Consider the following 72089-nt stretch of genomic DNA (forward strand, 5'->3'; position numbering starts at 1 on the left):
CTGTTCACAAGGACAAGTCTGCATTCAGGCTGACCATCACGGCACAAAAGGCTGCAGAAAAGAGGCTGCTGTGTCACAAACACGAGATGTACAGCCCCGGACGTTCAGGAAAACGTCTCCTGTATGAATCTCATGTTGAGTGCAAGAAACTTGTTCAGGTCTGTATGTGTTGAGGGATGGGGGCACAGACAGGGCTGTGTGAAGGGTATTTGCACCTTGGAGCCATCGCTCTGCCCAAGCCTGTGGTATTTTTGGATGAGCAGTGGAAAGTAGAGCCGAAGGCAGGGTGCCGGGATGCCCGTGGTGCCGGGATGCCCGCGGTGCCGGGATGCCGGTTGTGCTGGGATGCCGGTTGTGCCGGGATGCCCGCGGTGCCGGGATGCCCGCGGTGCCGGTGCTGTCAGCCCGCCCGTGCTGTCAGCGCTCTCCGGGCGCGGGTCCATGCGCTCGCCTCTGCTGCCCTCCAGAGCCCGGCCCGCGGAACTGTGCCCGGGCAGGCGCAGGCTCCAGATTAACCTGATCTGGACTCTTCACCTCGGCCAGTCACATCGTGCTTGCCTGCAATGGGGCTTTTCTCACTTTATGGATGGCAAGGAACTGTTACAGCCATCTAAGAGTAAGGGAAGCCCTGATTCCCTGGCAAAATCAAACGCCATGAGAGAGTGACTTTGCCCACTTATACAGCCTGAAAGTTCACCCACAGTCTGTCCTCAGAGACATTTTCACAGGTTTTCTGTCCAGATATGCTCGCTACCATCTCATATATTTCTTCTTCTTCTTTTTTTTCTTTTACCCCCCTCTCTTTTTGTTTCTTTCAGGGTTGTATAAGACATCAAGAAACTCTAAGGAGTGGTATACTCCTTATGTGATCTTCACACAGGTCGTTGGGAAATTTTTTGCATGATCATGTGTCTGGGCGAAGTCTGTTTCTTCAACTCTTTTGGCTGCATAGAGGAGCAGTGTTACCTCACAACTAACCTGCAATGAAGTCTGTGTTTAACATCAGCCATTTTGAGTGTTTTAGTGCAGCCTTTTAGAGACAAGAAATATTTTGTCTGGGAACTGATGCATCACAGAATCACTGAATCATAGACTGTTAAGGAGTTAGAAAGGATCTTTAACATAATCTGATCCCAACCCTACCCACTCATACCCCCCTCCAGGAGCAGGAACACCTCCCACTAGACCAGGCTGCTCAAGGCTTTATCCAAGCTGGCCTTGAACACTGCCCAGGGGTGGTGTCACCAAAACTGGGGATCCACAGCTTCTGTGGGCAACCTATTCCGGTGTCTCATAACACATGCAATTAAGAATTTATTCCTTAGGTAACCTGGTGTTGTTAGGTCCTTCAAAGCGGGGGCATCACAGATGGCATTTCTTAAACAAACGGTTTATTTCGCAAAGTCACTTAGTTTGCATAACACAGCAGCAGCCCACACTGGTAACTGACAAGATCCATGGACAGGGCTGTGCAGCTGCAGGGATACCACTGAGAGCTCAGTCCCGCCGGGCAGTGCGTGGCTTCAGGGGAGCGTATTCTGAGCCACTACACCAGGGCCCGCTGGGCATGTGTGGGAGGGTGACGGTGTGGACTGCCAGCCACTCCTCGTCCTGCAGCGACTTCAAGCATGACAGGGCCCGACGCCAGAACACAAAATGGCGGCTGCCAGGGCTCAAAATGGCCGCCGCGCAGCCTCCCTCGTGACCCAGCCGAGCCAGGCCCCGTGCGCGGCGCTTTGCGCGGCGGGCCCGGGCCCGCGCTCCCTGCAGGCCGGCCTGGTCACGTGACGCACCGGCCGAGCCAATCGCCGCCCGCCGTGGCAGTGCGTGCAGCGCGCGGGTCCCGCCTCGCCTCGTTGTGGTGGAAGGCGCCATTGGGAACCGCCGGAGCCGCCGCCACCTTCCCGCCAGCAGCGCCCGCCGCCGCCGCCATGGACTACGGGGAAGGTGAGGGCGCGCCCCCGCTGCAAGGGTAGGGCCCGGCCGCCGCCACCGCTGCCGCCGTGGGGCCCAGCCGTGTCTCAAAATGGCAGCGGCCGCTTTGTTAGGCACAGGACGGAGGCCCCCCTCACCCATGTCCTCGTCCTCCTCCCCCGCCGCCACTGCCGGGCTGGGGGAGCTGCGGCGGCGGCCGGCGGCGGGAGGGCTGCGCGGGAGGAGGGCCCTCCCCGGGGGTGGTGTGGGCGGACGGGGGGCGCGGGCGGGGGTGGCGCTCCGCGGGGCGAGGCGCCCTGGGGGCGCGGGGCGAGCGGGGGGCGAGGGGGCGGCGGCGGGCGGGGGGCGCGGGCAGGGCCGGGGGGAGCTCGGGGCGAGCTCTGTGAGGGGGTCGTGTCAGGAGCCTGGAGATCCGACAGGAGAGAGAGCCGCCTCTTGTTGCGGCTCCCTGTCTCTCCCCTCCAGCTCTTGCTAAGCACTAAGTCATTCTCACTGACCCATCCTCTCCAGCTGAAGACAGAGATTGGAGATTCCCAGATACCCCCATGCATTGTGGTGTGAACATGCCCAGTGGGTCAGTCTCAGGTATGAGCTATAAATACGTCTAACCTGTAAAGAGTTGGGGCTGAACAATCAGTGTTAACAAAAACAAAAAAGGAAACGGGTTTTTATAAGTGCGTGACATGGTTTGAGTGCTCATGTTGTTTTCTGGAGGAGTTGTAACTGTCTGGGAGTGAGACTTGATTTTCATCTTGGGCATGTCAACATGAACTCCTGCACGTTCCAAATGAAAAACTGAGATAAAGGAGTGGGGATGGGGGGGTGGGGTAGAAATACAGACTTTTCTTAAGATGAAAAGAAAGCATTTTTTTTTACATAAACCAGTACACTTACAGAGTACTGTATTTGATTCTTATTACTTCTGTTGAAAAGAAGGAATATTTTCCTTTTTTATAAAAACCAGAGCCTGTAACTACTTGGGTTTTATTTACTTCCCTCTCCCTCCCCCCAAAAGTTTACTTTAACTAACAGTTTGTGAAGGAGTATAGAAAAAACATTTAAAGCCATCAGCAAAAAGCTACCTCATGTTCTTGCATTGTCAAAAATGCCGTGTAGATAAATCAAAAAGGAATGCACATACTTTGGTAAGATGATTAAGCTTATGATTTTAGAAAAGATTCAAGAAATGTTTTGACATCTCTTGCCAGCATGCAGGCAAGTATTAAAAGGATCTTACTATAAACACTTTACTGATATTGTATCCGAGCTTCATTTACAGATCCTGTCAAATAAGTGCTTGATACTGGATCTCTTGACACTCTTGCTGGCTGTTATATGGGAATAACACATTGGATTATAGATGCATCTTTGATTGCAGTATAATAATTTTTGTGACACATTTCTTGAGTCTTAGCTTTTCATTTTCCCAATTTTATTATTTTGTGTTTATCTTTCTGCATAGTAAAATTAATAAGTAAATAGTAAATAAATTAATGAAATATGTTGCCCTGTGTTTTCATCTTCTGTTTTGATTCCTAATTAAGTGTTCATTTGAGTTTTAGAATGAAAAGTTATTCTTAAGTGCCAGTTTAAGTATCTTATTGGAATATTCTCTGTAACTGTTAACCAGAACCTGCTTTTCTGAGATCTGATGACACGAATATTAAAATGATGCCAGGGTCTTTATAGGGGAAGTAACTAATCAAATGCGTATTGTACAATTAGAGTGTTCCTTTCATGTACCTCTGTAATAATAGTTTTCATTGTGTTAATTAAGCTATTATTTGTAATTATTAAAAAAAGTTTAATTATGATGTATGCAGCTTGAAACTTTTGCCATGACTGTTTATACACTGTATGTATGTGAGCAAGGCATGCATAAAAATTGTTTTACCCAGGTTCTGTACAGGGTGCTGAAGGCTGTTTTGTGGGGGTTTAGAAGATGGGCAGCAGAGGGTGGATGTTGGGAATTCTCATCTTTGCCTAGTTTTCATTTGAGCTCTTGCTAAATTTCTTCCCGTTGGAAACTTGTAGCCAGTGGGAAGCACTTTTAGTTGTATGTCTGATGACTCCTGTAATTGCACCATTGTCCCTTCCTGACAGCTCAGTTTGAGCCCAGAGTTGACATGCCCTTCAGAATAAGTTATTAGCATTATTAGCAAAAATATTATTAAATATTCATGTTGCTATTTTAGTTACTGCAAGTCTTGTCCTTTTAACTGGAAGGGAAAATGGCCTAATGGCAACGTTGTGATTGTAACAACCTAGACATGGTGTTATGAAAATGTAGTGACTGGAAAAAATACTGCTTCCTATTGCACAACAGACCCTTAAGCTTCTGGTAGTCAAAATTTAGCTTCTTTAATTTATCATTTATTTTGCAAGATCTTTCTCATTTCTCATTTTCATAGCCTTTTCATCTGCTTCACATGGAGCACACTGTTTAAAATGATTTCTTGTCTTTATGTTGTGAATATGATTTCATTGTTCTCTGCTCTAAAGCTTTTTCTTTTACATGGAGTTCTTTGTATCCAGAGATTCTGAGTCTTACCTAGTGTTTGTTTACTTTGTAGTTCTTTTCCTTTGGAAAATTTTCTTTACTGGCTATTGAGATTTACTTTGCAGCTATTTTAAACGATCTCTTCACCAAATACGGCTTTTTTTTTAAATTCATCTGAAAAAATACATTTACATTAACGTTTTAATTTGTAAATTAAACTTGTTTTTTAGTATCCCATTCTTTTTTATTTTAAAGGTTATATATTTTTTTCACCTTTGATCTAGCTCTTCTCCCCTCTTTTCAGTACAAGTAGACAAGTATGATCTAGAAACTAAAAACCAGATAGTTCTTTGCAAGTTCTTCTATTTCTGTACTTAAGTTCAATGGCTCATTCATCCACAGGGATTTATGCAAGAAGCTGCAGATGCAAACCTGATTTATTCTGTTAATAAATTCTTTGTTTCAGATGCTTTGATAATGCCTTCATTTCAGAGATTCACTCTCATTTTTAAGCTTTAAGAGCAAATATGGACCACTGTTTTTTAATTTCTTTTTTATTTTGTAGTTTTCACAGATACACAGATACAATATTTCTTCAAAGGTTTATTTGATAAGCAGTTACTTTTTAAACTTGAATGAGCTACTATTCCTGAATTTTCGGTTTGAGATACTGAAATACAATTTCTGGTGGTTTTTCTCTAGTGCTTAAATCCATGTTCTCAGCATGTGAAACAATTTCATGTTTTCTCTGCACAGACAGGCAACCTCTCTATATCTCTACTGGTGGTGATAGTGATTATTAATCAGTTACTACACTAAAGTCCTTTTTATTTTCATTTGTCTAAATGAATATTTACTGTTGTCTTGTATGTTTCCCCCCATTTTAGGATAAAGCCTGTCTGGAGAGCATACTTTACTCTGAAAGTTTAATACCGAAGAAATACTGTACTTGTTAATTTGAATGCAGGATCTTTGTCAGGCTCTGGGCATGAAGTGTAAAATGTAGAAATCTTTGGTAAAGCGTGCAGCTGATGACTGAACCGGGGGGCAGTGGTTGGAACAGTAGGTTAACTTCTCAGCAGTGTGGAACAGTTCAAGAAATAGTTGGCAGGAGATCATAAGGTCACCTTCAGTAGACCAGGTCAAAGATGTCTGTCCTACCTTGCCAATATCCTGTATGCAACTCTCTGGACATGTGGAACAAGTAGTACAAATAAATATACCTTTGGTGTATTTATATGCCTTCGCTGTTCCACAGCTTGAGGACTTTCCCAGCCATAGTCTGTGTTTGACATGCTCTGAATTTCTTGTCAGTTGATTTATCCAATTTCTGTCTTAAATACTGTTAATTTTTAGTAACTTACTACTTGTGACTCAGTTCCAGGACTTGTGTGTCAGTTTTGTGAAAAGTGACTTATATCCTTCTTTAGCTTGTTATTTGTAAATTTCATTTGCTCCATCCAGTTTCTTACAGTAGACCATTTAAATTATCATCTCTCTTCATGTCTATCTTTTGTATCCTGTGTTAACCATTTTCAAATGTGAGTATATTATAGTGTAGGTAGATGCAGGGCAGTGAGTCTGGAAGGGGCTGAAAAAGTTATTCACTCTTAGGGAGGAGATGGTGGGGATGTCCTGAAAGCAGGGATTTGAGGATTTAGGGGCTGGCATAGCTCTGTAGCAAGACTGCTGATGTTATATAATATTAACTGAGTAAGGAGTGTTGAGCACATGAGCAGAAGTTATCCTGTGATTGTAAATGGTATTTTAGTGTTTGCTTTCATGCTAAAAATTTCAGACTAAAAATATATTTCAAAATGCTTTTTAAACTGTTTTTGGGAAGAGTTCTTTGCATGTGAAAGTTTTTGTTTTTCCAGTACTGAACTGCTGGCATATGCATAATGCTGGTCCCTACTTCCTGTGCTGTAGTAGAATTGCATTGCAGTGGCAGGCATCTCGGCAGTATGTTGTGTTCTTCCTTGCTGGATGACTTGATTCCATTCTCTTAACCTCATTAATTCTGTGCCATCTTAGTGCCTGTAGATAATAGGGAGCAGGTGAAACTAAAGAAAATTATTGGGTACTTTCTGGTCAGGTATGTCAGTTTTCAAAATGTCCGTGTCTTTTGATTAGTTATCCTGTATTAAAAAAGATAACAACTTGGATCTGAGATGAGATTATCTCACGGTCAGTTTTAAGTTCTGTGAAACCGAGTTTGTTTTCTTGACTGTTTTCTGTTTTTGCTGGTCTGCATATTTATGTATACAGTCTTGAAGGTAATGTACTGCATTAGATGGCAGATAATTCAGAAACACCAGAGAGGAACAGTAGATGTTTTTATTAGAAGCCTCATCCATTTATTTTTGCAGTAACTCTTTGCAATTTAAGTTGATGGGTGGTGCTACATAATTCATTTTTTGAAAAGGTTTTTTGTGCGTTGGTTTTTGAAACTTTATTGTATGTTCAGAATATGAAAAGGTATAGTGTGACTTCTGTGTTCGAAGTTTTTTCTTTTCCCGCAAGTATCATCTTTAAATTTTTAGAAAGTACCTACGATCATTAGAATAAAAATCAGCATTAGGTGTGTGTTGGAGTCTCTGTTCAGGCATGCTAAGAATAGCTATGTAAAAGTGATATAGTCAGCTTAATATAATTTGCAGAATTCTCATTGCTGGCAGATACATTAAAGTAAATTACAGTGACTTGGTGCTAACAAGAATTAGGAACAAACAAGATGCAATTTATATACGTATTTTCAGTACTACAGTTACTTTCATGAGATGATATGCACAGAGAGTTACTGTATTTCTTTAAATAGGACAACTTCTTATGACTTCAAGGGAGCAAATTGTCCTGGAAAAGTCAGTGGTTTACATGTGGAGATACTGAAATGTATAAAATACTCTCTCTTGTCAGAGTAAACAGCTACTTGGTTTTATTTTTATCCTTCCTGTGTTCATTGTGTATTCCTTCTCTGTGTTATTTCTTCTGTCCATCTTGGCTTGCCAGGTTTTCTTGATATGACCCAAGTCTTGCTGTTGGTTGGTACTGGGAAGCAGTTTTGGTCTCCAGAGTGCCAGTGCAGTGCGGGTTGTGTGTGTTACAGGAGGACAGTGGATCAGACTTGTTACACACACTGGTGGCATTGTCTAGTGATTTGAATTTGAGTGATTATTTGCTTTTAGATAGACCTTCCAGTGCTGAGGAGGAAGTTGGTTCTTTTGCCAGACTTCATTACAAGATGTTGAGATGTCATGAAGTGACATCAGTTCGGCTATGAAATGCTGGCACCTTAGTGCAGTGAGTGAGCTGCAGCTCAGTGCTGATTTGGGTGGATTTTTTTTTTGTGCTAGATGACAGAGAATTCTTTTGTTTGACTGTAGCCTATATACAGAGGCTGCACTGTAGCATGACAGCTTGTAACTTTGACCCTGGGTCTCTCACTGTGAGTGAAGGTTTCTTGGGGCATTGGATAGGGAGAGCAGATTCCTGTGAACTCTTTTTGTTATTAAAGGGTTGGAAGTGGTCTTAATTCTCTACAACTTGAGACATACTCTACATCAGGTATCTTCATTTAATTCTCTTTATTTAATTTATGATGATTCCGGCTGATGGAATAAAAATCCTGAGTTACCTACTATTGGAAAAAATGAGGAACTTGATTCCAGTCAAGAGGTGCTCAGATGATGACAAAGACACATGGCTTCTCTAAGCACAGTGTCCAGATTGTCTCGCAACTGTCAATTTTGTGTTTTGATTGTAAGCACTGTGGCAAAGAGTAAACCTTTTACATAAGAATTTAAACTAGATGACTTAATAAGAATTCTCACTTGCTTTCTTTTTAAACATTTTTCTGCTCTTTTTTTAGACATGGACCGGGATTATGGGCATGGAGGCTATGGTGGCCCACGATCCATGGACTCTTACCTTAACCAATCCTATGGGATGGAGAGTCATGGAGGTGGAGGCGGAGGAGGTGGTGGTGGTGGTAACAGGTAAAATAATCCTTCAGTTGTCCCAAGAATTGATCAAGTCCAATTTAAGTTTAAATCATTCTTCTAACTTAAGTGTTCCTGAGGCATGTTGTTATGATTTTGTATGAATACTTTCTTTCTGAGTCTTCATGTTTGATAAATACTGGCAAATACTAAACTGTAAGTGCTAGATTCTGTAATAATAAGCATTTTTGTGGAAAAGTTTGACAGCGAAACAGTGCGTCTGAATGAAAATAGCAACAGTTTTGTTTTTCAGTATTGTCTAGCAATTTGTAGCTGATTGGCCTGACACACCATTTCTGACCTAGCAGACTAGACCTAATTGGTTTAATATCTTAGACTGAATCTATCAACATTCCGTTTTCAAGGAACATTTAGGGTATGTGTTCTTTGGTTTGAATGTGCAGTGCTCGAGTGATCTTGGTATTGAATCTGAAAGTCATGTCCAGATTATTTCATTGGAAGGTACTGATTACACTTGAAACTGTGTGCATGTATGGGCTGCTTTGTAAGATGGATTAGTCTAAAACTAAAAATTCTGATGCAGTGGTCTTAAAGTTGTGTATTTAATGCTAGGATACTATTTGCTCTTCCAGATAAGAAAAATAGGGAGCAGCTGATTTGATTTAGGTCTTAATAGTGTATTCAAAGAAGCATGCTTTTCAGAGTAGTGATTCTATCTTGGACGAGATAAAATGGGAAGAAAACTTAGATAATTGATGGTTTTCTTGTGTGCGCCCTTGAATTTTTGCCTGGCTGTTGCCAGATTACTGTGTGGTTCCTGTCTGTAGTCATTGTGGTGCCACTGGGGAAGGACAATACTAAACAGGGAGGCTGGAGAAGTATTGTGCCTTGCTGCTGGGTTCTATTAAGCATTTTAGTTAAGTATAACTTGTTTAATAATGAACATTAATATTGATCTAAAAGTCTGAGCAGAGATTGAGGAATGAGCTGTACCTACCATATAGTAATCTGCATATGATGGAGGTTGAATGACCAACTGAACGCCAAAATGTCTCTTGCTATGTAACCTGATACTATGCATGGACTTTTTCTAGTGTCATTTTCTGTGTATCTTTGAGTCTTCTGACATAAACGGATTTTACAATGAAGGCATTCAGTTTACTGTAGATACAGTTAGTAAGTTGAGTCTCTTGTAGGTTGTACTGTATCAGTTAAGGGATTGTCTTTCCCAGCTGCTCAATCACCCTGTTATAACCCTGCAGGGACACTAATGTGTTTCCCTTCCAAGTAGTTACAAATATTGATTTCTAGCCTGATGCTGCCCATGTCCTAGGCAAAGCAATCTCTTGATAAATAGCTGAAGATTTTAGCTCTTTGTTGCTTTACTCTGAAATTCCAAGGACTGTTTTTGTGTCACTGTGCATGCACTGGGGAGACTTTCAAAATCTTGAGTTGCTAGACCTAATGGTCTGCAAGTGAATGCTGGATACACTGAAGACAATGAACTTTTTTGATTGTGAGACTGAATTTTCCAGGGAAAAAGAAATCCAGAAAGAACAAATGTGAACAGAAGAGCATGTGTATTTTTCCTTTAAAATGAGGGCTGTGGGGTACTTGGAACTCACAACTGTACCACTAAAAAAACAGATTTTTTTTTTTTCCCCTTAGTTCAGAACTAAGCCGCCTCTAAGCTGCTGTTTAACTGTTAGACTGTGAGGGAATGATTTTGAAGAGAGGGGAGTTTGACTAGGCTTTGAATGTCTGCAGGTGATTATTTTTGTGAGACTAGGGCTGGGCTCCAATAATGTTTTAGTAAATAAATGTTGCTGAAAATTTAAGTAAACAAAGTTCAGGTATACTGAACTTTAGAATTGTGTGTAGCAAAAATGGCTCAGATAGCTTTCTGTCTGGTCATAGTGTGAATTGCCCAGCCCTAATCAAGATTAAACAATAACACAACTGTACAGATCAGTATAGTAATAAATTGATTTTAGTTGATAAATGTCAACTGATAACTTGTCTTTTGAAATGTATAACATTAGTAAGCTTACTTTTTTTTCTCCTCACTGTGCAACTTTTCCAGGTTTGGACCTTATGAGTCTTACGACTCCGGGTCTTCTCTGGGTGGGCGAGATCTGTACAGATCTGGCTATGGTTATAATGAACCCGAACAAAGCCGCTTCGGAGGTAGTTATGGTGGTCGATTTGACAACTCCTACCGGAATAGCCTTGACTCTTTCGGAGGTAGAAACCAGGGCGGGTCTAGCTGGGAAGCACCTTACTCCCGTTCAAAATTGAGGCCTGGGTTTATGGAGGACAGAGGAAGAGAGAGTTACTCTTCCTACAGCAGTTTTTCTTCACCCCATATGAAGCCTGCACCTGTAGGCTCTCGGGGGAGAGGAACGCCTGCTTATCCTGAAAGTGGATTTGGAAGCAGAAACTATGATGCTTTTGGAGGACCATCAACAGGCAGAGGCCGAGGCCGAGGAGTAAGTACAGAATCTTTTCAGATTCTTTTCACTAGACACTCTTTTAAACCCTTTCAAGACCACTGCTTTAAAATGAATGCACTGTTCAGTACAGTGTGGGGGTTTTGTCCAAGCAAACTTATCATGGTTGACAATGTTGTTTATCCCTTTGAAGCTGTCTTCAAGTAGAACCCAGTCCCTCTTTCTGCTGAAAGTAATGAGTAATAGACTAGTTGATGAGGTTTGTTAAATCTCTCCTTTTGTTTGAAAGGTGAAGATAAAAGTAGTAGGTTTGGTCTAAAAGGGATTAAAAGGACTTTCATTTTTCCTTGTAAACACTAGCATCTCTGCTGCTGGTGGGGAAATTTTTGAACATTGTATAAGTTGAATTCAAAGTCTTTGGAAGTTTTGAGTAGGTTAAAGGTGCAATGTATAAGCAAAAAATAAAACCCAGGTTGTGAACGCTCGAGCAGTTTTTGGTTTGTGTAAAGGGAAAAGTTTAGCTAATTCTTTAACATGTTGAGTACATGTTTTATCAAACATCAAGTCTTCTTTTAAACTTAATTCTTACTCTGACTTGTTTACTGGAAGGGTGATGGGGAGAAAATGGCAAAGGTGAGTAGTTAGCAGTTACAGTGATTCTTTCTCTAGAGTTAAAGCATGGTTAAAGGGGCATCATCAACTTGAAATCAGGTCCTTTTGCAGAACTGAAATCAATTTCCACACAGTGTGCCTAGTCCTTTTACTTGTATTCATTTCGAAGACTTAAATTCTAAGTGCTTCTCAGTGGATACCTTTCCAGTATAGGATGTAAAAAGTCTATGTCCAAGAAGCAGCATGATTAACTGTATGCAGAATAGTGGATCAGTATGAGGAAGTAAAGCTTGATGTTAAGTGAGCTAAGGGAAAAAAATACAGCAGAAGAGAATAAAAAAATCCCAGAACCTCACAGAAGTACTAACTTTAGGTTGATGGTGTCCCTTTGTCTTGGTTTTATAATCTCAGTTTTTATATTTTTTTTACGCACGGAATATTCAGTGAACACCTTTCTGCCTGTGCCTCTAGGTGTAACTTACCTTTTAAAATTCCTGAGCGTGCTGTATTTCATTGGGAAGTGATTCTTTAATTTTAAACTGTACAGCTTTTTAAACTTGTAGCTTGAAGTGTAGAGGAAGTTTATTTTTACTGGGTCTTTTATATGCTTGTGTGGTGGTTTTATTCCGCAAAGTCTACTTTGCATCATTCTCGAGTATTGTAGTTGCCATATTCCACTTTTAGCTCAGATTTGCACATGGCTGTTAGCTAGCATGTAGCATGGTATGAGAAAAAGATTCTAATCTTCATTTCTCTGCTTGTGAAGCTGAAAATGTTACATTCTTAAGCCTTTATGCCATCCTTTCAGAACTCATTTAGATCTGAAAGCTTTGTGCAGAGTTACAACTGAGTTCTTTTTTAATTTGCTTTTGAAATTTATCCTTTTAATCATTTATGTAATAAAGGAGATTGTAAAGGCTAGACTACTTACCATATGTAAAATGCATTGCACCTTTAATAGGTAGATTGTTTTTAAAAAAAACAAAACTTGAAATTACTGAGTGTGTACTTCATGTCAAATTTGTGTCTGATGTAAATCTACATGCTAGGCAGTCTATAGCTATCTCAACTAAATAAATTAACACGGAGATCTTGTGCATGGACTTCTGATTTTGGAAAGTGCCTGTTTTGGTACATAATGTCATTTAAAATCTGCTTCTAAAAAGTCATGCTTTTCATAAGTGATTTGAAGTTATTTTTATGTTCTTTTGACAGTGTAATATTAATTCTCGTCTCATGGAAAGACATAGATTTCTGCTTATCCAAGTCACTCATCCAGTCTGTGGGCTTTCTTCTGCCCTTTATTAATCAAGTAATTAACTTAATATCAAGAAGTATATTAGCACTTTTGAAAATATTCCAGCTGCCTAAATTCCCCTCTTCAGATTACTCATTTATTCCGTGTCTTCAGAGAGGTAACTTACATAAACAAGTGTCCACAAATGACTGTACATAATTTTAGAAATAGTGGAAAGATTTAGTCTTTTAATGGAATTTTCATTCCTATCGCTGCATTGTTTTTGTATCACCCTCTCCAGACCCAACTTAAAAATACTAATTTTATTGAATTCAGTGGAAAAAGAGATAAAAGAAAGACTGGGCTTCCTTCAGTTAATCAGTATTCTACACAGGGCAGCCTTCTTTACTCAGTTTTCAGGTCACTACTATGTAGTTTTGCATAAGATGATAAGCAAGGTAGCTTTTTTTTTTTTCCAGTGTTGAAAACTGAGTTAAGGTTTGCTATTTTCCCAGAAGGAGATGGAATTTGGAATTCATTATCTAGAGCATCTGAAGAGAGGAGCCAAGATGTTAGGCTGAGATATGGTAGATATGTTCATTGCCTGGACAATGGTTCTGAATAAGCAGAAACACAGTTGATACATAAATATTCGTTCTACTGGACAAACACCTGCAAAGCCATTGCACAGACGAACATCAGACCAGGAGCTTAAGTTGTCTCCTGTATTTTGCTCTTAGAACACAGATTTTAGTTAAGGTTTCAGTCATATTGTACCAAGTAGTTGTTTTATTAACATTGCTTTCATATACTAATACCTTCCTCTTTCACAAATTTTCAGCATATGGGAGACTTTGGCGGAATGCACAGACCTGGAATTGTCGTTGACTATCATAACAAACCCAGTCCTGCAGCAGTTGCTGCAAGAGGAATAAAAAGAAAAATGATACCACAGCCATATAACAAACCTGGTGGGACATTTATCAAGAAACCCAAAATGACAAAGCCTATTTTGAAGCTGAGCCAGAAGAAATCACCTAGTAAGTAGCAAGTGTCAAAATTTCTAAGTTAAAATTACGGATTATTTTATTCATTAGAAATTACTTAATTTTAATATTCAGAAAGAGGGCTGTAGGTCCTGTTCTTTAATTCTTCATTTTCTACCTTTCAAGTAGCCCACCGTGGATTTTAGGAATTTACATGTCTAACTTTCCTATTGCAAAGATAATTTGTTGAATGATATTTAGTATTTTGATGTGTTCAGATATGTAGACTATCTCATTGAGGCTTTGTGATGATACTTCCTGGAGGCAAATTTTCACCACTAAAAATGCCAGAGCTCAGGTTTGCTGAAGAGACAATGCCTGACAAATACTAAAATATGTTCTTGCATGAGCCTGGGCCCTGCTGTCCAAATTCTTTGAGTGTAAAAAGTAGTGCATCAGCTGCAATGGAGTTAAAATAAAGATACAAGGCACGAGTGAAGAGGAGAGGGAAAAGGAAGGAAACTGCAAAAATGGCAGAAAGAGATTGCTCCCACAAGTGTAAATGAGATAGCTAAACTATAAATACAGACTGCAAATTGTGTTAGTGATGATTGGTTTTTTTACTTGCATAAAGATATTCTACAATTTTATTGTTAAATTTTTATCCTGCAGTCAAAGTTGGAGAAAAAAGACACTAGTGAGGTTTGAAGAAATTATTTGCATTGAGGGAATGTAAACTTGAGTATTATATATTGTGAACAGTGTGTACAGCAGTCAGATTTTAGTTTTTATGCTTATGATTTCCTGATAATTATAATCTGCAATGTTTTATGTAGTTTGGTTTCAAATCACCCATGAAAATTGTTTAAAGTTACCTTAGTTCATAGCTTGCAAGGCAAGTGCACAGATTTGGCAGAGACGTTGAGTCATAAATTCTGGTTTTGGTTTAGTTATTCTGGTCACATTACTATGTATTACATAACTGTTCCTTTAACTAGCATCAAGAGTCCTGTACAAATTCCAGGGACTGGCTGTATAGAGCACCCTCCTCTGCCTTTTGTATAGGACCTTTATTGGTGGTCTTGCCAGCTTTGTTATGATGAAAGGGGTCTCTAAATGCACATGCAAGTTCTTTCAGTACTTCTGTACGTTCCTCTTTCTAAGCTTTGTTCAGACAGAGTGCTTCTAATTTATTGTCTCATCCCTCTCACTGATTTCTACAATCCAAAGACCAATACATAATATTGGTGTTACTTTAGGAAGTGGAATATATAGTGCCTATAAGAATGCGGCCTATCCTGTGAATCTGAGATTACAGGGAAGAAAATCAGTTGAGTAGTTTAATACAGTTTCTGAAACTTGAAGTGAAAGACCTAAGTAGTATCATGTAGTTGAAAACTAAAAAATGGGAGACAGCTAACAGAAATTTTGATTCAGTTGGTATCTATTGTACGAATGAAAATATATCTCAAAAATATATTATCCTTTCAACCTTGAAATTCTTGTTTTGGAGTTAGATATAGGTGATTGGTTCTAAAAGTGTTTAGTTTATATTTCTAAGGATAACTGATTTTACATTTAATAGTATTATTAAACTATGATAAATTGTCAATGTAGATAATCTTCCCTGCATAACAAGCTGATTTTTTTCCTAAGTATCTTATTGTCTTAAAATGAATTGTCAGTGACAGCTCTTTTGCATTGTTTCTCATTTTATGTTAATAGACATGAAGACATCTTACCAGGATTCTGCTGTAGAGGTAAAGATTCCCAGAACTGGAAAATGTTTTGATTCTTTGAGAAGTTTGCATAGTATACCTTAAGACAGTAAATTATTAAGCTAGAGTTACCAAATTGCACATTAAACTAGATAAGTTTTTCTGAGCATGATTTTATTTTATTTTTTTTTACCTTATCTAAAACAGTCTTATTTTGGTGGCAGTTGGTTTTGAGTGCAAGATCTAGCTTGTGCAGATAGCCTGCAAAGTGAATTTTAAGGTGTATTTGTAGACCCTACCTGTGCTTTTAATGAACAAGAGAGCTCTCATGAGCACTTCTCATGTTGCCACAGGTAGACAGCTTGAGCTCATGCAGCTGTGACCTGCTTGGGTGGGTACAAAGGAGATCAATAAACAGAAGTGAGGAGGAATGGCTAAGACATAAGACACATCAAGGAGGGAGGGTGAATAAAAAAGGGTCAGTGTTAAAAGTTGTTCTCTGATAGGGTAGGAAGATGAGTCCCTTCCTTCCTTCGAGCAGATCAGTTGCAACACTATGTAAGAATGTTGCAACATAAAACCAGTATGTGTATATATATATATATATACACATCCTTAGTTTACTAGTAAGACTGGAATGGCTTTCCCCTTTTTAGTGTGAGGGTATTAACACCTTCTCAAATAAGTAGAAGTCGGAATTGGAAGTCAAAATATTTATATAGAAAACAATTTTGATTGTGCAAATAATTCACTAAGGTTTTAAGGCATTATGGAGAGATGCAGAGCTAGAAGTGCTGTACGCTGAGTTCAACAAGATACTCAATTCACTTTCTATAATTTTCATGTTTAAAAAATAGCAAGTAATAGATCATTGGAAATAAAGTAATTTACACTGCCTTTCTGGATTTAGAATGGCTTTTTTGATTTATGGATTTGACTTTATTAGGAAATTGAAGTTGATACAAGTGGTGCAGTTGTTATATATGAAGATTTTACAAGAGATGCTTATGATCTTGGATATCAGACTTTTGGAGGTAAGTCAGTTTGCTTTGTCAGGTAAAGTATTGTAGGTATTCTACTTTGAGAAAATACATTCTGTAAGCCTGTATTTATGACCTCTAGTAGTTATTTGGTAGCATGGCTGCCTGTTTTTTGTTTAAAGAATTAAAAAATTTAGGCTGTAGAAATATGGTTGTTTGTAACATCCATCCATTACTTGGTTGGTTATTTCATGCTTACTGTGTCTCTGCTCTCTGATCACTTCAATATGTTGTTGTTTGCCTTTTTTTTGGTTTTAATTTTTGTGAAAAAAAATTTGTGGTCTTCTATACTTGCTACTATTCCATTGCTTGAATGTTGTTTATCCTACTGGTTCCTCACCCATATCCTAGTATTTATCCCACTAGCTGATCAACCTCACCCTTAAATGCTAGGTGAGTCACTTTATTAAAAGTGGATTCAGTTACCTTGGAGAGCTGCTGTTAGGAATGTGAGGTCTGTTTCATGTACAGTCTTAATGAAACAGGTTTATTATTAGTTTACATAAAATCCGTTCAAGTGTGTAGTAACTGTAGTGATTCCAGACACATAGCAAAAGAAATCCAGTCATAAGGCTGAAATTACTTTCAGTCCCTCTTCTCTTGTATGCTTGCCCCCCTGCATATGGCATAGTCTTGTTTGATGGCAAGGAGAGCTGGAAATTTGCAACCAAGTGAGTGTTTCTTTTCTTGAAGTAATAGTAAATACTTGGAGTTTATTTTTAAATTGTGTGGGTTTCTTTTGTTTTAAAAGTTTGCATAAGTGCACTGAAGGAAAGAGGGAGTTTTTAGTTGATATGTAGATTCAGGTCTCCATTCCCCAACTTCTAACAGGACAGGCACTTCAATTTGTGGGCTTGAGGGTCAAAATATAGACCATTTCACACCACAGAATATCAAACCAGATGATTTTTACAGCAGTAAAACAAGTGATCCTTTGCATGTTTCCAGGGTTGGTGGTAATGCACTAAATGAAATTTAAATCCTGAGATCAGTATGGGAATTGCCTCTGTGGGTAGGTAGGTGGTTTTTTGTTTTCAGTTTGATTTTTAAAAAAAATAGTCTCATGGACAGGAGTTTTTCTCCTTTCTGGATCACAGTAAATTTTGAAACTCTTTGCTACGAAATTAGAAACCTTGGGATAATCAGGAGCTGTTAGTTGTGAAGATGTTTTCAGTATTCAGTGACACTTCTCAATCCGCAGAGTGTTTTGCAGCCTGTGTTTGTGTGTGAAGCTGTTGTATGTTCCTTTCTGTTGCTGTTTGGATGGAGGTAGATTTCTTGGAGGCTGACCTCTCTCCTAAGATTGAACTAAAGCAAACGAAGTCATCCTCTTTTTTTCTGGTCTAAAACTACCCACTGAATAATATTCTAGTTGTTTCCCTTTGTCCACAGACTACTAAAGCAGATATAGGAAAGACAAGTAAAAGTGCATTTATGCAAAAAGTCAGCGTCCTTGGAAGTCTTAGATGTTGTAGAACTAAATTCTGTTCGTTTATTCGTTCACACTTGTACATGTCAGGTGGTAATTAAATCAAGTTCTTCTCTGAAGGTTTGGTTGGGCTTTTTGTTGTGTGGTGAATCTCTCTGTCCTTGTCTCTCCTCCCTCCCCTGCTCCCATTATTTCTTTGGCTGAAAAATCTTTCGAATACTTTCCTGTGAAACTAAGTGAAATCTAGTGAGTAAAAATAATAAAGTTGTTGAATTTCAGTTTGGGTACCATACCTTGAAACAACACTGTCTTGTCTCCTTTATGAGAACCTTTGCTTTCGGTTTTGAGAACTGCTTTCTCAGTAGAACAGACAGCCTTTATTTAGATTGTTTCCTTTTATCTAAGGGGATTATAGCAGTGGTGCTCTAAAAACATGGGAGAGTTTTAAACAATGTGTTTTTTCCCCCATGCATTTCCAGTTACCTTTTTCTGGTCGCTTACTTGAAGAGGCCTTTAATAACTAGGCACAAGAGAGAAGGAGTTGCTTTAACTCTGAATTTCTTTTATGACTGTAAACTAGAGTGTAAACCCTTAGCTGCAAAGTTGAAAGCAAGTGTCTAAATTGATTCTCTCTAGAGGAAGAAAACAAAGCAAAACTTTCAGAATATTTAAGAAAGCCATCGAACAGTATGGGTACAGTCTTTCTCTGCATTTTGAAATGTTTGTGGGGGAGACAGTGAAGACAGGTACTTTTGCTGTTGTTTGGTTTGGATTTGGTTTTTAATCCTTCAATTGTGTGTTAAGATGGCAAAGGAGAAGTTAAAAGTGAGGAAGAAGAAAAGCGGCGGATTGAGGCCAGAAGAGAGAAGCAAAGGCGTAGAAGGGAAAAAAACAGTGAAAAATACGGTGATGGATACAGGTTTGTGCTGTAACTTCTGCCTTGTGTACAGTGTTTTTCTTGCTCTTAATTCCTCTCTAAGAATGCTTTTTCCTTTGGACTGATTTTAGGAAAATAAAATGCAAAAAAGAAATGAAGGAAGTAAACCACCTCCTTCTACATCCTCAACTTCCCCTGCTCCCTAGCAAAAGTAAAGAGCTAAACTAAATAAAGAAAAAAACCTCAGGCCAAAACCTGGCACCCAAATTCAGTGGCTTAGAAGACTGGGTGTTTCACTGGACCACTGTTGCATCAGAAAATCCACAATTTACTAACCCCTTCTCCCCTACAAGTGCATCAGTGCACACTTGAGAAGCAGATTTGAACGGATTGTTTTTGAATTTATTATTCTTGAAGTTGTTATATGTTCATGTTGACTTAAAAAGCTGTTAGAAATGGGTTTTATTCCATTATGTTATATATATATATATATATATATATACACATATATATGTGTGTATATATATACACATATCTGTGGCAAGTGTTTTGTAGCAAAAATAAGTACATAGGTTTGTAACTTTTAGTCTTGCCCAGTGGCTGCACTGTACAAAACTGTTCAATGTCAGTGCAGTATATGATCCTGGCTAGTGATTAGTGACTTTTCCTCATTGTACTGAGGAGATTATACTTCCTTATAAGGATTTTATAGCTTTTGTATGGAATGAATTCTTCTGATTACGTATAATTAGGAATTAATTCATGGTCTGGCTGGACTGTGATTCTGTGTCTACGAGGTGTACTACAAAAGGTGACAGGGAGTAGAGAGCTGCAATAGATGAACTCAGAGAATAATGTGGCTTTTAAATGCCTGGCTTCTGATTTCAGCAGTTTTTGTCTCCTGAATAGATAACTTGTACTCTGACACTGGTCTGATTTTTATTTGATTCATGTAGCACTTATCTTTTATAATGGAAAAAATTTAGGAGGTTTTTTTTTCATTTCTTTTTCACTTAGGCTTCTTCAAAGAATGCTTTTTCTGTTCCTTTTCTAATAGAGTTTGTCAAATGTCATAATTTTGAGGAGTTTTAATGGTAATGTTTAATGTATTTCTCTTGATAGAATGGCATTTACTTGCTCATTTTGCAAGTTTCGAACGTTTGAAGAAAAAGAAATTGAGTCACATCTGGAGAGTGCAGCTCACCAGGAGACATTGGATCATATCCAGAAGCAAACCAAATTTGACAAAGTTGTGATGGAATTTCTTCATGTAAGACAGCTGGTTTTGATCTGTATAATACTTTTACATGAGAATATAGGTACAATTTACCATTTATTTTCAAAATATGGTTAACTTATCATTAATCCTTTTGCAGATGACTTTTGGTGTAGTACATACTGCTAACAGTTCAGGCAAATGAAGCAAACTTAAAGTTTCTAAAGTGCTGTTGCTTTTACAGTTGAAAGTAGTGCCTTAAGAAGTAAAAGCTATAAAGAATTCTAAAAATCTGGGTTAATATTGGAATGTAAACAACTGTACATCATAGGTATTTACAGGTTTTTTCCCTCTGTAGGAGTGTATGGTGAATAAATTCAAGAAGACAGCAATGCGTAAGCAGCAGACAAGTAACCAAACAGAAAATTCCCAAGCTGCTGAAAAAGATATAATGGAAGGTGAGTAATGTGGAGCTCTCCTGGTCTTTTTCTCCTTTCATTCTTTGAATTTGATGAAATGGATAAAAAGTTAGTTTTCGCATCTTTTCTGTACCTGGTTGAGATTCCTTGCTTTGTTTCTGATACGATGTGGAATGTAAGCACAGCAGGAGATAGCAAACCTTGTTTGTTTGCTGTGCAGGTAGCCTTGCCAGAAGGTGAGAACATTGTGCTAGGTGCTTGGCAAACAATTCTGTGGGCTTTCCACAGTCTCTTTCAGTGTAAGGCATGAGTAGTGACAGCAGGTGGATGCAGTAGATTGAATGAGGGTGTAATAAGACTGTATGTAAGGTGGTCGTGGTCAAATACAATGACAAGATTTGGAAAAGTGTAGATAGGAGATGTGGTTTGGAGGGATAGTGACAAAAGGAGGAGTTTGAGCATTTTTTGGTTACCCAAGATGCATCTCGGCCTGGAATATTTTTCCACTGGCTGCCCTACAGGCAGTTTTCTGGAGCATTTCATATGTCCCTGCCTTGCTGTGTCGTATCCTCCCATTCTTTTCTTGAGGGATTTCAGAATATGGGCTACAACTAGAGGAGACATTATTGACTACCTTTTTTTTAGGCAATAACTCTTTTTCAGTATTACCTTAATTTGAACTTAAATTCTAAAAGCTAAGTAAAAATGGATGTTGGCAACATCTTAACAATCCCGCAAATTCTATCATACTTTCCTTAAGTACTTGAGGGCCTGTTTTCCTTTGTGATGAGAATGTTCTATTACCAAACTTATAATTAAAATTGCAAGAGGAGTTGAATTCATTTGCTTCTTCCTGATGGTGAGGGAGGGCAAGGAAGTAAATTAGTTTTTATAAAGGGTAAAGTAAGTGCAGTTACTCTGGTCAGGCTTTGTTTGCTCTATCAAAATGTGTATTTTTAAGGATACTAGTTATTGTTGATTGAAAATAGGTGCCATTTTTGTACTTTGCCTGGGTCTCACATGTAATCTGTGAAGAGGTAAAGTTGGAATATTGAAGTGAAAAACTTCCTCTTCCAATATTGCCCTCAGAAAGCCTAATTTTGATGTCTAAATTTAGGTGAATATTCCTCAGTGGTTCAGTTTGACATGTTTAACAAATGAGAGCTCTTAGTTTTTGTATAGAAAACAAACAAGCTGCTTTTCCAGTTGCCTAAAGTAACACATTGTGTTAATGATTTGTTGCATCTTCTTTGGCAGGGGTTACAGCTGATGACCATATGATGAAAGTTGAGACTGTTCACTGTAGTGCTTGCAGTGTCTATGTTCCTGCATTACACAGTTCTGTTCAGCAGCACTTAAAGTCTCCTGATCACACAAAAGGAAAACAAGTAAGAGATGACATATCATTAAAAAAATGGCAAGCATAATCTGTTAGTAGGTGGAAAGTGTTACAGTTCTTGGTGGAAGTAATTTCTTAAGTTCTTGTTAATGTGGCTTGTTCTCTAGAAAGCTGTAATGTCCTTACTGCACTTTGTAAATTTAACATCTCGAGGTAGCCAGCACTTAAGCACCCCAGCTAATGAAATATTGATGTGCTTAATAGCTGCCAGTAGAAAATCGTGACAAAGTTACTAGAAATTACTTCTTTTGATGAGAATTTGCTTTACAGAGTTTAAGTATTGGAAACACTTTGTTATTCAGATTGAAAACCAAAACACGTGTTTCTAATAAGATAAACATACTGTCTCTTTTCTTGGTGCTTATATTTTTAATTTGAAGACAACTAAGAGATGTTTAGAATTAGCAATCATGTTGTATTTGTCCCTGTTAAAATTTATAATTACAAACTTTAGGGCTGGTAGAAGGGTTGAAGGAATAGCATGGGTATGATAGTAAGCAAGATTGCCAAAGTTATGTTTTCTTTATATATGAGCTTCTGTGATTGTGGAATGTTGTACAATGTTTTGAGTTGGAAGGGACCCTGAAAATGAGCAGCCATATGTTAGGCTGTGACAGAGAAGCCTGAGTATTGTCTGCAGAGAACAGATTACTGGTTGTAGTCCATCATATAAGCAAGAGAGATGTTTTGATCAAGCTAAAGCAACAAGCTATAAATACTACTAAACCTAATTGGTTAGGTTTATGTGGTTTGGACAGGTACTAAGAACAAGCAGTTCATGCTGTAATATGTTCATTATTTTATTTACAGAAAGTGGCCATGAACTCAAAATCATGTGACATTTGTAATAGGAGCGTGATAATTATTCACTGTCAAATTTGTTTCCTAGGCCTACAGAGAACAAATAAAAAGGGAGAGTGTTCTTACTGCCACCAGTATCTTGAATAATCCTATAGTCAAGGCACGATATGAGCTGTACGTGAAGGTAAGATGCAATGGAAAGAAATTTTTTCTGTGTTGATGCGGTTTAACCTCAGTGCTCTGTCTTTTAAATATCTCACAGATTAAATATACTTGTAATGTATTTTGCCAGTCAAAAATCATTGTCTCAGATAAATTAATTTGCAGCAAAAATTTCCACCTTCGGATTCACCAGCTTTTGGTTGTTATTTAAAACTTGTATCTGGGCACTTTTTAATTAGATACGCTAATAAAAACCCAAAACAAACTTTAGGCAAACATCAGCAGTGTCTTTAACTATATGTAGTGTTAACTGCAGACCACAAAACACAAATTACTATATTTAGAATCAAAAGCTCCAGTGTGTGGGTTTGTACTGAAGTATAGTGTGCACACTACTCAGCTACTTTTTATTCTGTAGAATTTTTAGGGTTCATGACAAAACCAAAAGCTTACAACAGTAGTTGATGAGATCAGAGAATTTAAAAGGCATGTGAGCCTATGTTGTGTGTGTATATATATATATGTGTGTGTGTGTATGTGTGTAGGCCTGAGAAACAGGTGAATTCATTTTAGCAAAATGGAGAGTTGTTTTTTTTCTGCTGGCCCACTTTGCTAATACTGTGGTGAGCTATTTCTTGATTACCTTTAAGTAATTTATGGCTCTGCCTGTGCCATAACAATAAGACTCTTTCAGACAGAGCAATACTGTATGAGCTAGTGCCCAAGTTAATGGTGATTTTAAAATGTCAAATTAATCGTGTCCTGAAAAATTATATATGGATGGGTGTGTGAATCAGTTTCAGACAACTCTTGTATATCTGTCAAGGAGAGATTGCAAAGGGCCATATACCAGAGCCTGGAATATCTGCTGGTATTTCCAGCCACCTCTTCCCAGTTCCTTATGCCTGGTATACGTTGTCCAATACAGCCCCCTAGCGGGAAACTGGTAAAAGGGAGAATGGAAATTTGCCATTCATCAGTTCAAAAACTGAGGAAAGCAAAACTTGCAAGATTATCTTCACAAGGAGACCAGTGATGTTTTCAGAATGACTAGCACTGGTATTTTCTCTGGTGGACTGACCTTAATACACTCTCACCAGGACCTGCTCAATGAGATGTATCTGTCTCCTGGTTATGCAAATCCCTTTCATCCTTATTCAAATGTATAATGAACTGCAGACTGAAGTAGTTCAGTTTTCTCATACAGCATGTAATGGAGCAGAGGACTCATGCATTCAGGTCCAGTAGAGTGTTATAACATGGTCTCAATTCTGCATTTTTTTGGGTTAAATCTAAATCTGAATCTGAATTTAAAATTTCTCTTGATTTTTAGAATAATATTGAAACCAAGTTTTTGTTTTGTGGCGTTTGCTGAATATTTTTATAGTTCTTTAATTTTTCAGTAGCCCACCTGGAAGATTGTACCTGAGAAATGTAACCAATGTGAGAAAAATAGGGCAAAAAAGGACAAGGGGCCTAGCATTCAATTTTTCTTTTGTATCTTCTTTTAAATAATACTTTTAAAATCCTAGTCCTGGTGCCGTTGGTGATTGGTGTCGTGTGTTCAGATCAGACTTGCTTTATCAGATGTAAGAGCATGAAGCGAGCTTTAGCCAAGAAACTCCTGATAGTTCGTGTTATTATTCATTGATTATTCACAGTTCTTAAATATATGAACAGGGGAGGGCTGAGGTATGTTGTGCTGAACAATTGTATGAAATGGAGAAAATATGAACCCAGAATGCCAGTGTGTTTAAAGTACTGAGAAAACTGATAACTTTTCTAGGTTGACAATGGAATGAATTTCAGACTACTCATTGTAATAAATTCTAGATTTCTTTTTCATTTTTTGAGTGTGCCTTTTTTCATAGAATTATTCAGAGTGCATGAAGACTGTAAATAAGGAAAAGCAGAACAACTCTTCTGTTCCAACTTGGTTTTAATTGAGGAGAGAAAGGAAGCAGCTGTAGTTCTTAACAAAAACATGTTGAAACTTAAGCATGTAATTCTAATTTCTGAATGTTGAAATCTGTGTTTAGCATATTTGGCTTTTGCTTAGTGCCATTTCCACTTTCAGTGAAGGAGTTTATTGAGATCCTAGTTTCCCATGTGCATAAAGAAGTGCTGTTCCTAGTTTTAAATCCAGTGTGTTTTGATTTTCTTACAAAAGCCCGACAACTATTAAAATGCTGTATAAAATAATATAGCATTATTAGTGGCTGCCCCTTCCATTCTCTGAAATTAAGAGTATGATTTTATATTTGAAATAAATATCAAAGTGTTTGTTTTCAATCTTCTACTTCAGGGTGAAAATCCTTTTGAAATTAATGATCAGGCTCAGGAGCAGCAAACGGAGGAAGAAGACAAAGCTGATGAGCCAGCTGAGGGTGAGGAAGAGGAGGAAGAAGAGGAGGAAGAAACTGAAGAACAAACTGACTTCACTTTAGACCACACTGAAGATAACTAAGTGCAAGAAAATAAAAATACATTAGTGGGGACAAAACAGCCTTTTATTTCTGCTCTAAAGTGGCTCAGACTTTTTAATAGTCTCAAATGGATTTGAAGATTCCTCACCATATGCATGCATTCCATTCCATGGAGAACTTGTTTATATAATTCCTCTGTGTTTCTGATTTTGTTTAAAACGAAATTAAGACTATTTTAGTTGGGCTTTTTATAGAAAACTGACTATTAAAGCTGATCAAACATTGTGTTGTATATTTTTTTAAGCATCCTATTTTTTTGGTGTGTGTACTGAAAGTTGGATGTAATAACTTCTGGTCTAATCAGTTGAAAAGGAAGGTAGATCTGTGGGGTAAATATTCTAAAAGCTTTATGGTGTAAGCTTATAAATATTTACCTCATAGTACAGGATGAATAACTTCAGAAATTGTGCTGTTGAGTGTGGCTGTTTGGGGGACTGCATTGCACTCTGTATAATAGAGTATGTGTTTATAATATGCCTTGTAGCTTTTTGTGATAAGATGTACCAGTTTGTAGCAATAAAATACTTAAGAAATATTACTGTTTAAAGTGTCTGTAGTTTAAGTATTTCAAAAATTTCCCCATGCTGACAACTAAACTAGTTTCACATTAAATCTTGATTGATACTATCATTGAAATTTGTAGTTCCATCTTAAGTGACTCATTTATTGCTGAGTTTTGATGTATTCAGACTCCACCTACCAGGACAGGTAAGGACTTAGCCCTCATAGTGTGCCTGGGGGAAGTGTGCTTTCTGTGTGTTTACATGTGGTGTACTCTTGTCTCTCTTAGAAATTACAAGTACACTTGTGTTTTTTCTACTCTTCCTGCTAATGTAGCTTTTGACTAATGAGAACTGAAAATGCCTAATTTGACTGTTTCGAAGTGCAGTGAAGTAATGTGCACTTTTTTTCCCTAAATAAGGTAACTTGACACAAGTAAATACAATCTGTGGTGGTTATAGGGATTTTTTTTTTCAAAATCTCATCATAAATATGATGTTGCCCGTTTCTTTTGGAGAGCTCTTGTCATTGCTGTGTAGAGCTGGTAAATACTTAATTTAATACTTAAAATAGTTATATGTGTAAATACTTTAAACTTTGCTTTTTCAGTGATCTGTTTTTGAATTGGGGAAGGTGTGCAAGTATTATGGAGGAATACTTGATTGAGATATTAGGCCACCTGAAATCCTAATAGCAGTCAAGTGAAGAATGCTGTGTATTGCAGTCATTTAGCTGTTGCCTTTTGTGTGGCTTGGAAAGGAGAAAATGTGACAACACGGTGAGGAAAGAGAGGAAACTGAGTTTGGTGTCTTAACCTCTTGTTTATGGCTTTTCAATTTTAATTTTCTGTTTTAAAAATCAGCATGATGTAAACGAGATTGTTGTACCTGTAAGTGTCAGCTTGGAAACAGAAGTTAGTGTGGGTTGGTTGGAAGATGTGTTAAGCCTGCAGCTGTTCTTGATCTCTAAATACTCCTATTCTCCATGTTAAGGCTAGGATCAAGATTCATATTTGCATTGCTTTTAAGATGTAATCTCTTCTGCCTTTCAAGCTGGTCATTCAACTATTTGTGTTCTACTTATAGGAGTCTTACCTTCCAAGAGAAGGATGCATCTTGTAATCTTTTCCCAGACAATTTAACAGGAGCTGTATCAGTGTTTTAGAAACTGGTGAGAGTTTTAGCATAAGAATTTGAGTAGTTAAGAGAATTGAGGTACTGCCCAAATTTCTGCAAGTGATGAGTTTTTTTTCTCTTTGTCTATGGCTCCTTTATTGGAGAGAATGAAATTGCTTCTACTCAGCTAAGATAAGCCCTGCCGGTTAGGATCTCAGTAATTAATTTCCATTGCTGCACTGATTTAATCCACGGTAACTTCAAGATCTTTGAATTCAAAGCAGTCATGATTTGACTGATACCTGAAATACATGACTTGCTCCTTATACTAACAGTTCTCAACTGTGAAGTGTGTTAAGTGATAACTCAGATGACAGATTTGAGGAGTGAGGGGACAACTGCTGATTATAATGGACAAAATTACTCTATTCCATAGGCTTAGGAGGAACTTCAGATGGAGTCCTTGGGTGCCTTTTGTGGTTAATCATCATTAATTTTCCTAGATCAGTGAAGTACAGAAATTACTTCAGAGGGACTGATGGCTGCCCATTCCAGGTGACACCATCGGTAAGACACACACACACACTTATTCCAAACGGAGTGGAGATTGTTTGTTTGTTTCAGAATATTGCAAATGAAGACCATGGCTTTAGGCAGTTGTGGAGAAAGATTCCTCCTGATTTACACATCTCTGTAATAGAGACTTTTATATTTCCTTTACCTTCACAAGTAATGTGCTGTCAACTGCCTACTGCTCAGAAGTATTTGATTGCAGTAGGGTATGTCTTTCCCTATTTCTAAGAACCTTAAAATGTTGAGTATTGTAATTGATACCGTTTACAAAAAGAATTTGGGAGCGTTTTTGTATCCCCTATCCCTAAAAACCACTTTAGATGAAAGATCAGTGAAAGACTGGACTTGAAATGTAGTTGTTTCACAATCACACGGATGATAACTGGTTACTAATGGTGTTTGTTGGAGAGTCAGTTGATTAAGGAAAAGCATTTGGAGTTGAGGCAGATAGGTCCTTTTCTGAAACTAATATTGAGAAGTTTGGAAAAACTGGAGATGGTAAAGTGGCATCAGGTGAAGAGTATTTCAGGGTGTTTAAAAACATCTTCTGGGAATAAAGGCTGCCCTACAAGATCTCTAATTCTCTTTCAGTGCCCGAGCTATAGAACTTTTTAGTGTCTTGAGTAGAATCAATAGAGGTTTGGTGCCTTTTATCTGAGTAGTCAAAATGGTATGGAATGTCTCAGATGATTTACATTGCATGAGTGGCAAGGTTTTGACTTGCACAGTGATACTAATGCTATTTTTATTTCTGCTGGAAATATCCTGATGTGTTTTTAATCTTTCATAGGACTGAATGGTGTTGTTAGTTTATAGCTGTACTGAAGAATACATACAACTTGTCTCACATCCTAACTACCTCAGGAGCTAGAACTTCAATCTTTTTGCTCTGAGAAATGTTGTCCAATAATATGTGGAGTTCTGTTTGTGGTTTTTGTTTTGTTTAGGGTTGAACTTGCAAGGTGGCCAGTAGAGCACCTTGCAATTTACACACAGGGAATAATTGCTATATATGCAAGCTCTTAAGTGTATTGCAGCAAAATGCAAATGCAATAGGGTTTTTATATACAATTATTTTTTGCCACGCAGTATAAATGTAGGATGATTAGTATCATACTTGGGTTGTTTTCATGCTGTGTGAAGAATTGAAATCTTGAAATAAGCCTGTAGATTCTCTTGCTTTGGCTTTTCCTGTTTTTCTTACACTTAAGAAGGTGAAAGATATGGAGACTTAGAATATTTATTCCTATTTACCCTGGATGTCTTCCCTGTGAACTCTAGAAAATGTGTTCCAAACTGTTGCTATGTTTGTAGTGAAATCAGTTTTCAGCTTGCTGGATAGTAGCTTTACATTTTCTTGCTGTTGTCTATCAGACTTTTACCAAAAAAATGAAGCTTTTCTTTAAATGTATTTTTCAGCTTCTAGAATGTCTTCTGCTCTTTCTAATTAGCCCTAAAATGGAGGATTCAGAGCTTTTCTTCAGTTGTTTATCCTTCCACTAATTGAAGTCTTCACCTGCTCAGAGTTAAGATTGTAGGGAGAAACTTTATTGTAAGGAATGCCCCCTAGCAAGCAGGGAGTTGGATCTCTCCTAGCCTTGGTAAATCCCACATCCTCCTGAGTCAAAGCCTGCAGTGAAGTCCCTCAAAAAATGTGAGAGAATTAGAATGTTACATAGAGTTTGTTAGCAGTGAAGTTTGTTCTGAGTTAAGTGTAAAAATGAGTAACATACCATCTGTGTAATTTTTTTAAAGTTAATTTCTGAAAGTGTGTCAAGTTTTTAGGCTTACAATAGTGTACTTCTCTTTAAAGTTGTCCTGCACCTCAATTCAAACAGATTTGTCTGGTTTCAAGTACCGTTAGCTGATGAATAATAAGCCCTTCTGTATCAATAAAAAGGTGTATAAATTGAAATCCAGCATCTAATACAAAAGAGCTTCTGATCTTACTCTCCAAATCTAAGCTTTCCTCATCCCGTTCTTTGGTACTTCAAAGCTGGTGCCAACAGGGAAAGGAGTAAATACCCAGAGGGTAATTTTGAGCATCAAAATCTGCTGAGACAAAAACAAAAGACTTCTTAAGACCCCACAACCCCTTACTATCCTGTGATTCTGATTTAAAACAAAGTCCTTTCTGTATGCAGAAGTGTGGTTGAGGGGTTTTTGTGATTTTTTTTTTATTTTATTTTTTTCACGAGTTGAGGATTACTTACTCCTTGTTCTCCTGGAACACTAGGTAATGTGCTTGACTTTTCGGTCCCCTGCAGGTGAAACATTTGGGTATTTGCAACAAATGTGCCTGTTCTTTTTATGGAGACTTAACCATCTTCATTCCTGTTTACCCTGGACACCTTCCTCGTGGACTCTAGGACATGTGTTCCACACTGTTGCTGTGTTTGTAGAGTTCTTCATATACCCAAAGCTGTGAAGGTTAAGTCAGCAATGTTAGGAGTTTTTGTGGGTCATTAAAAAACTAAGGATGGATAACATGGTGGCAGGAGCAATGCATGTGAATAAGCACAACCTACTGTGTATATAAGTGAATATTTGTCAGAAATTTTGAAGAGCAGAACAGCTGTATGGACTTAGGAAAAGAGCCACAAGTGTCAATGCGCATCATTTAAAAAATAACATCTTGTTTATTGTATAGTCCTTTTCAATCTTCTCACTTCAGAGTGGTCATAAGGTAGATGTCCTTCATTACAAGTTAATAACATTGTTGTCCCCATCCTTTTGTTTTCTTTTGTTACCAGTAAGGTTGCTGCGTCATTAACAGTCCGTCACTAAGTTCCTCCAAATGTAGCTGTAAATCAATCTTCCTCTTTTCACACCAAAACACATGGGAGCCTGTTTGAATGCCTTAGAGCATAGCTAAGATAAGCTAATTAGCTACTACGCATGTGGGAGTAAACAAATAACAGTTGCTTTGCCATCCGAGCTGAGGTCAAGCAGTGCTGAATGTCCTACAGTATTACTCCTTAGAGCCTCTTATCTGGGCCTGCTCTCCATAGGCATCACGGGATCCTAGATTCATTGGGATGGAGTAATTTCTATGGCCTGTCCCTCTTCTCACCCTGCAGGCATCTGCTGAGTGTCTGGATTTTGTATTTCTGGTCAGATTTTGTATTTTTCCCTGAGTTTTTCAAACTATGTGTAGCATTTTGAGTCAGGGCAGGTTTCAGGCCGGTGTTGTAGCATTTCCTAAGAGAAAGACTTCACAGGATTCTAGGGTATCCCAGTTCTGAACCTGACTGACTGAATGCCCTCTTGGTGAAACACAAGTGCTGTGTGAAATGGGTATATACAAAGGATGGTGCCTCCTCCTTCTGTGTCCAGTCCCTGAACACTGCATTATAAATGTCTTTCCGTGAAGCGTTTATTTCTGCAATTGAAATTTGCACCTTTTGAAGTATAAAGATTTCTATATATTTCTGTATTAATGCTTCTATCAATACATTAGCAACAAAAGGAGGGATAAGGAGATTCTCCATCTTCTAATGGATGCAGGAGCAAACAATGACAAATGATGAAGAAAAGGCTGAGGTACTTAATGCGTTTTTTACCTCAGTCTAATAGTAAAACCAGTTACTTTCTGGGTATCCAGCCTCCTGAGCTGGGACAGGGACAGGCAGCAGGATGAAGTCCCCATAATCTAAGGGTAAATGATGAGTAAAAGATCAGCAAGATCTACCAAAGGCTACTGAGAGAGGTGGCAGAAGTGCTTAGCACTTCTTTCCATTGCTGACCAGCAGCCCTGGCTAACAGGGAGGTCCCAGATGGTTGGAAGTTAGGTGTCACGTTTGCCATCTGCAAGAACAGGTGAAAGGAGGATCTGAGGAACTGCAGCTTGGCATTCTGACCTCCGAGCTGGGCAAGATTATGGAACAGATCTTGAGTGCAGTCACACAGCACATGCAGAACAGCCCGGGGGTCTGCACCAGCCAGCGGGGTTTAGGAAACACAAGTCCTGCTTGACCAACCTGGTGTCCTATGACAAAGTGACCTGCTTGGTGAATGAGGGAAAGATGGGATGTTACTTCAGTAAAGCCTTTGACAGTGTCTTCAACCACATTTTCCTTGAGAAAAAACTGTTTGTTCATGACTTGGACAGGTTCACTCCTTGCTAGGTAAAAACTGGCTGGATGGCTTGGCCCAGAACGTGGTGGTGAATGTAGTTAAATCCGCTCGGCATCCAGTCACAAATGGTGTTCCCCAGTATTGGAGGCCAGGGTGTATTAAGACCTGTTCTATTTAATATCAGTATTGATGATCTGGATGAGGGCATTGAGTACACCCTCATTTTGCAGCCTTTCTGCCCAGATTGAGCAGGGGTGTTTCTCCTGGAGGGTAGGAAGGCTCTGCAGAGGAATCTCGACAGGCTGGTGTGCTGAGGCCAATGGGAAGTGCCAGATCCTGCCCTCCAGGCACAATAGCCTCATGCAGTACTACAGGCTTGGGGAAGGTGGGTGGAAGATGCCCCCAGGAAAAGGAGTTCAGGGTGCTGGTTGACAATGGCTGAACATGAGCCAGTGTGTGTCCAGGTGGCCCAGAAGACCAATGGCATCCTGGCCTGTATCAGCAATGTTGTGGCCAGCAGGACCAGGGCAGTGTTTATCTCCATGTACTTAGCACTGGTAAAGCTGTGCCTTGAATGTCCATGTCCAGTCCTGGGCCCCTCACTACAAAAAGGACATTGAGGTGCTGCAGCATGTCCAGGGAATGGCAACAGAGCTGGGGGAGGGTCTGGAGCACAAGTCCTACGAGCTGCAGAGAGATCTGGGGGTGCTTGGGGTGAAGGAGGCTTGAGGGGAGCCTGATCACTATCAACAACTACCTGAATGGAGGTTGCAATGAGGGGAAGGGTCAGTCTCCCATATCACAGGCAGTAGCACAAGCAAGAGGAAACGGCCTCAAATTGCATCAGGGAAAGTTGGATATTATGGAAAATTTTGCCACTGAAGGGTTTCTCAACCTTTGGAACAGACTGCCTGGGGAAGTGGCTGAGTCATCATCCCTGCAGTTATTTAAAAGATGTGTAGATGTGGCACTTAGAGTCATGGTTTAGTGGTGCACTTGGCAGTGTTAGGCTAATGGTTGAACTCAATGATCTGAAAGGTCTTTTCCAACCTAAATGATTTTATGGTCCTATGACTGTCAGTAGCATGATGTTAAATAATGTCCTAAGTGGTTTTCGTGTACAGCAATTATAATTTAAAGAATAGCCCTCATTCCATCTATCACTTGGCTGAAGATAAAAACTTGTGCAGCCTGTTACTGCTGTTACATTAGGAGTGCACAGCAGTCCTAATGCTGGAGTTCTCAACCCACTGTGTACCAAGGGGTTAATTTGTTTCCATCACTGGGGACTTGAATTCCTTGTGTGTGCTGAGGTCACTGTCACTGTTAAATGACAGATGTCTTTCTGAAAATCCCTTGCATCTTTCCTTGTGTTGTAAAGTTCAGTGACTGCAATAACAGGGTGTTGTTCTTTAATAACTGTTAAATTTATTCTTTAGAGAATTTACAAAGGTGTCCTATTGCTCTGGGAGAGCTCCCTTGATGCCGAACTCTGCATTTTCTTTTTGCATAATGCCTGCAGATTTAGAGCCACTGTACTCCCAGTTGTATAGCTTCTGTATCCCTTGTTCAGTGCTGCTGAAATACTCGTAAATCTCCTTTCTTCTAGTGGCTTTGTGCAGCAGCTGGGGTATGACAATAAGGTCCCTGATCTATAATTCCAGACAGCCCCGGAGGGTGAACAGATCGACCAATCCTCATCCCCAACGTAAGCCCAGGGAACTCACTGTCCCTGGGAGGTAGTTGTCTAATGCTTTCTATTTGTATTCTGCATGAAACTCTTCTTGATGCTGGACTGTTGTTCACTTAGAGAATTATCCAGTGCACAGTATATAAACTCCCACTAGAGATTGAATGCATGTAAATAAAGCATGCCTTAAGTCTAGCATAATGTAACTTTAAGTGAGAAGAAATAGACTCAATCTAAGCACCTTGTAAAGCTGCATTCACTGCTAAGATCTGCACAATGCAGTCACAATCTGCATTTCTATGTCACACGGATAAGAGGTAAGGAGGACAGCTGTATAGGTTTTCTAATTCCAGGGATTTCCTGGCTTTTTATTGATTTGATGAGAATACCACACTGGCTTTTAAAAATAACATCTGTTTTTAAATACTCTTGCGGAATAGCAACATTTATGTTGTAACAAAGAGACATAGTTTGAAAATGTGATTGATTGACCTTTATGCTGCACACGCCTCATGAAAATGTTACTTTATACTTTGTTTTCACACCACCTAAAAGCCTGCCAGGCATTTCAAAGTCAAGACAGAAGATGATCCCTGCCCTATAGCTGTTGCTGTCTCCTTGTAATTTCTAGATATATTTGCTTCAGCTGTATGATTTTTGCAACTTTCATGTCTGTGTAGCAGCATTGACATGTACTTTAACTATAAATTATTTAGAACATATCTGCTTGAAAGCTAGTACTCATTTACTCCTAAACCTCCATCATCTGCTTAAAGATTGAGATTAATGAAGTGTAAAAGGCTATTTTTAAGTGTGAGGTGTTACACACATGCTATCAGTCTTTGATTGCACTTGGTTTATCCAAGCAGCTTTAATGCTGACAAAATTGTCAGGCTAATTTTATTTTCTGCAACAGCTTTAAAGGAGATTAAACTGCTCCAGTTTAGTGATTTGCTATTTACCAGAAAAATATATTCAGTATATGGAAAGTAGTCACATTTTGAAAAAGTAGTGTGCCCTGTGCCAAGCCCCCCTGCATCCAGGCCAATGGCAGCAACACAGGCAGGGCAGCACCCAGGCTGCTTTAATAAGGTGGAATGTTGGATATCTCATCAGCACTACTCCTATAAAACGGATGGTTCTGCTGGTACTACAGAAGTACCATTTGTGAAAGCTAGTCATCCCAAGAAAAGATGGAATCTTTTCTTATTTCATCTGTAATTTCACATTAGTTTCTTGTGCATATTTTTAAGAACTGACAGTCTTCTCTGTAATTCCTTCAGAAATGTACCACTGGTTGGCTAGAAGGTGAAAGAATAGTTTACTTACAGAGGACAAACCATGCAAGTCATATTTGACTTGTATTTCAGTCACCTTTGTAAAGACAGCTCTACATATATGGTCTCTAACCTGTCCTTTCTCAGATGAGAATTCAGGAAGAATGAGGGGAAAAAAATCCTATTTAAAGCGTTATTTCAAACAAAGGATTTAGTTTTCCAGGTTAAATATCAAAGCATGTAAATTCATCCCTAATAAACTTGGGTTTGGACTGAGTTAAAGATGATTAAACTGCGGTAATCTTTTTGAATTAGGGTGGTGTTTGTTTTCAGATCATCTAAACAAAGGATATCTCAAGCTCTGAAAGTACATGTAATGTAATCACTATCTCTTTAGTCTTAGTTGATTGCAGCAAAATTTAGTTGGGACAAAGTCCTCGTGAATGTAAGAACGTTTACATAAAACACTGTTCAGAACACTCCAAGTTCATTGCCAGAGCACAGTGGTTTCCTAATTACTTTTGCATAAGAGCTAAGCACTGTGCTTAATGAGGAGATGGACGTTGTTGGTTGCACTATTTGTGTAATATATGATGTAATTAACATAGTTTTGGTTAGCTAAAATGAACTTCACATCAACATTAATTTGTGTTTGTTTTATTCTTACTGCTTTCAGGAGGTTTGTTTTATCTGGAGATTCATGACAATATGATTTTTTGTTTATTTTTTTAATGATTAAATATTATGGCCAAAATAAGGAAAGATCTTCATTGAAGAGAACTAGCTTGCTTCCATTTCACAGGTTTTTCAAACAATAACATTATCGTTTTGTTTCTTACCAGAAATGCTCACAGATTTTTTCAAACATTGTTAAAGAAGTTGGATACATTTTTCTTTATGATTGAGTGGCTTTCGAGAAAGTACAAGTATTTCAAAACGTTTAAAGTATAAAAGATAACAGCACGGGACATTCTAAATGCAGTGGGATTTTTTAGTAAAAGTTTTATTCTTACAAAAAGGCATTATTTCAAACAAAAAGCCCCCAACTTCCTGCCATATATAAGTTGTATGTCTCAATGTGAATTTTGATTGTTGTTTTTCCAGATGCTGTAGTCTTTACTTCTTTTCATCCATATCATAAATACTTATTTAATTTCCTTGGAAGTAAGCTGAGAGAACATGTCAAAATCAGAGGTGGCTAAATCCCACATATGTTAGGATATAATCTACATTTACTCTTTTCCTCTCTTCTAAGTGTCTTTTGCTCCATTCAGAATCTTTCATGTCTCAAGCCTGTGGAGGGTGCCATAATGAGCCAGGGTACCATGTTGAGCTTACTGTTCTTGCTATATACTGGCTGTGTCAAGTTTTTTTTCTTAGGTTAATGTTCTTGTAAATCAAGACTTATTTTCTCTTCTGCTTCTCTTGATTCCTTCTTCCTTTATCACATTTCCTTTTCCACTCATGATCTCTAATTTGTCATCGAAATGGTAAGGATATTTTATACAGACTGATTTCTTGTTCCTTATCCCACAGTTGTTCTATCACTATTTTTGCCAACAGGAATCAATGATCAATATTACTGGAAGTGTAAGTATGGACAGACAGGCAAGTATTAATCTTTGAAAGAACATAAAAAAGGAGCTGTCCCTTTTCTGATATTTTTGTTTACTATACATTTATAGTAGAAACTATATTTAAATCCAGATGCAATTGTAGCACTGAACACCTAAGCTCAGATAGATCTAACTTCAGTATACCTTTCGTATTTCAAAACTGAAGTGCCTAAGATTTTAAGTAACTAAAATAAGACACAAAAATGCAGAACAAGAATTCAATGTTTCATGTATCCTTTCATTTGCTTTCAGACCACTGCTCACTTCCAGTAAGAGATTTTTAATTGTTTCGTTCCTGAAAATTTTATTTTCTTTCCAAATGGAGTTTGGCCGTAATATTCCCCCCCCAAGTTATTGGGGAATTCTTTTTTCCTAACGTAAGAAAAATAATGTTATGGGTTGGGAAAGGATTGCTTTGAAGAATTTTTGTTGTGACCCTTCTAGTTTCCTATTTGTTTGACTGCTATTTGAGAGCACTGGTAGTTAACTAAACAAGACCAAACAAAAAACCCCCAGACAAACCACCAAAGATGCTCTTCAATGAGGGGTAGTATCAGAGTGAAGCATTGCTTTAGAAGTAACTGAATAAGAGTCAAACAAGGATTCTCTGCTTGTGTTTAGCTCTTCCAAAGACTTCTGATGTTTTGTGGGAATTAATTTAGTAATGATTAATCTTCTTGTTTGGAAAAGGAAATTGTTAAAGTTAATAAAGCAACAGAAAATATTTCGAGATTTCAAATGAGAGAGTCTGCCACAGAATCACATATTTTGTTGCTACCATGACTTAATAACCCCAGGACTTCTGTGTTGTTTTTTTTTTCCTTGAAAAAGGTGCTTTCATTTAATTCCTTCTTCATGAGCAAAATTTAATTCCTTTTTCATGTGCTGGCTCAGTGTTTCAGTCCTTGAATTTCCAAAGTGGCTCTCCATGGTTTCCATTCAAAAGCTTGTTATTTCTTGCATTTGAAGCTCATCAGGTTTTCAGGTCCTCTTGAAAGACTTGGTTTGTTTTTTTTTTTATTTTTTTTCCCTTTTCTGGGAAGTTAACAAAAAAAGGAGTTGTTGTTCTTTAAAACAAGCTCAGGATTAAAAAGAAACCCCAACAAAGTCTGAATTGCTGAGTCCGTCTGGCTATCTGTCTTTAGACTTTATAATGGAGCCCACTGGTGTAGTTTCTGTGCAGCAGTGTGGTTAATAAAATGAGATCCCAAGTGAACTTGGAGGCTTTTTATCCGCTGTGGTGGTAGACAGCAGAGCCTGGTGTAATCCTGAGATGATCAGTGTTGATTTGTTAGCTTTGTCAGGGAGTGGAACCCAGACCATGACTGAGAAAAGGCCTTTTTGCCCCTCTCACTCACTGGATAGTGTGTGCTCTTCTGACATCTTTACAAGCTTTACAGAGCAGGAGCTGTCTCAGAAGTTTTGCCATTAACCCTAACAAAAAGTAACTTCTACTCACCATCCCGATTTTTGGATTTTAGTAAGAATCAGATCTGAAGGGTCGCTTATATTGACTGGAGTAAAACATCTTGGAATAATCATTACTGGGGTCTCATTCTGTGTGAAGAAAGGCTTTTTTTTCTGGAGTAAATCAAGACCACGTCTAAAGGTGTCCTCACCTTGTTTTACTTCACACTGGATTTCAAAGAGTAGAATTAACAAAGAGGATGTAGCCTGTGTGTTTATACTTAGTAGGTGCAAATGCTTCATTACATTTTAAGGTTAATGACTTCAGATGTTTGACCTGGTGTGCTGTAGTGTGCAATACAAGTAGCATGAGTCATTTGTCTTAGTTTAGGACTTCATTAAAATACAGTGGACATTTATTATATTCCGTGTATGCCTACTTTTGGTTGGTGGCTTCAGTTAACAAAAGGTGAGCTGATGGGGTGGAAGGTATCTCCTTAGTTTTTAATTTCATATCAGCAGTAGTTGGATTATTCCTATTTGGTTTCAGCCCTCATGATATTAAGGACATTGTCTCAGTCTCCTGACTTCGTAGAACCAACTGGGGACATTGGAAATAGTCACTGGATGCTCTTATTACTCTTCAGTGAGAGAGGAGGATGGAGAGAAAATGGCATTCAAAGAGGAGTTTTTTCTTTTGATGTTTTAATTAAGGGGGTATTAAGAGAAAGCAGTGAACAAGCTGCAGGTTTAAAAAGGAGGGGTAAAACTGTCTCCATCTAAATTAACGCTGTCTGAGTGTAGTAATCATTGTATTGATTCTGTGATCACAAGTATTTAGCACTAATGAAACTTGAATTTCTCATGGAAAAAGGATAGTAATGAGGAGAGGTTTCTTCCTGTTTCAGTGATTTCAGTCATAGATGTTTAGCATATTTTAGTGCAACAGAAAGAAAATTTGCAGAGCAAGTTGATTCCTGCTTTCTTGTCCAGGTCTTGCCTTTTATAACAGCAAAACAAACTCAGAATTTTTTGAGGAACATAGCTTGTAAAAAGAAAGAGACTGTGAGAGAAAGCAGAGGTAGAAACATTGCTGTTGTCCTTCATTCACTGAAATGGAGTGTTTTTCGTCTGTGGGAAACCATTCTGGTAGCCTCAGTAATGGATGACTAAATGAATAATTTTGGAACAGTGTCTTACAGCTGATTATAATTAAAAACATTTAGCGATCCAATGGCACTGGTCATGTTTAATCACAAACTGTTTGGTTGGTGGGTTTTTATTGTATTTTTCAAATAGTTTTAGAGAATCCATATAGCATTTACAGTATGCCATACCAGTCAGTCTCATCTCAGTTCCTGGCAGGATCATGCAGCAGATCTTTCTAAAACTTGTGCAAAGGCATGTGGAAAATTCGGTGATTGGTAAAAGCCCACCTGGCTCTGCTAAGGGAAAATCATACCTGACAAATTTTGGGCCTTCTGCATAGAGAGTGTTGGTGGATGAAGGAAGAACAACTGGTGTCATCTGCCTGAACTTGTGCAAAGCATTTGATACTGGCCCATATGACATCCTTGTCTCTAAAGTGGGCAGGCATGGATTTGATGGATGGGCTACCTGGTGGATAGGGAATTGGCTGAGTGGCCACACTCGAAGAGTTGTGGTCAACATCTCGATGTCCAAGTGGAATCCAGTCAGCAGTGACTGGTGGTGATCTTCAGGGGTCAGCATTGGGACTGGCTCTGTTTCTCAGCTTTGTCAGTGACATGGATAGCAGGATCAAGAGCACCCTCACTGGTGACAATGACATTGAGCTGTGTGGTGTGGCTGACAGGCTGGAGGGAAGGGATGGCACCCAGAGGGACTCTGACAGGCTGCAGAGCTGGGCCTGTGTGAACCTTGTGAAGTTCAACAAGGCCAAGTGCAAAGTCCAGCAGGTGGATGGAGGTGACTCTGCCCCTCTGCTCTCCTGAGACAATAGACAGAGTTCTGTGTCCAGCTCTGGGGCCCCAACATAAGGACATGGACCTGTTGGAATGAGTCCAGTTGAGGGTATCAAAGATGATCAGAAGGCTGGAGCACTTCTGTAAAAACAGGCTGAGAGAATTGGAGTTGTTCAGCTGGAGAAGAGAAGGCTGTGGGGAGAGCTTAGAGCCCCTTCCAGTACCTGAAGGGGATCCAAGAGAGCTGGAGAGGAACTTTTCACAGGACAAATAGTGATAGAACAAGAGGAAATGGCTTTAAACTGAAAGAGGGTAGGTTTAGACTTGATTAGAAATCAATTCTTTACTGTGTGGGTGGTGAGGCACTGGAACAGGTTGTCCAGGGAAGCCTGGACATGTCTTTGAGCAGCCTATATTATTGGAAGGTGTCCCTGCCCATGGCAGGGGGTTGGAACTGTATGATTTAATCTCCCTCACTGGAGATAGCAAAGAATCATCTGGACACAATCCTGTGCAGCCTGCTCCAGGAAGAGTCTTCTTGAGCAGGGAGGTTGGATCAAATGATGCCATTGTTCCTTCCAAACTTACCCACATGGTGATTGTGATTTTGTCATCTTCAACGTCCTTTCAAACCCAAAATATGCTATGGTTCTACTTCCCCATTTAAACTCAATCAATGGGGACAATAATTGTGTCTAAGATTTTCTACTTGGTCAAGACAGATTGTGTAAATGTAGCTGAATTCTGGCATCTCTTTAGATTTCTGTGAAGTCTGGGACTTTGGACCCACTTCTGTTTTTTCTGTCTTTTCACACAATCTGGGAATTGACAGGTAGAGGGCAGCAAAGTTCTATTTTTTTAAGTAAAGTTCAAGCTGTTTTTTATCAAGCTAAATGATGATTATATCAGTTTGATGCATTGGTTAGTACTCTTCTGATTCAAAATAAGTTTAAAAATTGCAATTGAAAATATTTAATAAAATACAAATAAATGTTAAAAAGCCTTGCTGCAGTAGGTCTTAATGGGTTGTGAAATAGCTACAATAAAGGGAAAAAAATAATTTGCAAGACCAATTAAGGGCTGGCTTTTTGCAATCATAGTGAGAAATCTGAGTGCCAAAATCTATAATTACAGACTGCATGCTGAATTTTATAACTGGAAACCAAATGACATCATCCACAGATATTTCCCACTTCACTTAAGAAAGAAAAAATGAAAGAGAATCTTGCATGCTGCTCTGGATTGATTTTTGGATAAATGCCCTATCTTTGCCTCATTTATCTCACGATGTGAAATTATTCATATTACTCAGTGGTGACACTCAATTCCCCTGTGAGTCCTTAAGTGTAGTTACGAAATGATGGCACTGAGTTTGAAATCAGTTACTCCTCCAGCATCAGTGTGTGAGCTGTAAACATTACACAAGAGGAACAGAAAAAGCATTAAAGTAAAACTACAAGTGGAAGTGGAAGTTAATTCTCATGAATTCACCCAAAAGGGAATACCCCATGCATTACTTCAGCCTTTAATAATGAATGCTGATCATTAATGCAGAAAGTAAAATTTACTTATTAAATGCATTGGAACATACATATTAACTTTTAGAGTGATTATGATGCTGTACTGTTTATCTAGTACCACTGCCTGGTACTAGTTCCTGCCTGTTACTGTGAAATGAGCATGCACTGAATTTGAGCTCAGAGCCCTGGATTGATAAGGAAGATCAGGGTCAGAAGCTGACAACATGCTTTATTTTATTTTCAGACTTCCTAGTCTGAAATACATCTGTGAAAAAAGAAACCCAAACAAAACCCCAAACCTCTATTCAAATGTTGTGGCTCATTTTCAGAGTTAACTTCCATGTCATGTGGATTCTCTGAAGAGGGAACAGGGAGTTGCACAGCTGTGGAAGGACTTAGAGTGGCTCACCAGGTATGAAGTGCTCAGATTTTGTGCAGCCTGACTGAAGCTGTCAGGTTAAGGGTAGCTCCTCAGTCTTGTCCTCTTTGCTCTCTGTATGCCTACTTGAAACCTATACATTCAGCCATGTGCAAGTTAGCAGTTAATGTGACTTCTTTGGGCATAGTGGATTCAATAAGGTAGGGAAGAAGTTTGCAAAATGGAAAAATAAAGTCTGAGTTTGAAAGGTGTAAACACAAAGATCCTATTTGTATTTTAATTGCGTATTTCAGAGGTGGCAAGTATTTTGCACATTTAAATTATAAAACAATATTAATGGCACTCAAATATATTTTATTATTTTTGGGAGGTGTCTATCAAAGGTGAATAATTGTTTTAAATATTTTGCATTAATTTTATCTTATGTGTTGGGATCACTGCTGCCAACAGGTGCCCTCTTTGAATGCCGTGGAGTGCACAATTTGTCATTCACATTCTTAGTCTTACTGTGCTTGAGAGTTTGCATCATGTTCTGTTTTCCCTCTCTGTTCGTTCATCAGTTCCTGGGGAGCTCATACTGCCCTTAGTTTTAAAATGTGTTTTTGAAGGACATCATATAAGATTTTCCTTGCCCTTCCTTTGTATATAATTCCTCTTGAATCTCTCCCAGACAAAATCTTAAATTGCTTATTCTGGCTGAAACTGTGATGCCAAATTATTGCAGATATTTTAAAATACTTCCTGCTCTATCTAAACCAAATTTTCAGACATATTGCTTTGAACCCCATCACATCTAAGTATAAATGAGTGTCCAGGATAAATGAGTCTCCAGATATATCTTGGTAATGGTTTTATTTTAGTTTTTAACGTCTTGTTATTTATTTATGGTAAAAATTTCATATACGTCAAAAATGTATTATCAAAAATGAATACATATTTGCAAACACGGTCTTTAAGTAAGAACTGTTTAAGTATTGGATTAGGAATAGTGTGTATTTAAGTATTAAAACATTTATTGCATATTAATTCTTTATATAGGTGACAAATACTTCTATCTGAAAAATAAATTGCAAGTAATTTTGTACACAATAGAGTCATTAAAAAACAGCAATCCATAAATCAGAAAAATAAGATTAGCTAATGTGTTGTAGTGTGAAGTTACATGAACCTTTATGCTGTAAGAGCATAAAGCAGCTCTAAGCAAATTGGCTGTTTTAATTTCTGCATGGCTAACATTTAGGAAGTATGATTAATGAATTTTTAATGCATGTGTTGGTTTTGTGATTTTTTTGTTGTTGTTTTTTTTGTGGGTTTTTTATAGCAGAAAATTGCAAGGAGGGTAAAACCACACTTAAGGCATTGCTACTTTGAATCCAAGGCAGGTCCAAGACACGTTTTTGTGATCAAATCCTATCATACAAAAATAAGCTAGACTGAAAGACTGAAACACCCATTACTATGTAACATCACAAAAGCATAGCTACTATAATGTGCAAAATATTGCATTTTTCATTGGCAAGGCTACGTCTGTAGTGCTGCTGGTAAAAAACAGATTGACATTTGGTCATTATTTCTTATCAAGGGTGTTTTACTTGTAATGCTATTTGACAGCTATATTCTAGGTCTGACAGCATTGAACCAGCTTAATTCCCACTGAACTGCTCTAAATACGTGGTATTGCAATCAGTTTAACAACCCCTGGAGGCAATAAAATCTCTCCTTTGAACACACACAAGGGGAAGAAATCTAAGATTTATAAAGGGCAGCAAGTATTCAAGATAGGGGCAAAGTTTATGTGTGAGCCTATAATTGATGTTTCCTTTGTTGGAAAAGAAAGCTTGAGGATGCTTTAAGAATTAATCTTTAACAAGTTCTAATCTGCACTAACAAGATCTGCTCAAGATGAGTGAGAGTAAGATATGATACCAAGAGCTTTGTCATATTCAGCCAACAATGAAAATTCAAAGGTACTCTGTAGTTTAGGAACATTTTTGAGCAGATCAAGAAACTTCACAATTAGATGTGAAATCTGCTAGAGCTCCCTGCCGCAGGTGGAGGAGAGCAGAACTCATAACCTAGGCTGCTTTTTCTCTGCCGTGTATTCAGGTGAGCATTCCTAAGGCTGTAAGAGCTTCCCATTATCCACTGAACACACAGGATAGGCGGAAAAGTTTGCTCCTTTTGTTTTTGCAACATGTAGTTTGGCAGATCAGGTAGTGACAAAATAAGGGCAGATGCTGATTAACTTATCAAATTGTATCTTACTTTCTAAGGGATACCCATTGCTTTAAAAATTACTGTATTTGGTATTATCCCTCAATAAAATGTAGCTGCCACTGGGATGAGCGGTGGTCTTTCATCCAAAGAAAAAAAAGTGTTATGGGAAAATATAAATCCCATTATTGTTGTATAATTTAATAAGATAATGTTAATACCATAGGAACATGTCATTAAAATGTATATAAGAACCTTTTATTGCATATATAAGAAGAGCATTATGGAAAAAGGTTTTCAGAGCCTTCCTGGCTTCCATTTGCAGAACTACACAGTGCAGGGTTAAAACATAACTATCTATGGCAAGTCTTTTGGTTCCAGGTTACCACCTGACCACTACTTTGATATCTATGAAGTATCTATCAGTGGATACAGGGAGCTTGGGGACAGCCTCCCTGGTGAGGGGCTGAAATAGCAGTGTTATTGAAGAGGATGGGAAATCCCAGCTTATCCTAACTTGTGAGAAAACCTCTCAATATGGAGAAAATGGTCACACTTTCTCTGATAGCAGAAAGAGTGGATGCTATGATGACACTGCACGGTGGGATTGTATTGTCGGTGGTATCTGCTATTGCTGTGAGAGGCAGCAGAAACTTGGATGGGTGGCTGTGGGACTGTGCAGGTAAGAATTGAAGCAGTGTGCTGCTGTATGGTGGGCATTGTTCCAGCAAAACCAGCTAGCTCCTCAGTGTTCTGCCTTCCTTGTTCTGTGCTGCCATATATTGATGCAGACGAGACAAGGTTTTAGGAATTTTCCATCTGATTTTTTCCAGAGGTTGGAGAAAACTTATCTGAAATAATTTATCTGTCAAAAAATTTCCTTCTAGCTCTGTTGAAGAAATCATCTTGTTTAAGTAATCATGTCCTGTAGCACTTGTGTTGCAATAGTTGAGATTTGGGGCTGTCAGTCTGCCTCAGTACTGGTTCCTTTTCCTTCAGAAGTAAAGAGAGCCTTCTTTTTTAGAGATGGATTGATCAGCTTCAGAAAAAAAATTATTTAAGTATTTGTAATGGTGGGATAGATGGTTACAGGTTTGATGTTGTGATTTTTTTATTTTTATTTTTCCTTAATCAACTGTAAATCTGATAGTCCAGGGAAAGGGACCGTAAGGTATTGCAGAAAGAGACCACTTCAGTCTCTGAGCAATAACTTCAGTTTGTGTGGAAAAGGGGAATAGGAAAACCCCTCTTGCCTGTGGTGAATAGATTACAAGGCAACGTTTCTCTATAGGTAACACTCTAATATCTAAGTACTGGTAAGACACAATGAACTGCTAGGCATATCTTCTAAGAGTATGAAAATTACCTTTGCCACAGCTAGTGTCACTAGAACTCTCGAGAGTTTTCACCAGTGAGAAGTTACCAGATCTTGTTGTCTTTTCATGTTCAGTTACAGTTACTAGGTATTGTCAAAAAATACTGTATTTAGAGGTTTTCAGCATTGCCTTCTGGCATGCCCTTGGCCACTGTATTGCTTCCATTTGGAAAACTTCTTTTCCTCTGCAATCACTTCTGTTTTTGCAGACCTTTAAGTTGGTTGAGTGAGACCTTCAAGGGTGAGTGTTTTCATGCAGTTCAGTGCCCATTGCTGGGCGTTGAGCTCTCATGTAAGCCCAGCTGTAGAACAGTCTTGATCAAATCATTACCATGATAATCAAATACACTCTGTAACACAGCTAATTTCATTTGGCAAAACAGGCTACCTGCCTGCTTTATTCACTCCTTTCTGTGCTCATGTTCTGCTTTCTGTGAATAATTTAGCAATGTAGTTCTATCCATAAGCCCATTTATTATTATAAAATTTGTTTAAATATTTTCTTCTCTTTCTCCTAATGAAGGGTTGCAGGTGGTGACTGACTAGAGACCTATGTGAATCTGTCTTCAGTCAAGTGTAGTGCTGTTGCTTTTCAAGTTGTGTTTTGGTCAAAACAAAGATTTTTTTAAAAAATCGATTGATTCAGTGTTTATTGCCAGTAGAGAACTCTAAAACTCCTGCCAAGATAGGCTAGTTTCAAAGAAATTTCGATGCTCCCTTTTCTAATATTACAGTAGAAGCTCAGTTACACCTTTCGTACCCAGTAGTTTTGCATTATCCACATCCCTCCTGCAGGAACAGACTATCCCTTTCTGCTAGACAGTAAACTGTATTAGCAAAGTGCACCTGTAGTACTGATATCAAATTTACTGTAATGAACTTACTTTTATAATGCAATACTTGTATTAAAAAAATTTTAGTAATCTTTTATTTCTTACATAGCCAGAAAATGGAAAAAAAGAGCACCCAACCAAAGTGTCCTCAGCAGGTTTTGAAGAGGTTGTTACTCATTAATGTGAATGAGGAAGGCTCTATCTTAAGTAATTAAAAACAAATTAAGTAGAGGCACTAAATCGTTGTCTCATAAATGGAAGTTTCATTAGGGTGAAATTATATCTTGTTGGTCATGGAATGAATAATAAATGAACCAATGAATCTACTGGATCATTTCAAATGACTAATCTTGGTCAACCAGGTAAGTGAAGTTGGCTATAAATTGGGTTAATTACTGTAGCTTGAGTTTTAACTCAACAGCTCTTAATTTCAACTTTCAAAGGCTACACAAACCAATTTTGTACTCTTAGATTATAATGAGCAGTCTTTATTCTTTAATCAGTTCATCCAGTATCTGGCTGTCTACTGTAACATTCCTTTGAAGTCGAGAAAGATCTAACATAATTGAAGAAATGTCTAACTACTTGACTCTCTCTTTTTTAATATAAAGGAATTAAACATTAATCAGACTTGTGCATCTCAATTAAGCCAATTAAAATTATCACAGAATGTAGTGCACAGAGCAATAGGTAGCTTTAATGTTTGAATACATTATCAACTTTTACCTAATGTTCCTTATTTAAGATGTTTGTTACTCAAAATGGGAATGCATGCGATGCATTAAAGAACCATTTTTAAAAAAGTTTGACTAACTTAATTTACTTAGTGTAATTGCCTACATTTATGCACAAGAGATGTTAAAATTTGTTGCATTTAGTTAAGAGTAATATGTGGATTACTTTAGGTCTTCCTATGCCAGTCTAATTTCCATATGTTTTTGTGCTGATTGGTTTTTTTTGTAAGAAAAATATTATACACTATATCTGACTTAATTTACATCACAGGGAAGTATGGCTTAGTCTTTACTGGCTGATGTATATACGCAAAGTCCATATAATTACTAATAATTTGTAACAAGTGTTAATTGATAAACAACTCCCTCTGGTAGCTTAATTAAAGCTGTAGGATAGCAAGGCGATTTACAACTGGGATTGATCTCAATTAGTCAACAAAATCTGTGTAGTCTGTTCAAAGAAGAAGAAGGAAATTTAGCCTAGCGAGGCTTTGGGGATTTTGTCTTGTAGTTTTCTTTTTTTTAATCAAGAGAAATAAAATCACAAAGTATAGTAATGTTTTCTGCAGTTATCTACCTACTGTATACTGTGCTTATCTTTTACGCTACCCAGCATTTGTTCTTTCATTTGTTTGTTTGTTGTCAGGTTACAGAACAATATTCAAACATTTCTTTTCATTGTACACAATGTGATAAAAAAGTAATTTCATACAGGGATGTACATTTTAGAATAACACCCCCAGGAGACCACAAACTAGAGAATGAAAAACATTTAAAATATGTCAGTTTTTGATCTTACTTAGAGATTTGTTTATAAACTGGCATTATGCAGCCTTAATTAAAAGATAACACAGGAAAGATGGCATTAGGGAATAACTGGATATGTGGAAGCACAGTGATCTTATAAAGTCAGCTATGCTGTTTCAGGATTCACTACTCTTTTATCATTGGGACTGATAGTAAGAATATAATCTACGAGTACTTGAAATTGCCCCTGTGGAATAAAAAAAAGTGTCATCTCTGTTTAAACTAGATCACAGACTAGCTGCAAACAGCTGCTGAAACATTAATTAATTTGTTTGCAAATAAATCATGGATATGTACTAGCTGAAAATACAGATATGAACAAGCATGAATGTTCTGCTTCTTAGATTACCTATGGATCCCTGGTTTGCCTACATTTTTAAAGATAATTTTATATGCACCAGAAAAACAAATACACAGACCAAATAATCTGAAAGAACTGAGCCTTTTTATTACAGTGTTCTATAGATACATCGATGTGCTGAAATGCAAATCAGTTTCAGTGCTTTAAAAAACACACATCCATTTTACATTTGTGTAGGACTGAACCTCATTTAAGAAAGATATGTTAATCAAAGAGAATGAAATATTTTGGTGGAGGCATATGAATGTGGGTTTAACAAGTTTGCAACTAAAAATATGGCTTGATTTCAGCACTTCAATTTATGCTCCTCTGTATCTTGAATGCTCTTTTGGTAGCTGTGTGGCATCCTCTATAAATTCTGCATTACTTGGTACCTGCTTTTCATATCCCATCAAGGATGTTGTTCAATATCTATGGATTGTTTAAAGAAATAGGCTAAATGCTACAGCCTTGTAGCTTCACTGAGCTAGAGATGAAGCAGATGTAGCCAAATTTGCACTTGCAACAACACGTGTGCTTCCTTGGGGCAAGCCTTGAGCTGTTAGGGTGCTTCTCATTGTAAGGGCAAATCCTTGGCTCTTCCCAGTGCTCCCCTAGGCTTTGCATATGGTAGGCAGAGAAGAGGAAGATGACTCTGCAGGCCCTGACCTCTTGACATAAGCTTTATTTTCAAGAGTGGAAAAAAATAAAGGTTAGGTTCTGCCAAAGGATGGGACTTGCATGTGTAATATGAGCAATACAGGGAGGCCTCTGGATACTAGCTGACTTTCAAGTGGCAGGCTGCCCTGTTACAAACCAGATCTGTTTGTGGAGGTTATAGCACATGGCCAGCAAAAGTGGCATGGTCCAAATTCTGCATTCTCCAAAAATGTTCTGTCACAGAGCTGCTTTTTCTCTGCATTTTAAAAAGGCCTTGTTTTGAATATTTTCTAACATGATGGGTATCCTTTTTAGTCTTTAGAAAATTAAGTGTTTGCTAACAGGAAAAAAAAAATCACATTTTGACATGAAAATAAACTCAGAACCCTAGGGAAAACACAAAACTGTAGAGGAGCTAACATGATGATGTGAATTTGATTTTCTTCTTCCTTCTAGGATCTGGTTTTTTGTACACTAGCTGAACTGCCATATGAAAGGTCCTATTCCAAGCAGATCCTACTATCTAAATGCTTCTGTCATTGAGGGGATAGATTCTCTTAGGTTTGTCTGAAAATTATTGGAGTAGTATTGATTTTTGGGTACTGAAACTGCATCATGCCTCAAGATCACCCTTTCTGTAGATAGTGCAAGCTTTAGTGTTTGTTCCAAGAGCAGTCTTTGACCTCAGGGAGCATATTCCTGCAAAGCACTCAGGTACTGTTAGCACCCAGCTACCTCCTTCATGCCTACTCTAGTCCTGAAGAGAAAGCTTCAGGTCATTAAGTCTTTGTGCTTGAGTTAACTATAGCCCTTTGCTTGGAACTCTCAGAAAGCACTGGCTAGAGCATGAGTTCTTTCCAAATTCAAAGCCTGTTAGGGTTTTTTCAGAGGTTAATGTGACCACTATAGATAGTATCAGTCATGTTTGTTTACCACTCCTGCCCTAAGGTTCACCCACCAGCTGCTCCAAGTGCAGCTATTTAGCTTCTTGTGGCATAGTATTTCCACTAGCCTGATTCAGTGATGTTATCTGTCTAGAACCTTGACTTTCATATGGTTAAGGAAAGAAAGGGAAACTTTTACTTTATTTTTTTCCAGTAATACCAGCTAAGCTGTCTTTTCTGTGGAAGATCTGAACCTTTGGGGGTTGTTTTGTGAAGTGGGGGAAGAAGTGTTCATCTGAACATGTGGGCAGGAATGGCAGTACCTGCAAGCCAGTGACCTGAGGGAAGCTGTGTGCCCCTACAAGTTCTGTTTTTACATGAAGAATGGTGACAGCTCCTGGAAGCCAGTTTTTGTTCTCTGGCCAAATTGCTCTTTTACAGCAGGCAGGGAGTCAGGAGGGAAGGTTTCATGGGTGATGCTATTAGGACAGATTTTATTAATGCTTCTGTATTTCCAAAGAAATAGAGAAAAACTGAAAACTCCAAAGAAAATTGTAACCATCACAGGTTTTGGATCAAATTAGGGACGTATAGATTTTGAGAATAAGTATATGAAGTTTGACTTCATATGCAATCATTTTGGATGAAATGTAAGCTCATTTGTGCTCACAGCAGTTAGTAAAGTCAATGGGCAGCAAGGGATAAGCAAAGTTCTCAGCACCACTAGCATTCCAGTTTGCCATTTGCTGTTGGAGGTTTGTGCTGCTATGATGACTGGATTAATGTATGATGTCTTCTAACCTACACATAACATGTTGTCTTAGTGGTGTGTAATGTCCGGGTGGAACTTTGCCATGTGCTTTCCATTTGATGTTTTTTGCAAGATCATAATTAAAGGTAGAGCTTGTCATACCTTGAACTAAAATTGCATTGTCTTCTCAGAATCAACCCTTCTTTGAGTCTCTCAGGGCTGTTTTATTCTATTTTGCTGTTTGGGATTTTGGTTGTGTTCCACTGTCTGCTGCCTCTTTTTCCCCAGTGCTGTACATATGCTTCGACCTAAAGGGACTTCAGACAAAGCTGAAGCATGAATTGGGGGTTCAGCCTGGTAACTTTTCAAGTAACTCTGTGCTGCTGGTTTCCTTGAGAGCTTAGGTCCCCTCTGTGATCAGCTTTGGAACGCTTAATTTATTTATGTGTTTGTTTCCAGCCAGTATCCCTAGCCCCAGTCTCTTTTCCTTCCAGGAGGGCAGGAGTCCCTGTGTCAGCGTGGCCCACAGGCTGCAGGGCGTTCTTGGGGGCAGGCAACAAGGCAGGGGCTCTTGATCATGCTGCCAGACCATGAGGATCTGTACTTAGGACCTGAACACAGCCTTCCCTCTGGGTTTGTCTGCTTGTTGCAGCTAATTATAATTGTAAATTTGCCCTTAAAATAAAATTCTGTTTAAAGAGCAACTTCTGCCTTGGGGCACCCTTGTAAGCGGAAAATACTTATCCAAAAAGCAGTTTACTTGGCTTATGATTTCCTGTAATCCCTATATTGTTCTTCAAGATATTTGTATGAGACTGAGGAATTGGTTTTCACAGTTTAACCTCCCCTCTCTTCATTATATCTGATCTTGTACAGGAATTGTCACTTTTTGTTTTATAGTATCACAGTCAGTTTCATAGGATTAGCTGGATGCTCCCAAGTTTTATGTTTCCCAGCAGGGTCTACCTTTTAAGCAGCCACTTTCACAAATGAGTGGTTGGGACATGTCTTCTCAGGAATGTATGCTGTTGGTCCTTTCCGCTTAGGACAGTTTAGATAGAATTGCTGCCCAAAACTACAGCTTATTCTGGGCTGAAACATAAATCATTTATCCCTGTGGCCACACTACTCAACAATTTGGTATCAAGAAACAAAGAACAGCATCATGCTTAACTGAGGTGTGTTCTGATCACATGAGTGTCTGAAGTCTGGTTCACTCTGAAATTAGGACAGGGCTATTTGCCTAGTGATGTAAAGTCTTGTGCCTAATAAATTTGAATGCACGAAGCTATTTGTACAAAATAGGCCATGGAATAATTGAGTACAGCAGGTGCAACTTCCAGTCTTCCAGCCGGTCTGGAAGACTGGGCTTTGAGCTGCATGGGTTCTTTCCATTGGCACTCATCAAGAGAAAGTAGAAGGAATAACTAAGCTTAACTAACCTTCCTTTTTATCTTATGTCCTCCTGATTCATAAAGAGTGAGTTTTGGAGAGTTTTGGCACAGTTTGTATCTTTGGTTCTTGATTAATAAGGCAAGCATCAAGTAATGCGTTTCAGGGTCAGTCAGAAAAATACAACTGCTAGGACTTAACCACTGGTAATTTGGTATCAATTTAAGTATACTGGATTCAAAATTATGTAAGCTAAAAGAAAATCACTTACGTAAGTGTGAAAGTGTGCATAGATGGAAGCAAGCTGAGAATAAGTAAAGAAAAACATATTTAAAAAATAAAAAGGCCCCAAGAATGCTATTCTGTTCCAAAATGCCATATGGTCAATTGCTTGGCATCATCTTACCAAGTATGTTAGCAATACTTTACAGGTTGCTTAACATCAGTGCCTAGATGGGAGGCAATGGCTGAAATAGCATGATATGAAAAAGGGAGCAGCTTGAATGCTTTCATCCATGTGTCAGCAGTCAGACAGCATTGGGCTGTCATTGCTTCAGAATTTCCTTCAGTAAGAGTCAGTAGGAATTGTTTGGATACGAGTGATGTAAAGATGTTTTAATACTGTCCTTAGTTTGGATAGCAGAATTTTAAGGAAGATTTGTCAAGGTTTTTTGTTTTTCCTATCTTACTATTTATTTTTGCAAAGCATAATTGTGTTTGTTGTCAGGGGGCCAAAACACTCATCAAGCTACTTAAAGGTAAAAAACAGGAATAAACAACACTTGTGAGTTATGACACACACTCACAATAATGCAGGGAAACAACGAGGGATATTATTGAAGCAAAACTAATTTTTGTTCTTGTATAACATTCTGAACAGAACAGTGAAGGACACCACAAATCCATTCATTTATTTCAAAATTTGCAAAACAAATCCCTTCTTACACGTAGTATTTGTACAACATGAAATTATTATTCAATAAGTTGACATTTTAAACCTATTACTGCCTAAACCCATCTATTACTGAGCTATTCAGAGCACTAAGTTAACATTTACCAGAACATTCATCCTCACATCATGGGGAGATCAAGCTCAAATCCTTTATTTCATATTCAGATCTTGTTGGGTCAGGATTGAAAACTGCTACCTTTCTGATACTTTACCGAAAAGCCACTCTGAAATCCACAAAAGAATTATTATCAAGTTACTGCAGTTATTCAGCTAGATGTTGACTTTGATATGTCAACTCTCTGATCTTTAATAGAAAATTGATGGTCTTGCACTGAGGGTCAGTCATATGCACGACCAGGATAGGCCAAGGTTTGCATTAAATTACACCCAGCCTTGCATTTTATTCTCTGGCAGGCAAAGTCAAACAAAGCCAAATGGATACCTTGTTAGTTTTGTTTTCTTCATTGTTTTGTGTTGGCATATGGATTTAATTCTGTAATGGGGGACTGCTGGGCACAATCTGCTTTATTGATTTTTCTGGGGAAAGTTTTTGTGAGAGCACACTTAAGTATGATAACATAAAAGCAACTGGTGCAATTTTTGTTTTTGTTGCAGTAGGTGTCTATTATACCATTTATTTAACAATTGACTGTGTTACAAAAAATCAGGTTAAATTTCTATTTCTAGTACTGTTTTCCTGTAGCCTTGGGCTGAAGTTGTGAAAATCACAGTGGCTTTTTTTTAAATTTTTTTGTTCCTATAAATTTTGTACCTGTGGTGACTGCAGTGTGTCATGCAAACTTCGGCCCTTTTCAGTGTTGTTGGTTGTCAGTTCATACAAAGCTGCATTTTTAACTTGTCTGAGGAAGGAGTGCTGTATGGCAGAACTGGGATACCCATGGTCTAGCACTGCATTTTGAATCCCAGTTTCTAAAGTGTCGGCTGAAGCCACAGGGGGTTGGGTGAGCTACTGCTCTGTGCATAATTTCTTTGATGGCTGCAGATGAGTATGTTGTTTGGCAGCAACTAAAGAAAATGAAAGCAAGGGAATACGTTTGCCTTAAAAAAAAACCCCCAAAAACTGTTCTTCAGCTTCTGTTTCCTGCAACTGCTATTATGCAAACACCACATCAAATATGCCTATAGAGACTTGAATGGCTCAGCAGCATCTTCTGGTTTTATGTGTAGCTTCCTGCAAGGTTTTTAGGTTTGATGTTCATATGGTGCTGCTCAAAATAATGACAGAAGGTGCACATACATCCTTCCTTTTTCAGAATGAACCAAAATTTTCCTACCAAGCCTTCATAGGGGAGAGGATGGACAAGTTTGGACATATGCCTCTTTGGTTAATTGCAGCAAAGAATGTCTCATTTCTTTGAATGGAAGCTGGCCAGCATGGAGACCAATGCTGTGGGCCTTGCCTACAGTCACACGGAGCATCTGTGGATTAACTGGGGCATCCCTTTCCTCATGAAATCCAGAGAGGGCCCTGGACAGAGGGTAATTGTTTTTGAGATATCGTAACCATTTTCTAAGAAGACTGATCATGGAAATACTCAGTTTACACAACTTTTGTCTATTTGTGTTGGTTTTGTGTCAGTGTTGTTTTGTTGGCTAGATTTTTCAAAGCCTTAGTTGGCAGGCAGCCAACTCTCACAATAGGATCTAACATTCAGAAAACCTAACTGATTTAGGAAGACATCTCATTGACTTTCAGTAGGACTTACATGCCTGAGTCTTTTAAATGCTTCTGAAAATGCCAACCTTGGATTTGAAAGCCAACCAAATGTGTGCTAAGCATTTTCACAGAAGCAGGCTGGTCACAGTATGTACACTCTGCAGGACCAAGTTTCACAACAGATGCATGTAAGGCGTTTAGCTGTTAGAGAAAGGATGTCAGACTTCAGATTTGAAAGGGAATGCACAGACTAATGTAAGTATTAATGCAGCTCTTAATGCCAAGTTAAGAACATCAGTGAATATATAGGAATGATTTTTAGGAATAATCCATGTTACTACTTTGATGTGAATCTCCTTCATCAAACTAAGAATTAGCTTTGCTGAAGTCAATAGACTCTTGCACCCTTGTAAGTGACTGCAGGTAGGCAACCCTCCAAGTATGTATGCTCTTATAGAGCAAAACATACAGATTATAAATAACATCACAGGGAGACTGGGTCTGCTTTATCTCTGCAGTAATTCTTCTGATATGCTTTGAGTTACATCAGGATAAATTTGGCCCACTGAGATTAGTATAAAAAAAGCAGGTAGTGTTTCTTAGCTAGAAAGGTGCATATAAATCCCTGTATCTCTAACTTTGATCAGCTTAACACTCAGCTTTCTATGTGAATCCTTTACCTTCTCCCTTATTTCAGAGCAGCTAATGCTGGCAAATGCCTGTTGGACCTACAAAATTACAGCGCTGTACAGCAGAGGTGCTGTGAAACTCCCAGAGCATACAAGTGGTGCTCAGATCAAACTGTCTTTCTCTTCGTCCTAGTCTATGAAATTGTGTAGATGACTCCTTCAAATCTCTCTTTCATTTTAGAGCCTGATCCTGTGACCCACTGATTCCTCTCATCTCCCTTTAAAGCTAATGAGACTCAGAAGTGCTCATCACCATTCATGGTGCAGGATTAGGCCCTTAATTATCCTCTGAAATAGTCATTCTCTTCTGGATGATGAAACGATGTTGTATCAGCCTTACCTGGTGATGGTAGTGCCTCTTCATGTTTGTCTTATGATGCCTTGCTTTGTCAATACAAGGAAAATTTCTGTCTGCACTCCCCTCCCCAGTTATACACATTATACAGCAATGTATGGCACCAGCCTGTTTTCAGTTTGTCCCTTAGGAAAGAAAAGAGTGTATCCAGGCTTTAAAATAGCTCATCATTTAATACTTTCCTGTATAATTAAGAAATGATGTTCATCTGACAAAGTACATTCATTAAATAATTTCAAAATAAGCCAGAGGCATTGTTTAAACATAATGTCAACACAAACTGTAAAAAATTTGCAGAATAGTTAAATTTTAGCCAAAAGTGTATGTTAATGGAGCAAAAACACTAAATGTTTTTTCTGCTTTTTAAGGCATCGAACTATCTTTTAGTGCAAGTTCTGCCTCACAGCCAGATCTGGCCCCTTCTTCACCCTAGCCCTTTCATCTCCCTTTGTTCCATGTCTATGCTGAGACTGAGATTTTCCCACCTCTCTCAGTCTTACTGTGGCTCTGAAAGATGATTGCCTTCCGGTGAAGCCCTTTCCCCTTCTTCTGTACCCAAGCTCCATGTTCAATGAACATCAAAAAGCCTTATCATACCCTGATGGTTTAAATCTTTAAACAGAGAGTAACAGCCTGAGTACATCCAGACCCCTCACATCCTATAGTCTTGTCACTATGTGTTCCTGCAACAATTACCAGGAGAGGGAGGCTGCCGAGTGAATCAAGTAGCGTGTGTTGTCTCCCTGGACTCCATGCTGATGCTCTGATCAGGACTTCAGCAAAATTCTGTTTGAAATGAGAATAGACTAATTTTCATCAGACTCTTCTCAGAGGAATCCCATGTGGGCTAGCATGCCAAGGGTCATCATTAGAAAACTGCCTTCAAAAGAGCTGAGGTTTCTTGTGGCAAAGCTCCTTCCCTTTACTAAATTTATAAACATTTATGTAAAAATGTATACATTAATTGTTCTGCTTCCTTGTATGCCTGCAAAGTAATGTCCAAAAACATACTTGAGGAAATAGTCTTGTAAAAATAGCCCAAGTAAGGACAAAAATGTCCTCATTTTGACTGAAAATTCAGAATACTGTGATCAAAGGATGCTGTAACTCCCAGCTGTTCAAAGGGACTTGTATTAAAAAAAAATATCAGATGTGACCAAGAATAGAAAATAACTCATTAAGAGCTTAACTAGATGATGACAGGTGAAGCCATCAGTTGCCTAAACACTGTAATGTTTTTCTAAGCCGTTTCTGTTATTTTTCTTTTTTTTTTCCTTCTTCCCCCTGGAATCAATTTATACTTTCTAGAAATAATTATGAGATCAAGTAAAGTTTGTCTGTTATGGAAAATAAACAGATACACAAGACACTGGGCTGTGGGGTAATGAAGATATCACTTTACTGCATTTTTAAGCATAGAAAGATTACTGAATTTATTTTACAATTCCTATTTATTAGTTTTCATCTGAATTAGCTGAAGTTCTTAAGAGGCAAAAGAAAGGTAATAGGAAGTCTATAAGTAAATGAATCATCTCTGGAAGTTTTAAGCCTTCAGACATAAAGAAAAGCTCTTTGCTCTGTCTTTTGTGACTTACTAGCACTGAATGGTAGGTGGATATGATCCTCCTCATTTTTATAGCTATTGTTTTGCTACCACAGTGTTTGTAAAATGCATTGAAAAAATCTTTATAATTCTCTTAAGCAGCTTAAATCCCTTTTCACTTTCCCCAGGCAAAACCTGATTCACTTGCATGTTTTTGGGCTCTGACCTTCACAACGCTGATCTCCCAACAGTAGTAGCCAGTTTCTTATTCTTTAAGTGCTGGAGGAATCATGAAAAATTCAGACACTGGGTTTCCCTGAGACCAATCTGGTGGCTTTGTCTTTGTGCTAACTGCTGCTTTCTATGCATCATTCAAAAGGTACATACTGTTGTCAGCCCCTGAACTGCTACTTGGTGTTAAACATGAATATTTGTAGCTTAGCAAGGGACTAAATTTAAAAAAATTAATATTTGACAACCTTTGAGAAGGCATTACTGGCATGAAACTATACGAATGAAAGACTGTATTTGTGAAAAATGAGAACTTTCTTCACTGGGGCAGTTCTAAACATTATCAGATCTGTTTTGAAACAGCTCTGGTTGCTGGACTTTCTTCCTGATGCACAGATTATGATTGTACCAAAGGAAATACTATAGTAGGTTTGTTTTTTCCTGTGTACTGCAGGGGAAAATTCATTCTGTGCATGTGCCACTAATCCAATCTGACCAGAAAGCAGAGAAAGATGGCGTGTGGCTTACTCTGGCTACACATCAGAGATACATCCAATGGTAAAATTGCCTTTTCCCACATTTCTTAATTAGAAAAAGAAATGGCTTCAACTAATAGAATCTCTTATTAATAACAAAAGGAATTGCTAGCTCTCTAGTTCAAGTGGCATATCTGCATAACTTATAGCCTTAAGAGCTTGTAGAGTCACTCACACTCCTGGCAGAATGCCTTTTACTTTCCCATATTAATGAGTTGTTCTAAATTTAGTCTACTGTGACAAACTAATATTAATACAGTATTTTATGGCCCAGAGCATTGTTAATGCATAAGAATGAAACACTGAATCAGAAGGAGGGGAAAGGAGGCAAGATTACTTAGTATGATTGTCAAGATATAAGATAATCCAACTATGTAGATATTAAGACTTAAATATAATGCTCTGCTTATAGATTTATATTATGTGAAACATTTTCTATTATTTTAAATCCTTGCAGTATTAGTTTCTTATTTTCAAAGGTTTATAACTCGGTCATAAAAATTCACTCTGGGCTGAAACTTGGCATACAAGGTCTTAACCTGGGAGCATTTTCTTAAGTAAATTTTCAAACAAATCACTATTTTTCTTTGGTAAAAGCGGGACAACAGTCAACATATATGTAATTTTCATAACAGGTCTCAAAAAACAATGGAGACTAAGAAGCAAAGCTAAAAAAGAGTCCATAATAAGATTTAATTGCTCTTTTTGTATTCTTTTAATTCTTTTAAATTGCGAAATACTAACAGGATAACGTATTTGGCAATAGTGGCTATTTAGATGTCAGAGTTTCTTCCACTGGAATCAAGGGGTTTTTGTTGTCTCTCTTTAAAGGGGAAGTAGGATACAGTACTCCATTTGATGGCTATTTGATAGTGATGATTTTACTATCTTAGTATTTACCTAAATAGATATTTGCATGAATATTACCTAAGTATAATTTTGTGGGATAAAAAGACTTTATGCAGAGTTTTAATATTACTTATATGACTTTATATGACAATAGCTGTGTTTTATAAACATGCATGTGCCTCCATATGTACAAATACATTTCGTCTTTGCAACTTAAAGCCAAGTCCAAATAGAGTTAAACCATCTACCTATGTAAATTCAGGGGCAGAAAAGCATCTGACCCTGACTCATGGAAGGGATGCTGCTCCTAACCATGCCAAGTGCATCTCATGCCTACCAGAGTGCTGCCAGTTGTAAGGTGGATCATGGTTTTTCGTGTGAACAGCAGACAGCAGCTGAGCCCATGTGGAAGCATAGGGTCAGCAATGAATTGTATAAGGTGCTTGACTACATGTGCCATTACTGAAAATCCACCTTAAACAAGGAGGGATAATGAAGTTTTTTTTTATTAGTTAATGGAATAATTAGCTGTATTGGGTGATTTTACAGACAAACTTTGGAAATGATATATGCAATGTAATTCTTGGTGTACTTTGGATTTCTGACCCATATGATTGGGAGATGAAATTTAACCCCTGATTTGACTTCTCCTCATATTTATGTGGATTAGGAAGTTCTATCTTCAGTGTTTACAGGAATACAGATTAGTTAAGGAGTGTTGTGTAAACGTGAGACCTGAAAGGCCCAGGATGTGTGATTTCAGTGCCCAATAGCCCTTGGAGGAAGACAGATCTCTCAACCTCATTTGGGTCATGCTGCAGAGCTGTCAGGATGGAAGTTGTCTTTGTGCAGGTAGAGAAATGTTCCTTTTGATGCTCTTCTCAAGGAAATATTTAGAAAAATCAGTCTACTTTATGGCTGCTGGTTTGAGTTTATCAAGGCTGGTTAAACTGCATCCATTGCTTGTTGCAATGTGCTCCTTTGAAACATGTGAAGCATTTCAATGCTTGGTTGTGAGATAAGAACTGTGTTTTGTGAGCAGTGGCATAACTTGTAACTGGTGACATTCAGGAAGGAAAGATCTAATTGCACTGAAGTTTTGGTGGACAGGGAGGTTATGGAGTTAGTAGATGTCTAGCACAGCACAAACTGGCTAGTTAGTTTTTGTGCTGGTCAGATAGGAAACAGTGTGTAGAAAAGAGCAGAGCTCTGCAGCTCCCCATGCTCTAGAAGGAGGGCGAGCACTGGAGTTGGGTACATGGTTCTGCCCAGGGCCCCCCATCACACTAATGGCACTAAGTTTCATGGGCAGTGGCAGATCCATGCCTGAGTGGGCAGGGGGAACAGCAGCAGTTGTGTGTTAGTGACACAGCTCGGGTATCAGAAAGAGCAGTGGTAGGGGGCTGTAGCTCGCTGGAGGCAGATTTTAACGAGCTGCTGCACCAACTGGGCAGAATCAGCTCCAGCAAAGCCCTCATTTCAACACTGATTCAGTCTCCATAAGACCCCTCTGTGCTGACAGAGAACCACAGGCAAGAAATTAACTAAAACTGATATAATTTGGAATAAAATCAGAAGAACTGGCACAAGGGATTACTTGCCTTGCATATTATGTTGCTCAAGTCGTACCCAGCCACTCAGGTGGATAAGGTGCAGCCAAGGCTGGTTGTATTGCATCCCACACTCAGTGCTGGGAGTCTTTCTGCAGGAGCAAAGTCCTGTTTACCCAGAATTTCTTCATTGTGAGGGATGCCAGTACTTTCCACATTGCACAAATTATGGAGTTCATTAATCTCCCTATGCCATAATTAAGTCTGTTTAAGTCTACAGTGCAGTCTGTGGGTTCCTTTTAGTGGGTGTTTGGGGAGCAATGGATCAGTTTTTTCTTTACTCTCCCTGCTAGTGCTAGGCCTTTATCAAGCAAAGCTGATGATCCATCCAGCCATCTTTGTCCCTGAATCCTGGTCATACACACATTCACTGGAGTGAGCAAACTGTCATTTTGAGGCAGGAGTGTTACTGAGGCCTCTCTTGTTGCCTAGAAGGCAGGATGAAAGAAAGGAAAAGGCAGTCTTCTGTCAAAACTGAAAATGATTCCTACACTTGCTCTGCACTCTTACAGAAACATAAAACAGATTATTGAAACTTTATGTATTTGGATAGTATTTTGGTCTATCTTTTGGCTTTTGTTTCCTGCTGTTATTCCAGTCATGCAGCTGTGTTCCTGCATACCCTCACGAAAAATCCCTTCAACAGAGTCACATCAGAGGTCTAAGGACTGAGTGGCCCATGATAGTTATGAATAAACAGCGCTGCATTTTTGTGCATCACCTTCAACAGATAATTGCATTGTATAAAGCCTGGATTTGACACACACAGTGGATCGTTTTGCATGATAATGATGTATATTTTGCATGAAACAGTTTGAACAAAAACCTGACTCTTCTGTTTTCTTAAATACAATTTTCTCCCTATTTCTCTCAGTTTGTTGTTTTTATTGTTGTTGTTGTTGTTGTTGTTTTTTTTTTTTTTTTTTTTTTTTAAATAATTCCTGGCTTTTTCAGATGTAGATATAAAGCTAAAATCAAAGCTGCCACACCAGCAGTTTCAAGAATGTGCTATGCCACCATGCATCTCTGTTGGGTAGTATTTTATCTGAGAAGCTTGAAAAGAGCCTATTTTTAAAGAGGTAAGTGCTAAGCATCTTCTAAAAGGCAGATCTCCCAAAACTATATGGGGGTAGCCACCTGGAGCTGAATGCCCTTAGATTTGCCAGTTCTTCTGAAGACCTGCCATTCTTTGTCATTGTTTTTCCTTTGCAGGAAAATCTTCAGCATTGGTATTGGTATATTGGTATTGTGGAAGAAAAAAAATCAAGCAGCTGCCAAGATTTGGCTATTTCCCATGAACAGAATGCTGATACCACCCACCTTATGAATTGATATGTCTCTGAGATGGATTTGGAGGATGTGGCTTCAAACTTCAAACATGACTGCCTACCACTGTAGCAGACAGAATATCTATTAAGTAGCAGTGACTGGAAAGGTAATTTTTAATGTTGCATATTTTATTTCATGTGCCTCTAAAAAAACACAAGTGCTCTGTTTTTTAAGAAAGTACTGGGAGGCACAACCTTAAAGAAATTCTTCCTTATGACCCTGTTACATATGGAGTTTTGGACTGCAGTGATAAGTGGTGGGTTGCTATTTTATTGCTGCAAGAACTTACTTAGCATATGCAATATGCAAAAGGAAGAGAGCTGAGCGTTGGAGCATATTACCAGTGTGCATTTAAAGAAAATTATCCCATGAAAAACAAACCCCTCGACTTAAATGCTACTCATAAACTATAAGGCAACTCATTCTACCTTAATGGGTGACATTACTACTTGATGGAGAACTAAAACCAACACTATTAAAATATTGAGCTAATGTAGATGTTGACAGGTTGGAATCTATTAAATGCATGCAATTGTGGGAGCTGGAGAGGTGCAGGTTGTGTTCTTTTGGGTTTTTAAAATTATACCTATGGTTTATGAGAATTCCATTCCTTTTTTCTGAGTCTGTCAGTGCAGTTCTTTTCATCAATGGGTAGGAAGCAGAAGCTTAAATTTTGTGTAAGGAAGTGAAGCATGGGAGCTATCCCTTTCAAGGGAAAAGGAGAAAGAATAATATGAGTCAGAAATGGTGGTAGACATTTTTCACTGTTATTTTTGTTCTCTTACATGTTTGTTTCTATAGAATGCCATTGAACTCTACTGTCCTGCCGGCTAATTTAAGGTTCAGAATTTAACTCTGAACAGGCTACCTATGATGTTGGAGAGTCTCAAGAATGGTGAAACATATCCTTAAAATTGAGCATATGAAATCCAAATGTCTGACAGCAAGATGCTGGAGAGTACAGAATACATTGCAATGGCTAAATGCACTAAATTCAGATGCTTATAAAATAGTAATGGAAAAAATCACCAGCAATGATAGAATAATGTAAGAGTTTCTACTAATGAATTAGACATCTCTTTTGACTCCTTTGTCTCGGCTGGTGTGCACTTCGGTTATTTTAATTAAGTTTCTCATTTATACCATGCAGCTGCTTCAGCCTGTGTGTTCTGCTGGGAGCCAGATGTTCGCTAGAGGGCAGCATTTGATAAAATGTTTAAAGCAGGCGCCACTGAAACGAGGAAAATACATGCAGATCACTCTAATAACACTTTTAACAGCGCTCTCTGACATAAGTTTTCAGATCTGTTTGTTGGTCTGGAGCCTGGAACAATGTTTGGGTTGATGAGAATTTTTGAAAGAAATTTAAGGATTTATTCCACTAATAAATATGAATTGGTTTGAGATGGATATATTATTTCAGGTTTGCAGAAATTGCACCCTGCAGCCCTGTCTTCTATCCTTACCCTTTTAAATGTACATAAATTAATATCTTAAATTTTATATTATTGCAAAAGAATAAAACATGAATAGGTTCACTTGTCTATTAGCCCTTCCCTTTTATTTTTTTTATCACTACTGATTTTCAAGCAGTCCTCTCAGCATTAGTATTTCATTCTGCAAAAATCTCTTGTTGCTGCACAGTCTCAGTAGACCTGTATGATTGGGCACCTGTGGAGTCCTGTGGTGGTACTAGAGGCAAAACCTTCTCCTGTGCTGGTGTTGGTTCTCAATTGCAGTTTGCAAGGCTTTGCCAGGGCTTCCAGCTCTCTCGAACAGGCCAAGAGCTCCATGCAGCCTCCACAGGGCCAGGGATGCAGATGGCCAGGAGGCAGCCGACCTGGACTGGCTGCTCAGACAGCAACCCTTGAAGAGGTGTGATTTGGCATTTAAGGTTAGATAAACAGGTATTTTCTGATTCATCACCAGCCAAGAAATGCCATTTTGCTTCTCTGAACTAGGGGCATCAAATGAAAAGTGACTTCTGCCACCAAGCATTAGGGATCTATTTGAGGAGACTACATCACCCTTGGCTTTCTAGTTGTGGGGGAGGAAGAGATTGTTAAAAAGGGCAGTTTAACTGACCTAAGATTTGAAATGCCTTCTGGAGATGTGCATCCTCTAGAGAAAGCATTTGAGTGATAAGACATCTAATTTGTATGTGTCTAAAATGAAGTGGTGTAACCTGGACTCCACAGCCACATATGTCGCTTTTAACAGTGATGCCAATGCTTTTCCCTGGTGAACAAGGAGCAGATATGACCAGGCTTTGTACTGGAACCATTATGTGTGCTGACAAAAGCTCTGGTGGTTTAATAGGCTTCTCTTTCATACCAGGTTAAGTGGCATTGACTTAGGTGAATTCTTTGTAAATGACATCTTTGCTGGGATTGCTGTCTGCACAGGCACGGTGAAAGCCTGATCCTGAGGATGTGTGTACTCAGCCTGCAACAAACATACCAGGCACCAGTACTGACTGTAGCTTTATGGTTACAGATATTCCTGTGTAGTTTAGAAAATCAGAAGAATTAATTTGGATAGCATGAGACGTATAAATTGAATTTCATTGTTGTTATCTTTAAAATTACATCTTTCACATGCCAGGTAAATCCAGGAGGCAGCTAAACATTTTCTCTCTATGACATTATCACAAATGTCATTTGGTGCTTCAAGACTATTTGAGCAAAATAAATCACCGGCCAAGTGATGTTTGTATCATCATATGTGTGTTATTTCTTGCTGGAATAGATTGTCACAGGACGGACTTTATTCAGTTCTTCAAGACAAATAGGTTGTTTTTTTTCTTGATGGTGGATTAGTTTTTTTGTTTTTATTTTTTAAACTGTTGTTAAACACCTCTCAATGTGTGCCTGTTTGTCTTGAAGTTTTGCAGGTGTGTGGGATGACAAATGGCTTAGAGATGTTTGGAGAACTTACCTTATTTATGGACAATGTAAGATATTTTCTTCTTCTGTCCCAATTGCATGTTTCTATCTGGTTATGTGATACCTCTGCTCCAAACCTGCCACAATAAAGGAAGAGGAAGGAACCATCTGTAACATCTCTGGTAAGTGTAGCTTAGTGTGACCATTGGACAAAATCTTCGGTCTATTTTTGTATATCCTGACTGGTTAAAGTGTTGCTGCCTGGTGAGTGAAACTCCGTGGTGCCATTCCAGAGCACAGTCACCTCAGTGCTTGAGTGGTCTTCATCCAAGAGCAGAAAGAAAACAAACCATTTGCTTTATGTTTTAATCATGGTAAGAGTGCACAAGAAACATCTGTGGTGTTAGGAGAGAGCAGTTTCTCCACATACACTGAAGGCACAGGCACACAGCCCTGTGTCTTCATTTCATTTTAAATGGTTTTCATCTTGCCAGTTCACTCTGGAGTCTGCAGTTGAATCTCCACAGAGGTCATAGCTTACTGATGAGATATGGGGCAGAGCTGTTCTAATAGTACAGGAAAACTGAAATTTTATCCCATCTTCATTGTCAATGCTTGCCGAGGAGCACTGTGCTGTAATTCAGCCAGCTCACAGTACTGATCCTGCCTGCTATGGTTGGTTGGTGTAACTGAGAGAGCAGAGGGGCCAAAGGAAACTCTTCACAGAGAAAAGAGCTGGAGCCAAATCTCTTGGAGCCAAAGATCATGTGAACTATGTAACGGTACTCAGCAGTCCTTCTTGGACAGGGATTTATTGAACAATAGCTGCATCTGATGAAGGAGTGAAAACACTTCATTTTATTCCAAATAGCATCATCCTGTTCCCCAGGCCTTTGGTGTCCTAGAAGGGTCTAAATGTTGTTTCTTCTTTCCAGAGTCAACACAAAAGAGATTCTTCAGGACTGATGTTCCTCTTTTCTGTTCATGAAAATTTGGCTTGTCCTTTAAGGTACCTTTAGTGAAAGTAGCTTGTTATCAATTAGCTCAGTCCAAGAGCTTCCCATCCTATTGTGAATTACCCATAGTTGATGCAGTATTGTCAGCCAGGCAATTATAGCTCAGCAAAGCAAAGAGAATAAAATCCTGGTCTATTCACCAAAGTGAGGTACCTGAAAGCAGGTTAGTGCAAATGTTCTGCTTCTGCCGTGTGTGATGCTTTTACACCAGCCTTGAATAGTGGTGATCCCTTTAACTGGTTTCCTCTCTGCCCTAGAAGGCAGGAACCAGTTGCATTCCCTCAGTCTCAACCTCATGGGACACCTCTTATGCCTTTCTTTCACTCTCCTGGACTAAGGGGAAGGGAGAGGCTTGCTAGGTGTGCAGATCCCTTTGAGTTCCATCCAGCGAAATTGGATGTCTGCAACAGCTCTCGAAAGGGAGGAGTCCCTACTGCTGATATTGCCACTTGCTTGGATGGAGAGCCAGCCTACCTCCCCTCCCACACAGGGCACTGCTGAGTCTGCTGGCAAGGACTGGCAGCTTCTGGGCTTCATTTCTTTTCATGACTCATGGCAAACTGCTCACTGTTTTTATGGTGGAAACTGTAAATAATCTTAAAGGGGAAATTGCAGAGTTGCATGCTTTCAGCACAGAGGTCTTTTTTGTACTGGCCTGTGCTGTCCATGCCTTAACACATCTGTACTGTTCAGTTTGAACAAAACAACCAAACCAAAAAGACCCCTAAAGCCCTAAATCTGACTGCAAAGGAGTCCCCAAAACCATCAAGTTGAACATCATGTTTTGTACTCACTGGTTTTGTTTTTTATTTGGGCTGAGATATTTAATTCAATATTTTACTTAGATTGCAAACTCAGCTGTACCAAGAATATACAACAGTCATTTCTCTACTTTTTAATTACTTGTCACTCTTTTTTTCTGCAATCATGTTGTTCTTGTTGCTGACAAGATGACAATAGGTTTAGTAAACCCTCAAAGACATGGAAAAATCTCATTTGAATCAGTATTATAATTCTACAATTTCACAGCTTTTTACAGGGCATCACCAACTGCTGGGAAGAGATATATGCAGAGGCAATGCTGACAAACTTTGGCCTGTTACTGGGAAATGCTTGGTGAGTAAAATCCGTGATTATATTCGTATGATGAGGCCTGAACACCTCTTCTTCTGAGGCAGCCTTTTCACTATTGAAGAGGATTAACAAAAGAGGCAGATGCCAGTGACAAAGTGCCAATATTTGTTAACAGATGTGATCCTTGTAATGTAGCATGTGTTCTTAATTTGGCACGGCTTGACACCAGGAGGATCTCTGTAAATAAGGTGTCATTAGCTGCATCCAATAGGCTTTCCTCCTAAACTGGTCTTTGGTTAGTATCCATGCTCTGGTTGAAACTGGCATTCTACCTTGTGAATGGGCTACATGCCACTCTGACAGATGGGCATGACAGTAGACCAGCCAGGGAAACATTAAACTCATCCAAGCTGAGTATTAAGAGCCAAATAATCTATCCAGAAATACAGCATGGGCAGATTTGTGTTACTGTAATTGGTGAGGTGGATATGCTATTGCTACCTGAGCTCCTAGATAGTTAAATGTTTGCATTCTTAGACTTTGCTTTGGTCACTTCCAGATTTTTGTTTTAGAAGAATGAAAAAAAAAAGGCAACAAACAAAAAATAATTTGTTTTTTGAAATAAACTTCTATGTTAAGTGAAGAAAATATCAAGTGAGTCAGTCATGTTTCTTGTTAAGTAGGTTGGTGCCTGTCTTCTATTTATGTTGACTTCCAATTAAGTATTTAAGTGAAAATGTTTTGCACAGTATTTCCTTTCTCCAGTTTAAAAATTCAAAATGTTGAATAAGATATTTTTCTGTCTCTGAATCTCTGGAGCAAAAATGTGATCTGTTGCATCAGTGAGAAGTCAACTGAGTTACTTGAGGAATTGCTTGTGCTGATGTTTTTAGGAGGGGAAAACATAGATGCTTAAGAAATGTATATTTAAAGATTTAAAAATCTAAAAAGGTAGATATTATAAGAATGTAGGGATTTTCTCTGTAAAAAACATTATCACAATTGCTGCTCATAGAATTTTACTTAACCATCTACTTTTGCTTGCAGATAAAATCAGTTTATTGTTTTACTTAGAAAAAAATACTGACTGACTTAAAAGTGAGAAGAGTTCTGAAATATTTTTTCAGAAATTGTAATGCTTTGTATTTAGTGGAAATCATAGTGTGCATGACTGGGACCTTGAACATCTTTCTGAAGCTGAATGGACTTTCTTGTGATTTGTAGCAGTGCATTATATAGAGAAATTTCCTGTAAATTAGAGGGAGAAGGCCCTACTCCCTGTTATGATCAGTGTAATTCTGATGTTTTTGTAAGGGTATGGTGCTCTTACTGCAGTTTTATAATATCAGTTTTGTAATTTGTAAGTGATCAGATTGATCAGTCAGATCTGCTTAAGTAAAAAAAGTTGGAAAATATCTCTAAAGGAAAACACAGGTACTTGTGCTTACCCCCTGAGACAGAACCCTGGTGAGTGAGGAAGCCCTGGAGGCCACCTTTGCTAGGTAGCAGAGGTTGTAGAATAACACACAGACCGACTGCTTTTGTCACCCAAACTCTGCAGTATGGGCACGTTTTCCTTCCACTGGAGAATTCATGAGCTTCTGTAGCCTTTGATACAGATGCGTACGGTAACTTGTTGCCAATTTTGTGCAATTAGGGCATACAAAATGGTTTCCCTGTTAGAAATGTTGCATGTGCTACGACACTAATTAGGGGTTTCTCTCCTTTACATGCATGCCTGTCTGCCATTAATATTAATGGCAATTTTGCCCAAGCACAAGGAAAGACAAGACCTGTGTAACTGTGACTTAAACTTTTGCCTTGGAAATTCCCTATAGTTTTTCTTGGAACCTGCTGGCTTGCAATTTGCTAAACCTACCTGTGAAAATGGTGGTGTTTAGATAAAACAGTTACCTTTTTCAGGGGTAGTTCTATTAAGTCTTCTATGGTCTTTCCCCTCCGGGTCTCTAGTTTGTCCCTGTGGTTACATTACAAGCATTTCAGCTATTTAAAAAAGCCACATTTTATGCACACTTTTTTTTTCCTATAATGAAGCTTCTATTATAAATTTTAAAAAGCTCCAGTCGTTATACAATTTCTCCATGTTCTTGCAAGGAGGTGCATCATACTATTTTCTAACAGAAAAACTCAAAGAAACAAATCTGCTAGTATTGTCAGAGGAGAGATACAGGCTTATGGGATTTTAAAACTCTGCTGAAATTTTTGGTTTAGTGCAGGTTGAGGTGAAACCACTGCAGGCATGCAGTGCTCTGTAAGGCCCTCTAGCAAGCCAACTCCAAGGAATGAAAGCTAAGGAGACTTAGCCTCCAGCTCACTGCCAGGTCGTTGCAGGGGTGAGCAGGGTGAAGTAGAAAGGCAGAGCATGAGCAAAGCCATTTTTAGGAGGAGACAGCTTCTCCAGAACATGGAGGGGTGCTTAGACGGTGGGTGCTTAGTCTTCTGCTCAAAAGCCACGTGGAATGGTCATTAAGATACTGATTAATAGGATAAGTGATGGAGCCTGGGACAAGCTGAGTCTTTTCTCTTCGCAAAGACCACCAACAGAGGCATGATGTGTATCAACAGCAGCAGATGAGGATGATTTGCAGTTTGTGCTTTCATCCTGTGAACGTGCAATACAGTATTTTTTGGGTTATCCATGGTTCTAGTTGCACATACATTCCAATAACTAGAGCTGATAGTACAGATTTACTTATAGCTATAGATATGCTGAACTCTTTGTTTGAACTTAATTCTGGGGGCACTTAAGCAAAATTTTTAGTTCTCTGAATGGCTCAGGGTATGGGTGGATTATTCTATCTTCACAAGTTCTCTGCTGCCGATCCAGAGATGCTGAGAGGAGAACAACCAATATAAACTAAAAAGCAGGGCTGAAATGAAATGAAAATCCACAGGGCTGTGGAATGTCAATAAAAGTCTGAAGATGTGAGTGCTGTCAAATCTTTGTGCAGGGGAAAAAGTCTTTGCCTTTTATGCAACTTCATGTGAATTACTTTCCTGACTGAGATCATGGGCTGATGGATCTAAAAGGGTACACTTTTTTTATTATATCAACAAAAATATTTTTCAATTCTGAACAGTAAATCCCACCCCCTCCCCAAAATTTCTGGCATAGAGCATGACTGTGCCAGCAGTTGGCTCCACCTGGATGACAAGATCTACTGCAACAAAATAACGGTAGAAATTATTATCCATGCTCTTCAGAGAAAGGTTTAAAATTATTAACATCAAGACATTCTCTGAAACTTCTCAGTGCTTCATTAATTTTTGAGGCTGTGAAGGTTGAAAAATGAAAGAACATCTGCATTAAATTAGATTTTGTATAAATTACCCTCTAAAACGCACCAAAAATGAATTTGAAGGCAGAGATCCCAAGGCCAGTTTGCTTTCCTCTTACTTTCTCTTCAATTATCTTGTCTGAGACATATAAAAAAATTAATTGGACTAGTAAATGTCTCTTATCAATGTATTTGGGGAGGAGGGGGACAGAACAAGAAAAAGGTGCTTGTGGTTACATATATTGGTGAGCAAGACAGAGAAGTGTTTATGTGTGTGGAACCCAACAAAAGCAGAACACAGACTAGTAATGGTGTCCCAGAAATGTCATCAGAAAAGGGCACAGATGTAAGATGCTGAGGGAAGAAGTTTGTAACAATGTGAAATGGTTTAAGTGGCTTCTCATCACAAATCTCATGACCACAAATATTAACTGTGGATTGACACATTGCTATTTATTTTTCTTGTAAATTATGCATGGGAATGACTCAATTTGAGTCTTATACCTTTGGCATGAAGACACTGGTCAACATGTGTCCCTGTGTCAGAGAAGACATGAAGATATTTGCATTTACACATTTGCCCCAAAGAAATGATAGTTTTCAAACATATATAACCTTTCCTACAGTGATGTTTCTCATAAAGCTGTTACTGAACTGTCTATCATAACTTAGGGCAGAGTGGAGTTTTATGAGAAGTTTTGCAAGGTTGGGCATCTTGACTCAGCCCCCCAAACTCTAGTGAAAGTTCATTGCTTCAGGCATTCATTTAGAAAATAAGAGCTCCATTCTGCATGCCTTTGCTCCTTGCATTTGCACTGACATGAAATGGGCTACGAAGCTTTCTGAAGCTTTTTTGTGAAAAGCTTTCTCCTAACTTTTACTGTGCTGACGTACAGGGTGTGGGGCAGTAGAGAACCAGGGACACTGTGTGTCCTCCTTCCACAAAACCTGTCCCTTGGTCACTTAGTCCCCACTGCACTGAGAGTATTTGCACTGCTGCTGCTGGTGGCAGTGCAGTGGGTGGCTGGTGTGCCTAACTGCAAGGGAGAAGAATTCCCACTATGATTCATTGTGACTCAGAAAACCGCATGGGGATCCTGGATAGCTCTTGGTTTGCTCACTGAGGCTTGTGCTATAATTAAGTATGGCTTTTTTCAGCTGGAGATAATCTTTGTCTTGTTTTGGGAGTGTTTGTGCTAACAATTGTTCTTTCCAGACAAGGAGCAGAGCAGTTAGCAGGAAGACAAGACTGAGGGTTGAGAAATTAGGAAGCAAGTAGATTAATCCTGGTGTGAATTTCTGAACAAATGCTATGGAGAAGGTAAATTGAGCTCAACAAAACATTAGATTAAATTCATTAGTAATTAAAAACAACAACAGCTGCAGTCTAAAGAAAAATGCTGGTGATGTGTAAAGCTCTGCCATTAAAATGTATAGACACTGACCCTCTTTAAATTCATAGAGAATGCTCTTTACTTAGCTATAAAGGTTTAATGTAACTTAGCAGATCTGAGTTACTTCAGGAGAGCTTTAATGCTTGGCAGGTCTCTACATTTTATTTATGATATCAAAGCTGCAACTCAGATTTTTACTCAGTGGAAGACATAAAAGAGATTCAGAAGTCATCCAAATCATCTTGTAATTAATGTTACCATGCACGCCCAAGACATTAAAATGTTAACAGTGTTAGAATCGTGTGCTTTGGAATACAGAGTGAGGGCTTTATTAGAGAGAAATACACTGCAGATGTCATCCACCCTAATTGAGGACATTGGGTTGCCTGCTGCTTGTTCTTATCAGTGGTTCAGATTTTTTTTTTAATTAATTCATTTTCCTTACTGCTAGAATCTGCTCTCATTATTAGTCTATCTTGTCACTCATTTGCATTTCAAGTGCTGGGACTGTGGGGTACCAGCTAGCTGCCTTAGAAGAACACTTCAAGGGGTTACTCTATCAAATAGCAGCACAGTATCACAGTGAATTTGACATCTGGGTTATCTTATTCCCAGATGCTCCATGGTGTCATTAGCAGGATTAATCTTAGCTTTAATTTCATAATGATTCTTATTCTAATATATGTGAATGAACACAAAGTCTCTTGACTCATTATCACCAATTTACCCAAGATATGTAATCAGGCTCTTACATTCACCAACATTTATTTTTGCTAATACATCTAAAATTGTAGATTAAGCAAATACAGTTAGTTCCAGCTGAGTGAATGCCTAGTGAGGTAGCAATGTAGTATTTATGTTTTAATTAAAGTATATTAATTATAGTGTCTTTTAAATACATACTGATCAAGTTCTTTCTGGTGAAAACAATCATTTATTGTTCAAGTACTAACAACCTGTAAATTTAATAGCAGCACCTTTCTATGACTATTTATTATTTGTAACCATTTAGAAATTATTCCAGATCTCATTTTATAGCGTAATTTTAACCTTTCAAGATTAGGACAGAACACTTCATTCTTAAGAAATATCTCTTGACTTCCCAAAGCAGACAGAATTACATTTTTCAAGTTCAATTAAAATTTAAACTGAAATACATTTCATATTGAAACTTTGATTTTAATTCCTGTTCTAAATTGTGCTGTAATGCAGAATGCAATTTATTTTTACAGCTAAGCAGACACACAAGGTCCACTTCCACATCACACAGAGTTTCATAATCCAGTGCAATTTTAAATTGCAAGGAGAAAGCAAAATGTGAAATTCCTGTGCACT

At 38.5% G+C, this 72089-nt stretch overlaps 1 protein-coding gene across 2 annotated transcripts; it reads left to right on the forward strand.

The window, feature by feature from the left end:
• Positions 1–1798: 1798 nt before the first annotated feature.
• On the forward strand, positions 1799–25761 carry ZNF326 (zinc finger protein 326). 2 transcript variants are annotated; one of them, XM_014884037.2, is made up of 13 exons: positions 1822–1947; positions 2446–2520; positions 8304–8430; positions 10478–10883; positions 13535–13733; positions 15405–15439; positions 16344–16431; positions 18671–18785; positions 19866–20013; positions 20318–20417; positions 21636–21766; positions 22667–22762; positions 25046–25761. In XM_014884037.2, the coding sequence occupies exons 1-13, from the start codon at positions 1932–1934 to the stop codon at positions 25205–25207; spliced, it is 1698 nt and encodes a 565-aa protein (XP_014739523.1). In that variant the 5' UTR covers positions 1822–1931; the 3' UTR covers positions 25208–25761. The 2 variants fall into 2 exon arrangements, with proteins under 2 accessions (XP_088026079.1, XP_014739523.1); XM_088169953.1 differs by lacking the exon at positions 2446–2520 and having other exon boundaries at positions 1799–1947.
• The last annotated feature ends 46328 nt before the right edge of the window (positions 25762–72089 follow it).

The sequence above is a fragment of the Sturnus vulgaris genome, chromosome 9 (genome assembly GCF_052056855.1).
Source record: "Sturnus vulgaris isolate bStuVul1 chromosome 9, bStuVul1.hap1, whole genome shotgun sequence".
Classification (NCBI taxonomy): Eukaryota; Metazoa; Chordata; class Aves; order Passeriformes; family Sturnidae; genus Sturnus; species Sturnus vulgaris.

What these genes read in the sequence shown, in the direction of transcription:
- ZNF326 (XM_014884037.2), top strand. An exon ending in GCCCAGTGGGTCAGTCTCAG is followed by an intron (nt 2,521 to 8,303) that starts GTATGAGCTATA and finishes CTCTTTTTTTAG; the next exon opens with ACATGGACCGGGATTATGGG. An exon ending in GCAGAGGCCGAGGCCGAGGA is followed by an intron (nt 10,884 to 13,534) that starts GTAAGTACAGAA and finishes ACAAATTTTCAG; the next exon opens with CATATGGGAGACTTTGGCGG.